The sequence below is a fragment of the Lethenteron reissneri genome, chromosome 17, assembly GCF_015708825.2.
Source record: "Lethenteron reissneri isolate LAM-NWPU_2019-01 chromosome 17, ASM1570882v1, whole genome shotgun sequence".
Taxonomy (NCBI): domain Eukaryota; kingdom Metazoa; phylum Chordata; class Hyperoartia; order Petromyzontiformes; family Petromyzontidae; genus Lethenteron; species Lethenteron reissneri.
In genome coordinates, this window is record NC_083795.1 from 15,337,006 (window position 1) to 15,408,167 (window position 71,162).

At 51.4% G+C, this 71,162-nt stretch overlaps 2 protein-coding genes across 8 annotated transcripts; both read left to right on the forward strand.

Annotated features, from left to right (window-relative positions):
- The first annotated feature begins 3,016 nt into the window (after positions 1–3,016).
- On the forward strand, positions 3,017–29,856 carry LOC133343552 (metal transporter CNNM2-like). 7 transcript variants are annotated; one of them, XM_061553230.1, is made up of 13 exons: positions 3,017–4,532; positions 12,007–12,150; positions 12,528–12,665; positions 13,272–13,441; positions 14,888–14,987; positions 17,404–17,451; positions 19,562–19,624; positions 20,152–20,169; positions 20,736–20,896; positions 21,024–21,189; positions 24,142–24,213; positions 26,044–26,217; positions 27,130–29,856. In XM_061553230.1, the coding sequence occupies exons 1-13, from the start codon at positions 3,050–3,052 to the stop codon at positions 27,189–27,191; spliced, it is 2,799 nt and encodes a 932-aa protein (XP_061409214.1). In that variant the 5' UTR covers positions 3,017–3,049; the 3' UTR covers positions 27,192–29,856. The 7 variants fall into 7 exon arrangements, with proteins under 7 accessions (XP_061409214.1, XP_061409216.1, XP_061409217.1 ...); XM_061553232.1 differs by having other exon boundaries at positions 20,155–20,169; XM_061553233.1 differs by lacking the exon at positions 20,152–20,169.
- Positions 29,857–32,197: 2,341 nt separating this feature from the next.
- Positions 32,198–39,178, forward strand: LOC133343553 (phospholipid phosphatase 5-like). The gene is made up of 7 exons (XM_061553238.1): positions 32,198–32,330; positions 34,378–34,486; positions 35,062–35,152; positions 35,357–35,420; positions 35,560–35,684; positions 36,081–36,251; positions 38,543–39,178. Exons 1-7 carry the CDS (start codon positions 32,251–32,253, stop codon positions 38,704–38,706), a joined length of 804 nt encoding a protein of 267 aa, XP_061409222.1. The 5' UTR covers positions 32,198–32,250; the 3' UTR covers positions 38,707–39,178.
- Positions 39,179–71,162: the final 31,984 nt, after the last annotated feature.

Below are 71,162 nucleotides of genomic sequence, written 5' to 3' on the forward strand. Positions count from 1 at the left end.
TGGTGCCAGCATTGTCAAGATTGGCCTCTGCGGGGGTTCGTGAAGGTCGCCGCTGTTGAATTGGCAGTCAACGCTCACGACCGGAGCGCCGGATGGCTAAAACTCATAAGAGTTGGCAGTGGGGAGCATAGTCTGTGCATCTAACAGTCATCTCAGCCAACCAATGGCATCTAGGTCTGTGACCTGCCAGCGGGCCTTCAACCCTTCACGTGGCCTCAAAATGCACCTCGCCCTGGCCACAGGCGCCGTGGTGACATCACCGCCACTTAGTGGTGAACCACGGCTCTCGTTGAGAGGTGGGGTCAGGCCGTGGGTGCGGGATGTTGACGTGTCAACGCGCAGAGCGGGAGTTTGGCGGCTCGGGGTAACGAAATCACCGGGAAATATTGACGCCGCGAGGGCCTCGGTGACGCTCGCGTTTCGCAACCCGCGCCAAGGCTCGCGGGAGAGGCCGGCACGACGACTCGCTGCGGCAGCCCCTCCGACGCGTCCCCGACATCCCTCGCCGCGCGGGCAGCGCCGGCTCCGATCCATCGCCATCTCGCAGAGCGCGGCGCCGCCACCACGTGGGCACCGCCAGCGCGCAAAGCATCACGGGGACCACACCGCCGCCATGAGGCGGTGGTGGGGCAATTAGTGACGACACATCCGGACACAACACCGGCGTGTGACGTCACGTCCGGTCTGCAACCTCATCCCCCCACCCCACGGAATCCGGGGGCGGGGCTCGCGCGGTGGGATCGCGATAGAAGAGGGCGGGGCCCAGCGGGGGCGGGGCCAGAGCCAGGAGGGGGCCCAGCGGGGGCGGGGCCAGAGCCAGGAGGGACTATGCCGGGCTCCCATTGGTCGTCGCTCTGCGCGTGGATCGCGGGCTGCTGAGTTCGCTGCATTACCATCATCGGTCGTAGTCAATCCACTGCTGGATGAAGGTTTTGTTTTAGCTGCCACCACACTCCCCACGTTCCTGCGATGTTAACAATCCACTTGGCACCTGTACACGAGCTGATTTAATTGCTGCAACTGTCCACTCGGATGCGTTCAATTCATTGGCTGCCTCTCCGTAATTGAAACTATAAAAAACAACTATCAGCAGATACAGCCCTTGACCGTCGTCCATCATCCTTAGTAGCCGTGTCGTGTATCTTACAATGCCATCTAACTGGATACGCATGATGCCTGTTACCTAATGCGTGTGTGTCTCAATGCAATTTCAGGCATTTCACCTCCACGCTACCTTACGCAATTTGCAGTGTTCCGTATGTTGGTTAATGACCATGTGTCGCAACCATATGCGGTAAACAGCAGGCAGTGCGCCCTGATTAAACAAGTCTTACTTTACAAGCATCAACTCGTTCGTGTCCACAAGCCGTTATGTCGATTCGGCAAGGCTTAGGTAACTACAGATCATTGCAGGACTTCGCAAAGAATGCCGTAACGTGGGCCAAAGATAAAACTCAATTAAAACTAAAGCTATGTACACCGAGGTGACTGGGTAAATCATTGTTGGAGGGGCCCAGTGGGACAAGCCCTGGGTCGGCGTGAGCGCCGTGGTGGTGGTGGTGGTCTCGGCTTCACGTTTTATATTGAACGGTAACAAACTTGGGAGCCCAAAGAGAAACGGTCTAAACTAAGTGTACGCTACTGTAAAAGACTGAGCACAAAGATGGAGAAAACAATTTAAAATGTACGCAAATAAACGTGGAAAGATGAATAATCTGTGTTTTTGTTCATTGGTGGACGGCACGGTGGCTAGGAGATGTTAACTACTTCGTCTGGTATGCAGGAGGTCGTGGGTTCGACCCGACCCTGACGCCTGTGTTATCTGCAGTTTGCATGTTTCTCTCCCTGAAATCGCGTGGATTTTTTTCCGGGTCCTCCAGGGTTTCCCTCTTCATTTGTAATGTACACGCGTTTAGAGAATTCGGCTGCTATAGATGTTTCACGTGATGGGCCACTTCGTTGAGCTGACATTTGTGAAAGCCAGGTCGCTTTTTAAAAAGAGCTGTGGCTCGATGAGCCTTGCCTGGTACAATAAAAATAGTAAAACAATTAATTGTGCTTGTGCACCCCCACAAAACACTCCTTAACTATTCCCTCCCGCCCCCTGCCACCACAACTGCACTCTTACTTTTAATGAACCCACTCCTTTATTTAAACCACCAAATATCTAAAGGATAAGGATGGTCGATGCTCAAGAACGGTAAGGGAATACGCCGAAGGGGACGTGTACGGAGGAGATGGAGCGATTGTATCGGCTGTAGAAGGCTTTCATCCAGCACGTGTTTGATGGCAGCCGGTGATAACCAACTGATGGATGAAAGCCTCCCCAGACGCCCTGCAGTCACGGGCAGACAAGGGGCGGGCGAATGGTCGAGATTTAAGTAAAGGTGCAGCCCTGCAATGTCTTCATATCGTCGCTGCTGGCGGAAAGGGCCTCCGTTTGAGAAAGCTCTGAAGATAGTCTCTTATTAGGGGCACATGGGGCCCACGGCGACCACATTCGCTGTCCGACCTCACAGATATCGGGCGTATCGACAAGGAGAGAGGCGACATCACAAGCGATGTTCTAATCGACTCGGGAAGAAGGAATTCGTCGATTATTATTATTGATCCCCAAGCTGGGATTGGGCCGCGTGCTGGGAGCGGCGAGGCGGGCACGGGCGCAGCTCGGAGGCCTCCATTGGCCGAGGCTGAGCGGGTGGGCGCGGCCTCGCGGCGTGGGTGGGTGGGGGCAGTGTGGGCGTGTCCGCGCTCTCCCATTGGCCGAGGCTGAGCGGGTGGGCGCGGCCTCGCGGCGTGGGTGGGTGGGGACAGTGTGGGCGTGTCCGCGCTCTCCCATTGGCCGAGGCTGAGCGGGTGGGCGCGGCCTCGCGGCGTGGGTGGGTGGGGGGGGCAGTGTGGGCGTGTCCGCGCTCTCCCATTGGCCGAGGCGGCGCGGAGTGTGTGCGCCGGCGGTGTTGTGGGCGAGGCCTCGTCGCCCATTGGCTGAGCGGGACGCGAGAACCCGGCGCGCGCGGCCGCCTTCGCGCACAGCGGCGGCGAGCGGAACATGGCGACGGCGCGGCCCGCGCTGCTCCGACTGCTGCTGCTGCTGCTGCCCCTGCTGCTGCTCCTGCTGTTGCTGCTCCATTGCGCGGCGGGGCTCTCGGAGAGTGCGCAGGCCGGTTCGGGGCCCTGGGCCCTCGGAGACGTAGCGGTGGACGGCAGGCCGCGCTTCGTGGGCGTGCGGCTGGAGGACAAGGGCCAGGGCGCCTATGTGCAGGACGGCATCATCAAGGTGCAGGAGCGGAGCCGCGCGCGGCTGCGTCTCTTCGTCTACCGCAACGGCAGCGGCGACGGCGACGGGGGAGGCGGCGGTGGGGAGCCGTGGCCGCCGCCCGCAGAATGGCTGGCCTTCGCCGACGCCGAGCAGGTGCAGCAAGGCCCGGGGCCCGAGGCATGTCCTCGCAGCTCGGACATCACGTACGTGGGCTATCTCGCGCGCAACGAGTACTCGGTGGTGGTCGAGGTGGACGTGAAATCTCTGCGCAAGAGCGAGACGGAGCGATTGTTCTACCTTTGCACGAAAGGCATCGCCGGTCCCGCGGGGCTGGAGACGGGAGACAACTGGGTGGCGCACATGGGAAACGACAGTCGCATCGCCATGGTGGAGGAGAGGACGTCCATGCTGCCGCGCTGGCTGCAGATCCTGTTCATCGGCGTGCTGCTCTGCCTGTCGGGGATGTTCAGCGGCCTCAACCTGGGCCTCATGGCGCTCGATCCGATGGAGCTGCGCATCGTGCAGAACTGCGGCACGGCCAAGGAGAAGGCTTACGCCAAGAAGATCGAGCCCATCCGCCGACAGGGAAACTACCTGCTCTGCTCGCTGCTCCTGGGCAACGTGCTGGTGAACACGACGCTCACCATCCTCCTGGACGACCTCATCGGCTCCGGGGTGGTGGCCGTCATCGCGTCCACCGTGGGCATCGTCATCTTCGGCGAGATCGTGCCGCAGGCGCTCTGCTCCCGCCACGGCCTGGCCGTGGGCGCCAACACCATCGTGCTCACCAAGCTCTTCATGATCCTCACCTTCCCCGCGTCCTTCCCCATCAGCAAGCTGCTGGACGTGGTGCTGGGCCAGGAGATCGGCACCGTCTACAACCGCGAGAAGCTCCTGGAGATGCTGAGAGTCACGGACCCCTACAACGACCTGGTGAAGGAGGAGCTGAACATCATCCAGGGCGCCCTGGAGCTGCGCGTCAAGACCGTGGAGGACGTGATGACGCCGCTCAAAGACTGCTTCATGCTGAGCGCCGACGCCGTGCTCGACTTCGGCACCATGTCCGAGATCATGCAGAGCGGCTACACGCGCATCCCCGTGTACGAGGACGAGCTGAGCAACGTGGTGGACCTGCTCTTCGTCAAGGACCTCGCCTTCGTCGACCCCGACGACTGCACCCCGCTCAAGACCATCACCAAGTTCTACAACCACCCGCTGCATTTCGTCTTCAACGACACCAAGCTGGACGCCATGCTGGAGGAGTTCAAGAAAGGTGAGGTCACCACCCCCACCACCCCCCGCCTCCTCCTCCCCCTGGTCTGCATTGTGTTGTGTCTCCAACCTCCCCACCTAGGCAGGCACGGCTTAATTTTTAACCGGGTCTGTCCAGATCGGCGACAAAAATATTTCCCCACCACCGGCATACCACATCCAGTATACATGTCGCCATGCGTCGCCATGCGCAGTGGCGCTTAGCCAGGTGCCTTCAGTCTATTGAAGATTAAAGACGTCATGGCGAGAGCTGTTGATGTCACTTTTTCACCATCGTCTATTGGCGACTGCAAAAAAAAATCGGTGAGAATTAATCCCCTTGCCCTTAGGTGCCTGGGGTGGGCTTTCTCCCCCCCCTCTTCCCCACCGCCTTCCTCCCGTGAGCCTGGACCCCTCTTGTTTTTTAACCCCCCCCTGTGTTAATGTCCCCCCCACCACCCCCGGTCTGTGTGTGAGTGCCCCCCGCCGCACTCGGGGCCTATTTCACCACAACCCACCGCAGTGCGTTTAGCAACATCTCTGAAGACGCGGAGAAGACGTGGGGGTTCCACGGGGCCCCCCTTGTGTGTGCGCTCACTCGCAGCGCTGGGTATGGATGGGTACAGGTGTGGCTGTGGGTACAGGTGTGGCTGTGGGTACAGGTGTGGCTGTGGGTACAGGTGTGGCTGTGGGTACAGGTGTGGCTGTGGGTACAGGTGTAGTCACAGGCACGGCCCTGTCGAAGTTTTACCGAAATGGACGCCAGCTGTTGCGCTGCAAGGCGGCTCTCTCGTTAAGATTGTATCGAAGGAGCGTTAATGAATGACGTCGTTGACGAGAGCAAACATTGCATTGTATTAATGGAGCGGACTGTTAACGCACACGGGAGTCTTAATGAACGGGAGTAGTAACGAAGTGAGTCGGGGGGGGGGGGGTAATAACGGGTTGGATGTGGTCGCTGTGGTGTGGATATGTGGTGGTGGGAGACGGGTGGTCTGTCCGGGGGGTTGTGCCGGGGTCTGCTCGGCCCCTGTGACGGGACTGACCCCCCACAGCGGCGACAACGACGACGACGCTGTGTAGGGGATGACGACGACGCTGTGCGGCAGCAACCGCTGCCATGTTGACGGCGTTGATGCGACGCATATTTAAATAATGAATGCCGTGGCTGCTCCCGTATTCGGGACCCGCGATGGGGATTTTACAGCTTGGGCGTGTTTGTGTTTGGTGAATGTTTACCCAGGATATAAAGTTGCACCTTACTAATATTGCAACACAATGTTCTGGAAAATTACACGAAAGGGTTGCTCATTAATAACCGTATCGTAATTGCCTCTTAACGATTAGATAGCCATTAAAATTGCGTGTCTGCAATATTTGTGACCTCTCGACCTGTGGGGGGCGTCGTTATTGGGCGCACGTGCCAGCTTGCTTGTTTGTCCCTGTGCTGGCACTGTGCCACCTACGCCCACGGAGCCGGCCCCAAGGGTGGGTTGTTTGAGCCACAGTAGGGGTCAACCAGCAAGCAGATGGTAGCTGCCTCGCACGATCCTCGTCTGGTGAGCCCTCAACACAGCGCTGTGGTGACAGCGGGTGAGGAGGGGAGCGAGATCTTGTTAAAGCGCCCGGAGTGACTCCGGTCCTCATTCTTCATTTGACAGACGTTCTCATTCATCCAGTGTTTGCTGAAAATATGCCACTGACCCCCCCCATCACCAACCGTGGGACAAATTATTGAAGCGATGTTATTTCGGTGACCAACGTTTCATAGGACTTGAAATGCTCCTTAATCACTCTGGGTGGCGGCTGGAGATGATGACTGCGCTCACATTGTGCAGTGGGCAAGTGAGCGTCGGGCGAACCTGAGGAGACTGCAGCGGCATGAGCCTCCCGCTGGCGAGCAGCGTGCGGGTGGCTCGGCGTGCGACTCGCTGGGACCCTTCCTGTTGTTGCTCCCGGTTCAGATACCCACTTCCCAGCGATAACAAAATCCCACCGAAAAACGGCCGCGTGAATGCGTGTCAGTGCCTGGGAAGAAAATAGACAAATAATTCAGACAAATCAATTATTTTTAAACAGGAACCTTGATTTTGACAGGCGGTGATATCACTTTGCAATGTTACAAAAACATGAATGTTTGCCTAAGTGGCTTTCCCAAGCTCTGTTAGTCGTTAGTAGTTTCCTCTGTCACGTATTCCTGGGCCATTGTTACCTTGTTCAGCGAAGGTGAGAGAAGAGTCGGGATTCCAGTAATTAGTTCAATTTGGTTGTCCCAGAGAAGGTGGTCCAATGGCCCAGAGCAGATATTTCACTTAGCAATAACTACCTGGGTGGAGAAATTTGTTTTTGAAAAATCTACCCTCGTTATGATGGTAATATTTAGATGTGGCAACCATTTTAAAGGTATCACGCTAATTAGCCGTTATTGGCCTCCTAAATAATTCGGTAGCATTAATGTTTATCGACATTTGGTGCTGCCAATTTCTGCACTGGCCCACGGGCTGCAGAACACTAAAGTGAGGACCCTCTGGGTGGGCCTTGTACGCTTGTGGAAATATACTGACCCTTGTGTACATGCACAAGGTTGACAGAAAGGTTTTAAATCAAAAATTAATTGATCGATTAGTCATGTATTTGGATCTGCAAAACATTTACTGTGAAATTGCTGAATCTGGATAAAATATAAAATGTATGCACCAGTGAGTCGAAAGAGTAATTTTCCAAATTATTTTCATTAATTATTCATTAAAGATCCTCACTTAATCATGTGCTGTTTTTGTGACAGTGTTCAGTGAAAAGTGGAAATCGGTGTTTCTTTAACAGCGTCCTTCTTGACAACGCGCCAATGATGTGTATATATATGGATCATTGTAACAGGTTATGTAAGAGGCAGGGGAGATGGGGGCTGGACTGCCGTGCGCTGCGAGCCTCCATGTCAGGAGTTCTCCTCCTGACTCAGACTCCTGTGACTAACTCGAGGCCTGGGCTGGGAGACCTCCTCCCTACTTAGTGTGGCGCAGTGGATACACAATAACCGCCTGGGTTTCATTACTGACTCTTTTGACTTACTGTGCGCAGTTTGTATGTTCTCCCCCTGTTCTGCATAGGTTTCCTCTGGTTTCCGCCCATGGCTAAAAAAACACGCACACAATGTAACTGGTTGTTGGCTAAAGATTCCAATGCTGAAAATTTTACCTGCAAATCACTCAATTGGGATTCCACACAGCAGCAACATCATCCCCTTTTGCGGAAACTTGACAGGACCCTCCTGAAAGAGTCTTGAGACCAAGGAAGTCCTCCTTTGGGTAAACAAGTGTAATAATTAATAATAATATTTCCGCAGGCATCCACGGTGCCCATTCGCTCCATTTCACAACTTTTGGAGCGCGGCGCCCACTCTGTGTATCACAGCCGTAGAGACTTTTACTGCCGGTTACTATGTCAATGCGTGTCATGTTGTCGATGCCCAGACTTTTAAAGGAAGACGCAGCCCAAAGAACCAAACAGTTCGTGTAGTGGGTTGGTTTATCCTACTTCCACGCTGGCCAGTGCTGTTGGTAAATGGACACTAGTTATGTCCACCTCTGGTAATTTCACTGAACCGTCATTTTTGTATGATGTCAGTACAGTCGACTTTTTCTTATTGTTAAGCTTGTTTACACAGGATAACCTCACGGAGTCTCAAGTCTCATTCGGGAGGATCCTGCTAAGTTTTTGGTCATGGTGAGACTATTTGTTTTCCAGGAAAGTAATTTGTGGTAGAATATTTTTTTTGCAAATTTGGACTATGACACTGGCATACAATGGCTTACTCGTCTTCGAATTATATTACGGGATCTTTAATGTTCACTGAAGCAGACAGCAGGTAGTATTTATATGGTTAATAAACTCGCAGCATTAACTGGTGTGGCCTGACGGGATTCATAGCGCAAACCTTCGCAACAAGTGGCGGACACTTTACCACTGGGTGACGTCGCCACCCCTGATTTGGATCGTTTGTGCTGTGCGGTGGCGTACACGGGTTGAACCCGTGACCGTGGTTGCCTTTTGAGCGATGCATTGAACGCCGCAGGTTCCAGATGTGCCCCGATAGGGTAGGCCGGCCGAACTGTGCGGCGGGAATTGCGACACGCGCGTGGGACGACGGAGTGTTTTGTTTTCCCAAGCTCGAGGCTTTTCCCGAGGTAACCTTGCTTTGGACCGGGTGCCAGGGCCACAGTATCACAGAGCCGACTTAAGTAAAAGAATGCCAAAAATGCAAGCGAATCTAAAACAGTCTGGGAAGGAAATGTCATAAGGAAGCCGTGTCTGCGTTGTTTATTGTGGTAAATTTAAACGTAATGAACCACATTTAGCTTCGCTACCCATGGGACGAGCAGGAAATGATGGTGGAGCTGTTAATGCGTGTGGCGCGGGCTTGTTGCTCTATTCGGCTGCTATTCCTGCCCAAGCAATTATTAGCAGAGCCTCTTGTTTTCTCGTCAGTGGTGAGCGGAGATGGCGCCTTGGCCACTTTCCCTGCGCCGAGGAGCAACTCCATCCCATCCAATTAGATGTCGAGAGGGATTCGGTTGTTCTCCTGGCACCTGCAAAGTGTCCGGGTTTGGGCTCTTTAGGGAAGGTAAAAGCCAGCGGGACTGATACGAGCGGCATCATCATTGGCATTTGGCTCAGAAGCAAGTCATTCCAGTGCTGGCCTGTGCAGTCATTCAGGGCTCCCGATTCCTTATTTCTTTCTCAAAGTAAGAACTGTGCACTGCTCGCATCACTTCTGGGCCCATTTGGCTCTTGTGCTGCCATTCTGTAGAGCTGGGAGAGCTGCCTGCTGCCACCGGGAGCGTGGCGCTTGAGTGGCAGGGTGGTCACACAATGTGGGAGGCACAGCTGCTCGCCTCTATTAAATTTAACCTCGATCGTCGCCCCGTTCGTCTCTACAGTCCTGTGACGATGCCCTCCCCGCGGGGCCCACGCGTGGCACCTGCGTTAGTCACGCGGACATTGATGTGTCCTGCTGGGCCGCTCTATGATTTACCCCCCCACCTCCTTAGCACATTCTGTTCAGGTACCTTGCTGCTGAACTTTGACCTGGGTGCTTAAAATAACATTGTGGGCATGCGGTGCCAGGTGGTCTACCAGGGCCGCTTCATTACCGGTGGTACATTTTGAGAGAGAGAGTCGAAACCCAAAATGTTCTCTAGAATTGTCAATGAAAACATGGCTCCCTGACGGTGCACGCTGCCACCACCACCGAGGTGGGTAGGAAATGTTGTCATGTTTGCGTTCGCGGTTGGTCGTGGCTGCGGCACAGTATCACGCCGCTGCCAGCGTGCTGCCAAGTGCCTCGCGGTGTGTACATAAAATAAAACCTTCAAATACGCCTCGGGAACCTTGGCAGACTCCCCACTGTACAGTGTTAAAATGCTTTCTAACGTGACAAGCCAGGGCACGCAGTCAATATAAAAAATACAGCAGGCACTGTGCGGTGAGGTGAGAGCAGTGTGTTATTGAAGTGCCGGGTGGTAAAGAGTGCGTTCTCACGAGTCCCAAGTCCGTGCCGCTGTCATGCAGAACTCGTAACGGGACAGTTTAAGAGGCGTTAAACATCGCCGACCTGACCCGTGAATTAGTGGGGAGGGGGGGGTGTTTTATTTATTTACATAGTTGTTTATTTTCATTCGGCTCTGTTACAAAAGTGAAATCTGCACAGAGCTGTGGTCAGCGCCAGTGCGGGGCCTCGCGGTGATGAGGAGGGGAGCTCGAGCGCGCCCGCTCACCCTCAGGTGCGTGTCGCATGTTTGAGGCCGGATAAGATCGCTGTGTAAGCACCGCTTAATCTACGCTCGCAGCCTACAAGCGCAGCCACTGTTTAGCATAACTCGCTTGCAGGCCGCTCCGCAGTTACAGTGGCGGCACGGGGAGGCGGGGGGGGGGGAAGCGGTGGGAAGAAAAAGTGAGATACGTATCATGTTCAGCTTCTCTTCCACCCGACGTGCCATTCTCTGTGTTGCGTCGTTGCTGTGTAAATTTGTTTTCCCCTTTTGCATGTGCTTAACCGGAACCTGCTGCTTAACCGGAACCTTGCGCTACCTTTGTTCAGGGACGAGATGGCGCTGCTGGCGGTGTTTGTTTGCGCACAGTGCAACTAGTCGGTGCCAACCCCTAGGTCTTGAGGGACGTCACCCCACGAATGCCACCACCAGCAGCAGCAGCGCAGCAGCAGCATGATCAGCGCTGTCCCTTGTGTCACGTCTCAGGACACACCTCGTGGGACCCAATTAAGTGGCGTTTTGTTGCTTGGCAACACCCAGCTCCGTTAGGTGCCACGTCCGGCCAGTGCCGGAACTTCTTTCGCACCATATCTAGCCAATCGTGCTCATCGGAGGTGGGGAGGAAGGGTAACAGACCAAACACAAAAAACAGTTCAAATTAAATGAGTTTTCAATCTAGAAGCACATCACTCAAGCAGCTAACTAATATGCCGATGGTTATGACACCAATTCAGATTTTTGATATAATTAATCACATGAGGTTGGCTGTCACCACTGCTTGCCAGCTGCAAAACATGATTCCCACATGGGGATTATTTGTTTTGACCTCGCACAATTGTGACAGATGACCAACCTTTATAAATTTGTGGCCCAGATGACTCTCTTTTTCCGTGAAGGGTCTTTTTCCACATCAGCTGGCAGCTTGGGGTAGGCCCAGGCAAATGCGCCCCACAGATACGGCTCTTTAATGACCTCCCATTAAAGCTGGAAAGGCTGCGGTGGCGCCCAGGCCACGCAGCTGCGGTTGTGGTGAGCGCGTGGGAGCTTCGCGCTGCCCGTTATAACAGCCGCCGCCTCTGTTGTGCTCTTACTCACTGTCTGGGGCTTAGAGACGCACTCGTGATTACTTCTTGCGGTCCGGCATCTTCTTATCATTCTCATATATTTGGTTGGGCCAGAGGTGGACGGAGCAAATTTTTCTCTTGCATTTAGCGCCAACCTCCTTAACTTGCTGGGGTTAATCCGTAAACGGGTTATTGGGGGGGGGAGGGGTTGAGGGGTGGGATCCGGCTGCGCACCCTCGGGAGAGAGGGGCGATGTGAACTTACTTGTGCACCCAACGAGAATGGGGTTGGAGTTTTCCACTCTGCACTGAGCCCCCCCCCCCCCCCGCACGCTCATTAGCACGCCTGATATTCGGAAAATCTTGCAGGGGATGGAAAAAGTGGCCATGGTATGCAGCGGTTAGAACGGTGGCACGTACGGCTCACCCCGGGAACTTTCTTTGGATGGAGTGGGGTGGGGAGACGCGTAGCATCTGCTTGGTTTGATCTTGGCCATGCTGTGCGATGTTACCTGTGATGAGCTTTACTTGGGTCCAAATCCCCCCCCCTCCCCGGTTGATTACCTGGCTATGTCGATCCTTCCTTACATTTGCCATCGTAAACTGACTTACTTTCTCCTCACTTTTGCTGCCATGTACACGCAAAAAACACGTTCCGTTTTCAGGCAAGTCTCACCTGGCCATCGTCCAACGAGTGAATAATGAGGGGGAAGGCGACCCCTTCTACGAGGTGCTGGGCATTGTTACCTTGGAGGACGTTATCGAGGAGATCATCAAATCCGAAATCCTGGATGAAACCGACATGTACAGTAAGTCGCAGCACCTGCTGGAATCACCCTGCCTCCCCTCCTGCCTCCCTCCCCTCCTCTCTTCCTCCCTGCCCCTCCCTACTTCTGCTGCCCCCCACAACACTGATCACCATCGCCCTGACCATACAAGTATTGCATTTAACATCCACAAAACATTCTCAAGTAATTAAGATGTGCGCATCCAACATTGTTATCCATTACGTAACCAAAACAATTCACCAAATAAAAATAGACTAGACATGAATGACTTGCTGGTCCAAAAATAGGCGGGTACCAGAAAAAGCATAACACAGAGGCGCTAGGCCACAAGAAACCAGTTTAACTCGAAATAATGTTCACCTCCACCCTGCCGCTCCACCCTTCGCTGTGCCCTGCAGCTGACAACAAGTCCAAGAAGAAGGTTCTGCACAGAGAGCGCAAACAGGACTACTCTGCGTTCAAACCGTCGGAAAGCCAAACGAAGATTAAGATTTCTCCTCAGCTGCTGCTCGCCACTCACCGCTTCCTTGCTGCAGGTGCGCCAGGGCCTGGACGGGGGGGCCCATGAGGCCACTTGGGATCTTCGCTTCTCCGATTAAAGATTTAATCTAATGCGGAGTAGCGCAAATTATCTGTGAACTTGTTTTTTTCTTTCTACTTATGTTGCAGCTACCGCACACCTAGGCTGCGTGTCCTAGGCTGTCCATTGATAGCAGTTCATAGCTTCGTTGGGGAGGAGATTTTTAAGTGACTTTTAGGTGTGGTGCATAGAGACCATTTTGTTGTTGCTGCCACCCTTTTTTGGTACAAATTACTGCAATGACATCGCTAGGGTGGTGTCCCCGAAATTCGCTTTAAATTGGGATTTTTTTCTTTCAAAACTGAAGGTTCAGCCTCGTTGCCAGCTAGGACCCTCAGCCTGGGATCTTGTCTACAAGATAAGAACATTTAGTGGCTAAAAAACAACATTGCAGTTTGTTAACAACAAATGGTATTCTAATTCGAAACTGTTTAGAATGGGTAAATGGCTTCGATAGTGAAGGCCACGAATGCATAGGTCATTTGGTACTGGCCCCGTCGCCGCCACTATCCCAGCCCCCATGTTGACGCCATCCTCTCTGCCGTCCGTCCGTCTGCCCCAGAGCTTGAGCCTTTCAAGCCGGCGCAGGTATCGGAGAAAATCCTCCTGCGGCTTCTCAAGCATCCGAACGTGTTTCAGGAGATCAAGTTTGACGAGAAGAACCGCAAGGCTCCAGAACACTACCTCTATCAGCACAACAAGCCAGTCGACTACTTCATTCTGGTGCTGCAGGTACTGCCCCTCGTCACGTCCTCAAACCTAGGAGCCGGAGACTCCTCCCTGCCACCCCCACCTCGGGTAATGAAACCAGCGGTGTACTGTAGGGTGCTGTGTCTGGTGGAGTGAAAGCTGCTGTTGCCCATTTCCTGACATTAATGGAAAGAATTGCAGCGGTGTCATTGGTAATGATTGAAAAACGTCCGTGTTAAAGGCAGGAATGAGCAGAAGGCTTTGTTATCGGGCGTTAATGTCAGGAGTTTGGCGTGAGGTCATGTTAGTGGAGTGTGGGCTAGGAAGCCTAATCTTTGAGCATTATACTTCGAAAGCCTTTGAAACGCTACTTAAGCCGGCCATACAGAGAGAACGCGCCCACAATGGAGCGTGGCGGGGCCTGACGTTACTGAAAATCGCTTGTCAAATTTGGAATTTTGTGCAATTGAGGGCCCCGTTGCAGTGGCGCCAACCTCCAATGCGGACTTTGACGCGCGCGTGTGTGCCGCTGTCTTGGTGCATCCTGCTGCGCATGTGACTTTCCTGCTCGTTACAGCTGACCTCCGATGGTGATTTCCCACGTTACACATTCTGTCGTGCTGGCTGACATGCGCAGAGCCTCAATGTGCAGCATTGTTTTCTGATAGGCGTTCCATTTTACTTGACACAGACGGATCGACACCATCAGATTAGCACGTCCAGCAGCAGAATTTGTCAACGCAAAAATGAAGATATTTAACCCGAGACATTCGTTAGTGACTTGACAGACGAACTGTAGTGGTTCGTAACTTAACATCTTCTTGGAGTTTAAAGAAGCTCCACTGTTAATAACATTTTTGCTTTTCAAGTTTAAGTTAAGTTTGTCTCACCTGGTGAGAACTCAAGAGACCAGGATGGCCTCATTTGCAGAAATGACAAATGCAACGGCATAAAACAAGTACTAAGATTAAGCAAATAATAATTATAACAAAAACAACTTTCAGAGAAGCAATCGAAAAACGGTGCACACGCATCAATCAATAATAAAATAAATGAATTGCCTGTTTCAAGAAAGTTAGCTTCGACGAATTTCTTTTAAAAAGCATGTAAAGTAAGTTTCAGAAACCATTAGCTTCAATTTCAGGCAATTATTGCACGGGTAGTCGGGTATGTTAGCAAACAGATATATGTGGTGAACTTTTGAGTGTGCGTGTAAGGGCGTGTGTGTCTCTGCACAAGGTAAGCGGTAGGGTAGCGGTTAGCGCGCTGCGCTATCAACTCGGAGATCTGAGTTAGATTCATGTTCAAATGGGTACTTGGTGCCATGTGTAAACATCGCTACTGAGGAGACAAAGGCGACGGGGTGTGGTGCTGGCCACCGACCCCCTCGTGTCCCGTGCCGGCCTTCGTAGGTGCTCGCTTACAGCACTTGCCCCAACAGTCTGTTAAGCCTATATGGGGAATCTTTGTCTTTGTCTCTGAACAAAGGGCAAAGTGGAGGTGGAGGTCGGCAAGGAAGGAATGAAGTTCGAGAGCGGGGCCTTCTCATATTTTGGGATCCCCATCCTCACCTCATCTCCGCCTACAGGTACGTGCCCCCCCCCCCTGGCTGCAGCGCTCGCTCACCATGACGCAGAAGCAGGAGGGGTCTGCAGAGCTTCGCTCATGAGGGCGGTCGCCCACACCCCCGTGACGCAGCAGGGCGTGCACGGCACCTCCATTGGTTACTCACAGATGGAGGTGCCGCTGTGGAGGAAGCGAAATGCTGTGGCCCTTAAGCGTTAAGCTGCCATCATCTTTGATAAGAACAACAAAAAAACGAGTTCTAACAGATTCATTCATCGTCTTCTTCGTGTGTGGCGGGGAAAAAGAATGCATGAAAAAAGGCACATTAGGTAGACTGATGGCAGCTTAATGCTTACAGGCCAGAGCTTCACATGTCTCGCTCTATGGCTCACGAGTTGAGATGCCACTGAACGCATCCATTGATATGTTGGTAATAGTCTTGCTTAGCTATGTTAAACTTGGATATGAACGGTATGATGTGAAAGTAATTTGAGATGGTGTTTAAGTGTCCTCGTCCGTAGAATAGCAGTGCGAGGATGTAGACCAGAACAACGGTCCTTTGGTTTAGCCATCGGCTATTAAAGGTGACAAGCGGTGTTAACTCTCTGTTGGCCCTAGGTTTGGCTTTTTGCCGTTTTGGGCATTCAGCAGACAACACTCACTCGTGTCGGAGACATCAACTGAACACGTGTGTTCAGGCTCCTGTACTAGCAGGCGGCTGGCTGCCTGTGTGGGGCTGTCGCCAACTTGCCTTGCCTTGCTTCGTGCCTCATTAATTCTCCTCCTGCGCCACCTCCTTGTCTGCCTGCACTCTGTAGCGGCGCCCCCGGGGCGGTCACTGCAGTCTGGTGACCCCGACGCCATTTCATTCCCACTGCCACCGTTTGGAAAGTGCCTGCCCGTGCACCGCGCGGCGTACACACGCGCGCGTTGGTGAGGCTGGGCAGCGTGCACGCTGTACTCTGTACGCCTCGCGCCAGCTCTTGGCCGGCGCATACGTACGCGGTGCACGATTTCGCTCCCTCCACACGGCCTTATTCACGGGCCGGTGATTTGTCGCACTTTTGTTTTTGTGTGTTCTTTCCGTTATGATGTTTTTAAAGTATAATGGTCACCATAACCACCGGCTCTCGGAGAAGCTGGGTGGGCTCTGCTGATACCGATGGCCTAAAAACCAAACTTTTACTTGATTCCCTACACTGAGACATGGGCATTGATTGTCCTCTACCGAGCGTGTTATTGTCCGCTTGAGCGATCATATTTTTCGTATGGCGTTTGGTGCAGATCCGTCCATCGTGACTCGTTAGCCGACACGGCAGCCAACGTACCCCGACGACCTGCTGTCGTTCAGCACGGTGCCCTGAGCTAGGAGCCACCGCAAGGCCTCCTCACACAATGCACAATATTTTATTTGCACAAAACTAGATCCAAAACTATGATTACACTGCATTCGGCCCAAATAAAACAATGATTGTCTAAAGAGTTGAACTTCATGAGGATCCAAGGATAGAAATGTCACTAGTTATTTATAGCTGAAAAAAATCTCCGGGAGATTTTACTTTTTAATATCAAACAGCTTTTGGTGGAAACATGTCCAGGTGCGAGGGCCAGCGTCAAGGTCATGGGTGCTTTCTGCCGGGACGGAAGTGCTGAACGGAGCTGTGGCTCTGCTGCCTGTGAACAAGCGCTATCCAGACCACGTTAATCAGAGCCACCCAGTTCTGAGCACCTGTTCCATTGGTCGTGCAGTATTCTCTTTCAGAGCCGTTGTTTTAGTTCAGGAAAGCGCGCATGGTTGAAGTCTCAATGTTTAGCCGTCTGTCCTCTGACCGAAGGGACTTTCCTTGGCACTCGGCACAGGCTTAGGTAGTCTCTCTTGTCCGGTCGTCCCCTGGTATGTGCCTCTATACCATTTAAAGGGGCGGGTCCGTGGCCAGTCGTTTGTCCAGCCGTGCCAGGTGAGGATCCTGAGAAGACGAGTCTGGGCTACTACAAGCTCGCAGTCCTCCTACTACTGAAGGCACTTTCATTTGTGGAGATAACTTTACCTTGTGACACACACAAAACAAGTACTGTGCATAACTTGGTGCTGGTAATTGTTGTGGAAATGTCAATGTATTGACGTTTCCACTGCGATAACGGAGCGCCGCGATGTAGCGTTGTCTTGTACCGGTGTTCTGCCTAGCACTGTCTTGTACGAGTCTTCTGCCCATTGCTGTCCATGCCAAACGCTGTGCTCAAAGTCGTCTTGTACCAGTGTTGTGCCCGACGCATCTCTTGCCACCGCTGTGCTTCGTCCTGTCTCGTGTCAGTGTCGTGTTGTTTCCGGCAGACCGTCTGCGCCCCTGTTGTACCAAAATTGTCGTACGTTGCTCATGCCTTTATCCTGCTTACGGTGAGAGCGCGTCGCCACCCCGATGCGTGTGTCTGGCCGACAGGTTTAGAGATGCTGAGGTTGAGGAAATGGTCATCGGGGACCTTCTGGTGTACGTATGCCACTGATGTTGCATTGCTCACAACTGGTTTCACTAAAAGAAGGAGTTGCCGTTTAAAAAGTTTGTCCCCACCCCCAGAACTGCATTAATACTCACCGTTTGTATAACCTTTGAGAGGCTTGCCTCGCGCGCTGGTGATGCCGACCCTTGTGCCCGGGTGCTGGCGCGGGGCGCCTGTGCCGCGTGAGGCTGCCCGCACGGCGCCTGTGCCGCGTGAGGCTGCCCGCACGGCGCCTGTGCCGCGTGAGGCTGCCCACACATTCTACCGCCGCCCGTTTGTAGAACGAGGATCCCCGTTCATGCCGCTCGAGCTCGCGGCGCTTCCTGCCGAATTGAAACTAGTGGCGGGGGCTGGGCGCTCGCGAGTGCGGCCCCAGGCTGCGGATGCGCTGCCTGGCGTCGCGGCATGAGGAGTCGCCGGCCTACAGCACCGGGCGGCCCCTGAGCTTTGGCCGTGCGTTTCCCTTGGGCTGGCCGGTGTGCAATGCATGACCGGACTGACTCACTCGAGGATTACATAATATTGAGCCCACGCGTTTGCATGCGATCACCGGCGTGCGTTCCTTGTGATTAAACCGTGTGCATTAACTGTGCCGTTGCCGCATTGGGAATTTTACACCACAAAGGGAAGCTGTCTGCTAAGTATGAGCAGCTTTTAAACAGCTGCACGCAGCGTCCAGCGTCCATCGGGGATTGACGCTGCACTGGCAGTCACACCCTCACAGCAAGAGGGCAGCAGCGGTGTCGCGTCTGTTCTTTCGCCCCGCTGGGCGAGGTGCAGCCCGGCCAGCACGGTTTCCCAGTGTGCCCGTGGGCTTCTTGTCGCCCCGGTGATGGTGCAGCCTCGCCCGAGTGCAACCCCTCCAGCGGAGCTGGAGCCGCATCCACCCTAAGGGAGGAAGGGTGTCAGGTGGACGGTTGCGTGGAGCACGCTTTGAGTGTCGCTGGGCCTGGAAGCCGTGCTCTCGGTTAGGTTACAGCACCATCACGGTGGAGCCTATTGGGGGGTGTCCCTAACGTGGCGGTGGCCACAGAGCATCATGGTAAAGGAGGGGAGAGCAGGGTGCCGACGGATAACGCGTGGCTTGTGGTCGAGATGGGTTTTTGCAGAGCGGCCTTCGGGTCTGACAGACCCAGTCAAGTCCGTTGGTGTGCCTTGTTTAACCGAGAGGTGAAACTCTTCGAAACTTGTGAAACATCTTGGCCTCTTTTGCAAGGGTGACCTGGATTACATCAAGACATAATATAAAATGTATTTAAATTTAACAAATCTAGACTTCATTTCGAATAATATAATAAAATGTAAATAAGGCCGAATAAACAACGTGCATTGCAATACAAAAAATCCAATATATAACAATATTTATAATATGTACACGTGGGTATTTCTTTTAGTACAAATCGTAGTAGGAGAACGAGTGTGGCGGGGTTTGACGTGAGGGCCACTGCAGCACCAAGGTGGTGGTGGTGGTGACGGGGACCGGTTCTTCTGCCGTTGTGCAGCTTGGATAAGGAATGAAAAGCCCCAAAGCCACATTACAGGTCCGCATGCGGTAAGAGTCTATTAAACCCAGAAGTGAACTTTTAACACAATAAGACGATCGCCGTTCATTGAGACGCACGTTCCCCCACGCTTCCACTTCACCAAGGCTGTGCGCTGGGTTCCCGAGTCCTACGCCTGCTCCTGCCGTCCACCGCTGATGCGTCGCCGCATTGTGAGAGCCTTCAGTGCGATCACTGTGCCCTCTTTCTGCTGGGCGCTCACGGACACCATTAATGCGAGCAGCTAACACTGGTCCCATGGTGCCGGTCCGTCAGAGCCAAAGCTGGCGCTGAAAACACCTCGTGCCAACAATGGTGTCGTGATGGAGATCTCTGGTGTCCGGTAATGGAGCCGTTTGTCCTTGGCTCTCACGGCTGCTTGTGCTGGGACTGGCGCTGCGGTTGAGTCTGTGCCTATGCGATGCGGAAGGTGTGGCTGTAATGATTCTGTGTCCCCTGCATCTTTTCCCCCTCTTCCCCGGATTCCCGGAACTCCCTTCACCCCCCCCCCCCCCCCCCGCTCCTCCAATCCTGGTCAACGTCACGGCCGCCCTCATAGTGCCCTACTCGCTCTCCCGAACCCTGGTCCTCAGCCGGGCCGAGTCGCTTGCCGGCTCCCCAGGTAATGCGACGCGCACCTCGTGTACCCCACACACCCCCCTCTACCCACGTGCCCCCCTGTGCCCCCTCCACACCCAGCGCCGCTTGCAGCTGCATGTCCCCGTCCATTGGGTTCCCATTCGTACCTGAGGTCCACACGCCTGCATTGTTCCATGAGCTCCGTGCTGTTATTAACCAGTCTCTCTCGACGACGCGACCTTCTCTGCTGCTTTTCTACCCCCCCCCTCCCAAAACCTCCCGAGCACATAGCTCACCGTGCGCCGAGTTTGTCACAACGCAGGCGAGGGGCACGCGGGCCGCGGTACGCAGGCCGCGTCTCGATTAGGGCGCCCGTGGCGGCGCGTCACGTCGAGAGGGTCGCGTTGTGGCGCGTTTCCGTTGCGCTTGCATGCGTGTTCATCCCACCCACGGTGTGTCGGCGCATCCTACTAGCGTTGCGCAAATTAAAGTGGGTGTGTTTTTAATACATTTCTTTTGCTGGCTGTTTGTGCTTTGCATTTTGTGTTTTGTGTCTCTCTGGCTGCGAAGTAGTGGAACAATGTGGAGGTCAGTACCCGGAAATTTAACGTCCCTTTCCCCCACCCCGCTGACCGGTTATGCAGTCACCAACGCCTGCATGGCTGCCAGTGCCCCCCACACCCCCCCCTCCCCTCCACAAGCGTCTCCTCTGTCCATGCCACCCTGTCCGCTGTACAAACCCGCACGCTGTCGATCCGTCCAATTTTTTTTTCGTCCAAGGGTCCCCAGGCTGAGCCGTCGGGGCCACTGGTCTGAGCAGTTGCTCACAGCGCATATTGGATGGGTGCACTGCTGGATGATTGAAGTCTAAGGCGGTCGGGGGTTGTGCACTGCTAGCCAGGAGTCGTGCCTTCTTGACTTCTGCACATGTGAATTGCCTTCCTCTAATGGCGCCAATTACCCCTGTAAAAATACTTTCATGATTGACGGCTTCCTCTCAGTTCTCAGTAGTAGAACTGGCGATCCCGACCCGTACGCCGGGAACACAGCTCATTGTGCCAGTGCCCGCCCCACAGTTAACCCCCTTCACTCGGCCACGCGCCGGCAGAAAACTCCATTATTATCGTTTTTGTCGCAATGCGTTTTCTCGGCAGTGAATCCATCGCCATCGCACAGCTTGGCCCTGAACCGCTCGGACTCCCTGAACCGCACGGAGCCGACGGGCGGCAGCAACAACCAGCTCAACATCCCGCTGCTGCAGCCCTACGTGCCCGACTATTGTGTGCACGCCGTCACCGACCTGCAGTACGTGAAGGTGAGGCCACTGCGACGCTCGTGCATACGACGGCGATGCTGTTGTTGCCCCGCGGTTGCCGTCCCCCCACCTCATTCCCTTGTGTTCCGGGAGGTGACCCGAGCGTGCGTGCGCACGTCACCCGCAGATCACGCGGCAGCAGTACTGGAACGCGATGGCGGCCTCCAAGCTGGACAGCTCTCCCCACTCCCCGGACACGGGGGACGGCAGCCCGCCAACGTCCGCGCGCGAGCTGTCCAACTCTGTGCACAACGAGACGGCCCACCTGCTCAACGAGCACAACTGTGTGGCGCGTAAGTCAGCGCAGGGCTCCTACACCGAGAGCTCAATATAGGAGAGCTGCGCTGCAGAGACTTTCCCTAACGTGGAGAGAGGGGAGAGAGGAGGGGGAGAATGTAACCTTAACGAATCGCAGCGGTAATGATAATTTAAAAAACAAAAACGACACATATTTAAGAGACTTTCCCCCCCCCCACGCCTGCCACCCACCGACCCAGCACGTGCATGCAGCACTGAGCTAATCGGGAAGTTTTAACGAGCGAAGAACAGCAGGACTGACGATTTCAGCGCCGCTGAGCGGCACGCCGCGGCCCGCTTGCTTTGTCTTTGACTGCTGCCCCGTGTGGTCGTCGTTCCCCTTCTCCGCCTGCTCACCGCCGCCGCCGCCTGGTGATTCGGAAAGGCAGCCGTCGCACACGCGCTCTCTCGTGCCACCGCCGCCGCCAACATCGAAACCATGCATCGCTGCTGATTGTACCGGCTTGTGAGTCTCCTTGCCTGAGCCAAAAAACGTGTTTATACCAAAGATACGCTATTACGGTGACAGAATTTAAATGGGACGTCTATGCAGTAAGTTATATTGGTAAAACATAACACCTGACCGACCTCACGGTTCAAAATTACGTTTCAACCCACGGACGGCACGTGTGTCTGTCCGTACGGGTGCATTTTACGTACCGTAACGTGTAACTCGTACGTGTACACGCACGACTGTAAAACGTGTGCGGCGTCGAGCTGCCGTGTGACTGGCTGCAGGCAACAGAGAGTGTGAAGGGCTGCTTGTTTGTTTGTTTGGAGCAGTAACGAACACAGGCGGTCGGGGCGTGCTCGCCCGAGTGCTCTTTACGGCTTGTCCTCGTTTTTAATTGACTAACATTTTAAGCTGTCGTGTTGGACACCGAGTTGGCATGCCGGAATTGTGAATGTACCCTAACGAGCTTAAGAGAAAAATGAATGTAAGTTGACCTGGGGTGAGCTCGCCGTGTGTGGTTCGGCCCTCCAGATAAGGCATTGTGCAATTTCATTTTTTTCCGCCAAGTTTGTGAACGTGCTCCGCAAACCGGCTACGTAAGTGAGCAATTGGCGTGGACGTGTCGGGGCGCCAGCCGCTAGTTGCTGCGCGCTGGGAAGAGTAACGGGGGGGGGGGGGGGAAGGGGGGTGGGTGGTGGTGGCTGTGCGCTCCGCAGGCCGCTCAGGAGCTGTGCTCCGGCCTGCGTCAGCCAGGTTGCCAGGCCGCGTGCCGTACAGCACTGCGTGCCAGCCCTGCTAGGGGTTGTGACGATGGGAGGGGGGGCGGGGAGCGGGGGGGGCAGTGTGGCGACTCCGTCCCGGTGACTCGTTTCGCCCAGTAGTTGGAAGTTGCTGATGAGTGCTTAAATCTCAAACGCACGGCGATGAGAATCAAAGTGTCAGGCGTCGTGGTATTGGACAAAGGCTTCCGAGATGTTTCACATTCACGAGCGTTGTAGTGGAAGGCAGCGTAATACTAGCTGCTCGCGTAGGAATGCAAATTGTCTTAGACGTTCTCCCGAGAAGGACTTTAGCTGAAATTGGCTGCGTAGAAGTAGAGTTTTTGTTTTTCCATGTTCATTTATTTATTGTTTGTTTGGGGGGAGGGGCAGGGCAGAGTTTAATATAAGCAGTGATTTTTAATGAAGCAATGGTGGGGTGGGTGTGTAAGGCCAGGGGGCGAGGTTTTTCTGTCTGCTAACGTGGGAGGCTTCGCCCCCTTGCTGTGTATTTACCCGACCTACAGTGTGGTAGTTATAAATATTTTTGCGCAAAATCTTGTACCTAATTGTACCTAAGCATAATAACGTTTTATCAGATTACCTGATGTCTGTAAATAGTTAATTCTCGTCAGAAATAGCCACAGAATGGAGCATATGTTCATTTAATGTTATGTATTTAAAGTTTAAACTATTGGGTTGTTTTTCCACGTCTGATGTGAATGCATAAGGGTGACTAGCAGGTTAATGGCACCGCGCGTAGAGTAACGTGTACTAAATCCATTGCTTTGTATATGCTGTAATAAACACGTACCATTTTGGTTAACTGGTGCACCGTGTGTCCCTGTCGCGCGGCCATGCTCGCTCGGGGTGATGGCGCCGCAATGCACCCCGTCCGCTCCATCCTCCTCATCGCTGTCGCCATCGTCGTCACTGTCGCTGTCCGCGTGGCGTAGAGAGGCGCCGCTCGGTGCGGTGTCGCACCGGCTGCAGTTTTTGTCAGTTTGGCAGTGCCTTTAAATTCGAGGTGTTTATTGGACAGTCACTTTTTTAAAAAAACGAGTGAAATAATCCCCAGAAGAAAGTTCAACTCCGAAATTCCTATAAAATGAATGTAATATTTGCTCAACGTAATTTCTAACTTTAACGTCGGGCATGGGGTTTGCGTGCGCGCCGGCCCGCCCTAAATCAGGTCAGGGTGCAGGTTGGGTAACGCTTGCCCTGACGGCTAAATGTCTAACTCAAACGTGATTTATTGATGAACCTGCACACATGTTGACTACTAACCCCCCCGCATCTTCCCTGCAGTGACGCTTGGCGGCGTCGCTGCACTCGGCACGTGAGTGTCCGGTGCACGGCAGCGTTGTTGAGAGGCATGGGTGTGCAACTCCCATCTCCACTCCACTTCTTACCTTCCCCGATTTGAGATGCAATCGCTGACAGCGTCTAAAGTAGATGTCCCATACTCCCGGTTCTCCTCTCTCCTCACCTCCCCCTTTCATCACCGACCCCTGTCTTCTCGTCTTTCTCCCTTTCCTCACAACGCAACTGCTCACCTGACCCTCACTGCTCACTCACTGCTCGATCCCTTATCCCCTCACTCTCCTTGTTTGCGTCTGTCTCCCTCTCCTCACCTGTCCTCGCGTGTGTGTGGCCACCGCCTTGTGAGGATGTGTGTGCGCGCGCGCGTGTGTGTGTGCGCGCGTGTGTGTGTATGTACATTTCCTGTCTTGCAGAAGGTAAACAGGCCAGCCCCGACGGCCACACTGATGTGTTGATCGCCATTCCTGAAGAGTTCAACAGAAAGGGTACCCATGATGCAGCACTGAACGTGTGCGTGCGTGTGTAATGTGTGTGCATGATTGTGTTTTTAAGTGGGGTTCAGTAGTGCAGTAGTTCGTGCACTGTGCATAGACCTTGCGATTTGTGTTCATTTTCTGCTCGCGGCCAACATCAGTAATGAATCGGCCATGGGTCTTCTGCGGCGTGTCTAAACATCAGCACTGGAGAGACAGACGGCCGGGCGTGGTTCTGGCCGCTCCACCCCCTGAGTGTGCCGTGCCGGCCTTCATCGGTGCTCATTAACAGCACTTGCCCCAAAAGCCTGAAAAGGCTATATGGGGCATCTGTTTTTGTTTCGAAATGTGTGTGTGTGAGAGAATTACAGCATATATGTAAACTGTAATTACCCTGCTGAAGAAAATTATTAAACGAGTAGCATTGTGTTTCACAGGCGGTTGCGTAAATAGGTGTGCCGTTAATGTCCATTAGGGTTCTGTGCAAATTGCATATACTGGAGCTAAAGCTGCTCGAAGATAATTCATTGAAAGGCAATGGTTTTCACCAAATAAAAAATAAATAGCATTTAGCCCCATAAGCCCATAGGCCTTTTGGGCCAGTGTTTTCCAGCAGAATATTTTTTATTCGGGTGCTCTGGCCAAGTTTTTGCTCGCTGAGTCTCATCGACAGATCATGACTCATTATAATGAGATTTAGAGTTGATGAGACTCATAAGTTGAAACCAGGATAAGTTTACTATTTTAGCAACTGCTGCTGAAAAACGTGGGTTGAAAAGGCCTGTAGGCTGATGCAGAAAGTGTAATTTGGATTTTACTGTGGTGAAGCTGACCACAGTCGATGATTGCATTGCCCCACACACAATCCACCGTGACGGTGCGTAGCAAACTCTGTGCAATGCTGATAGCAATGTCCCAGGCTTCAGGATGAAGCCTGAAGCCTGGGGATGGGTCCACTGCTTCAATTAAAATAAATTGCTTGGACCTAATTGGAGCCTTGGGCGTCCCACTGGTCCGAGCTGCACGTGTGATCACAAAAGGGTCACGGTGGTGGGATTTTAACTCCCTCGCCTAGTATACAGGAGTGTGTGGGTTCCATCCTGACCCTGACGCCTGCATATTTGGAGTTTGCATGTTCTCCCCGTGCATGTGGATTTTTCTCCCGGTTCTACAGTTTTTCCCTCTACATTTAGTTTCAACATGGTTTTAGAGTATTTGGCTGCTATAAATTTCCACACGATAAGCCACTTGAGCTCTTCTGAAAAAATAGCTATATAGCTCAGTGGGCCTTACCTGGTAAAACATTTTTTTTTTATTAGTTAGTTGTTTTAGAGACGCAATGAGTCACAAAAGCTCCACGTCGGTTCTAGGCCAAGTAGGCACCGTGACGGGACCCCTCTTCACAGTGACCGTTTAAATATAGTTTAAGATTTAAATGGTAAAGTAAAAATCATGAGGAATTCCTCTACCCTCAATCCATTGAAGCCAAGCAGAGGATGAGGGTTCAAGCCAAAGCGCCGTGGGTCAAGGCTCGGTGCTTTAAACCTGTGGTGACGTAAGAATCTAAATGAGAAGTGCCGCGCTTAACGGTGCTGACGGCGCAGAGGCACGGGGAAGCACCGAGGCGGAGACGCCAAACTTGTCACCTACGCAGTTGTGTGGACAACAAGATCTCGGCTGTGCGAGGACCACCATGACCTTGCTCAAGCATTTGTGCCACATCGCATCCCTCTGGCAGTGAAGTAGCCATAGCCACAATAGAATACATTTTACTGTGAAGGTGTGGCAGTGGACGCCACGCGCGGCTTGGCGCAACGCAGAGCGGTGCTGTATGGTCCACAGACGGCGTCGGCAGAGGGGCCGCTGAGAGTGGCGGCGGCGGTGACGGCGGCAGTGGTCGGGCTGGTAGTGTGGTGCGGAGTGGAGGCCGGGCCGGGGCAGTGGCGGACACAGAAAAGTCTCCCTTGGACGAGGAAGGCCACGAGTCGATGGGGAAGAAGCTGATGCGCCATCTGAGTGAGTCGCCTACGCCCCGGTCTTATTTTCTCCCCTCCCCCCCCCTCCCGTTTGGCTAAGAGCACGCAAGGAGTTTGCTTCAAATTCTTCGAGGTGTAAAATAGCTCGTGTACAAGACCATCATTTAACGAATTCTATTTTTTTCCTGGTTACCTCCACAATGTGCCAGAGACGTTGAAAAGCGAAATTTCCATTCAGACCTTGAAGAACCTGGAGTGCAGGGTCACATTATGTTCAACAACGACCCCAGAAAAAAACGGCGCAGAACCGCTTCTGCAATCTCTCCAATGGGCTTATTTACCACCAGCTAGGGGGGCACACTTCTTACCTGCAAAAAGAGGCTTTGATGCAAGGGGATTTTTTTTTATTATTCGTCCTGAGATCAGCGGTTCCCAATCTGTGCGGTGCTCTGCAAGGCCCTGGCAAGTGTCCATGGAACCGTGAAGGTGCAGTTTTTGTTCACAAGACACCGTATTCTGCATATTGCACGGCTATTTAGAGTTTATTCCCAACTTGTCAAGTGACTGCTGATTGCTGCCATTGTTGAGTGACATCATTCAGTATGCAATTTCTGCGTGGTGATCTGTGGGTCCAGAAATAGAGAACCGCTGCCTTAAAGCATAAATATACAAAAATGTGTCAATCAACTTTGACAGCTTACCAAGTCATTTGGTAAACGGGTTGATAAAAGGACCTTGTCACGTTGCAGAGCCCGCATGGTTAACAGGTGTTTTGATTTAAATTTACCATCTCGGCAGTGCCAACTCAGGTCCGGATATGGTTATATAGCCCCGACAGAAATAATTGCTTGATATCAGCTGCTGGGCATTTCTTGTGGCAGGGCTATATCGTGGCTTTTTAGGTGAGTTGCTCTGAAGGATGTCGCGGTGGCTGTTTCTACGGTGTGTGCAGGTGGCAGGAGGAGTAAGAAGAGCCGCGAGCGGGAGGAGTGGCTCCAATCCGAGGCATTTTAGGCTGCCGCCCGTCACCACTCGCCGCTCCCAGAGCGGTCCCGAGTGTGGCGCGTCGCTCGGCTTGGTCACTTCTACAGAGGCCGCTCCGCTGCATGGGAGTCATCACAGCAGAGGGAGAGAATCTGTATGCAGCGGGAAACTCAGTGGTGCCACCCTCTGATTAAGGGACATTGCGAACAATCACTCGCTTATTGTTAATTGCGGATAATTCTCATTCTGATTGGAAATGGAAAGAACCGACGAGTGCACACGTACAGACGCACACTCTTACACAGTTGCACATTACCACGCACGCATTCAACCACGTCTAAACTGGTGCCAGTGCAGCTTAAGTGGGTGATGGTGTAGCTCAGTGATTCCCGTATGGTTGCTGTAGCTGGCTCTTGGTAGCTATAATTGTTGGTTGCTATGTGTATCCTGCATTACTGCACAAGATTGACATAACAAGGCTGGCCTACATAATTGTATATGCTTCAGCTCTTGGGGTCAAATTAAAATAAATGAATGTAAAATCATTGGCAGAGTGCATGTGTACAAAACAGAATTCCCTTTAATGCAAGCAGCCACCCGCACGCTCCTAGAGTTGGGAAAACTTGAGGACAGAAGAGATAGTGAGGCTTTATCGGCTTTGGTGAACTTGTTGTGTGTGTGTGTAGCTATACACGCGTACACACAGTAGCACACGCAGTGCATTTACTGCTGGTGTACATATAGGATATATTCTTTACCTTAACGTAGTACGTTTGTGTATATAATGCATGTGTGCACATATACACTTAGCGCGTGTATGTGTGGGGAGGTCAAATGACACACACAGCGGCAATATTGTGGACGTTCGCCATTTGAAGAATATTTGGTTTTTATCACCGGTGGCCGCAAGGGCTGAGGTGTGGGGGGGCTGTGGCGGGGGGGAAGGACGGACGCGTCGGTGCCGCCGCCGCCCTCGGCTTGCCAGATGTTTTGCCTTTTTTTAAAAATTATCGCTCCACGCTGTAGAAATCTTCAACCAAAATGATTACATTTGTCACCCGTGTTTTTAAAACGTTTAAGCGGATGCTGTGAGTGAGTTTGTCAGGTTCCCGTTGAACACGCTTGCCTGCGCCGGAGCCGCCACAGCCCGGGCGGCCGTTCGGGAGCGCAGCAGTTTGTGTGCGGCGTGGAGCTCTGCGCGTCTTGAGGATGGTGAACCCTGAAACCCGGTGCCTTGCCTGGACCGGTCTCCACGTTGTTTCCAAGTGGAGCCCAGCGGGCATGCCGGATCACGGCCACGCCTGCCGAGTGTCGCTGGGAGCGTTCGCTCGTCGTCACCGAGACGGTTAACGGGGATTTGCCACCCCCTGCGAGATCCCTGGGAGTCGGCTGGGGTTGGGGGGGGGCTCTAGGCACGTGCAGGGCTCCACTTTCTGTGCGTGTTTGTTTTGGGGCTTGGCATTGCCAGCCTCAGGTTTTTGTGCCACGGCAAAGGCAGCTGCTGTGTGATGTTAAACCGCAGAAAACGCGACCCGGCAGCCTGGGCCGGGCGGTCGAGAGTTGCTACCATGTGCAGCTAAGCACACAAGGCCGGACCGTCATGGTACTAGACTTTGACATGTCCTTATATCCAGTCCAAACGCCTTTATTGTGTTGACTTTGCAAATCGCAATACACGTGTGTATATATGTGCACTGTATGTGTACTTATGCATGTGCATGTGTTTTGCATGTACATGTTGCACATGGAATCATTCTCTTGATGGTACATTTCCATTGATCATACGGGCCCTGTGCAGGAGACAGTGCCGCAGATTTATATTCGTAACCCTTATTTAAGGATCAATATTTTAAAACGTTGCGGTCTTATGCAATCTTGTACTTCAGTCTATTTGGGAAATGTGCGCAGTCTTCGGATGTCCGGCTGGTCCGACTGAACGCCGTGTGGGCCGATGCCAGGGACCTGTCTGTGTGATAATCCACCAAGGCCGACCGCAGTCGACTCAGGAACCCCCCTCTCCATCCTCACATCCCTGCTCGCGGACTCGGCCCCACGCCCCATACCAGAGGGCTCCTATGGGAACAGATTGGCGAGTGCAGGTCCGCTCCAGCAATATGATTGTGTGACGCTGCTTCACGGGAGCCCTAAATAGTGTTCTGTGGTGTATAGGAGGCCCTTAAAACGTAACGTGGCATTGTCACAGTTGGGCTGCTGTCTACACACAAGTGTTGTTATGTTGTGGGGTGTCTCAGCGCAGCAAGACTGTACAGTGTTATCTTGTGTCTGGAGTGCCATGAAGTATTATGTCATGTGTCCGGGTTCCTAAACACAACACGGTGATGGCAAATACACCACCACCGAGTGATGTGATGACGATTTATTTACACATCTCGTTGTCAAACCACCTGCCGCGTCAACTTTCCATGGTGATCGTGGGGGGGGTTGTTTCATTAGACTTCACCATGATGGCCATTGCGAGTTGAAGTGATGGGGCGCCCAAGACCAGTTCAGATATCACTCGTCACCTGATGTTAGCCATGGCTGGCAATTCAACTCGGGTCACTAGATTCAGTGCAGTGGTGTGAACCAGTGCTGCATTGTACCACGTGTGGTGTATGGGTCAAAGGACGTGATGCCATGCTGTTTTTGTGTCACGCTCATCTCAACGGAATAAAGAGTAACATCTGAAGCACTTGTTCGTTGCTTTGGGGAGAAGTTTTTTGCCGAGCGTGGGCGAGACGGGGAGATGCTGAGTGTTTAAACTTGCACGTTCACAGCCAGTGGCGTCACACGTGAAGCGGTCTTTGCATACACGAATTAAGTTTTTTGTCTGTCCCTTGTTCAAATAACTCACGGCTGATGTGGCGCCTGTAAACCTGAGGCACAGCTGCAGGTAAAGATACGGGATTTGAAGCGGTAAAAAAGGTACTACAGTACAAATCATGTTTCTCAAACCAAAATCGTACAGCAGATGTAAAATTCCCACGTCTCGAGTAAAAACGTGGGTGGCTTTTTTCCAACTGAGCCGGAAATATATTTGGCCCTTTTCCATCGCCCTCGTGTAGCCTCTGCAACAAAATCCTCGAAACGGTTTCAGCAGGACGCCGTGCGCGTTGTAAAGCTGAAACCCCTGGCCCAGAGGTCGGGTGGCTTCCCATGCTCGATATGATGAAGCCGCGTGGCGTCTGAGTGAACTTCCTCACTGCACTGGTCACTGCTTCTCATTGGTTTGATTGAACCTGACTGTTGATGGGACACTGAATGTCAAAATCTGCCCAGAGTTTGCTCGTGTTCAAACAATGCTGGCGAAATTATTTCCCCGCAGAAGACCGTGTGACTGATGGGATGTAAACAAAACACGTATTTTTTATGTGGGTGGACAGATATGGGAAGGGGACGTACGTATTATCTACTTCTATCTATGCGACATTTTTGGCAGTATCAAAATTATGAAAAAATAAGAATAGGCTTTATCCTTTCTGGCAATAAAACAGGTGTTACACCACAGATACCTTTTGCAAAGCATCAATGCTGCATTAACCACGCGTACTTGTGGCAAAACATGCCCTGATAATATACGCAGTCTTAATCGCCTTGTCTCACCAGTGTTAGACCAGAGAACGCCCAAAGGCAAACGGTGCAAAGACAAAGCAAGTCTCGGTGCATGTATCTCTCGGGTAGAGCAGTGTGTTATCTGCTTATGTCATGTTTCTTTCCACAACGACGCGGATGATTATTTCGTGTCGCACTTTCCCGATGGTTCGCGCCGTCACCAAACGGCGCGGTTCGACTCGAGGGTGATGGCATTGATGAGTGCCTTCCAGAGCCGTCGTGACTTTCTCCCTGATATGGCCAGGAAATGTCGTTTTTGTGTTCCTATGATTTCTCGAGGCGCTTGTCTCTCCGTCTCAGCCGTTTTGATCACGACTCAGCTGCTGCTTCTATTGCGCCATCAAACATGTTAAACAAACCCACGCGACCTCCACAACCTCCACACAGTACCGTCCATTGTCGCGGTAGTCACACGGATCGAGTGTTCGTTTGGCCACGCCTCGGCGTCCTTGGCATCTTAATAAACACAGCCTCCATTAATACACAATAGTTTCTCTTCAATACGACCTCGATTTGTCATTAAATAGGCAGAACATTCTTCCCATATATGTCCCTCCCAAATAAAAAATGATTTATTTTACACATCCCATCGGCCACGTCTTGGGTTTTGCTAATGGCAAAATGCATTGGAGCAGTTTCGACAGCCCTCGTCTCATCAGCAGTCAGGCTTGCTTGAACCAATGCTGGTAACCTGCTAGATGTTTATTGGCAAGGAGCAAGTTATTTATTGCGCTTGTTTACCCTGGACAGCCTCCCTGACAAGTGAATCTCAATGCTTTTTCTGGGTTTTTTCCACTCGGTGGGCAATGATGCTCCGATATGAAATCCCAGCAATGGGGTGTTATTATTGGCCAATTTCACAGTTTTACATGGGGGACCTCCTGATTCGCGACGCAAGAACATAAAATACAAAACACAAAATGAGAAATGGCGTTCCTCAAAGGCCCCATTCGGTAGCGTGGCTATTGAGTTACAACCGCACCGGGGAGCCAATTCGCACAGAGAGCCCCCATCTAATTCCTGGCCACCAGGACCCTTCTGCTCTACGAAGCGCCGGTCCACGTGGCTGCGCTCAGAGGCAGCAACGACAGCGGGGAGGAATGAGAGACCCCAGGTCCCCCTCGGCCCCACGTCGTGGCCCGGGCTAACTCCGCGACTCCGACCGTCGGGGCCATTGGGCTGCCGGCCGGCCGGGCCCCGCGGGAGCGGGACCGGTCGAGGGTGCTCCGGCGTCCCGACGCCCGGGGGCGCACGGGGCCCCGTGGGGGCGGGCGCTGCTGGGTGTGCCGCCTCCCGGAGCCGCCTCACCGCTTCGGCCGACCTCGTCGATTCGAAACCTCCACCCCACCACCCTCTTCGCTCCGCCCAGGGGCCGCCACGTACGAAGGGGGAGTGGCGCGGGAACGCGGGGACCCCCGCCCGCCCGCCCGCCCGCGACGCCGCGGGTCGCACGGGGCCCACGCCGAGCGGCGAGGCGATGGCGCGGAAGGCGGAGCGCGGGACCCTGGAGCTGAGCGCCGAGGTGGCCGTGCGAGTTCTGCTGTTTGGCGTCTTCTGGTGAGGACTCGATGAGGTGGTGCTGGATGATGATGATGATGAGGTGGTTGGTGGTGGTGGCGGAGAGGGTTGCCACGTGTCGTCCGGAGTTTGCTATCTGTGTACCGAGACGTGCTGGTTTGGTGCCGAGCTGTCGGTTCACTCCACGCTGTCGATAGACTTCGCCCAGGGGTCGGGAAAACCTGCGGCTCTTTCAGGACTGCAGTGCGGCGCTTGAAATGAAAAGCATCTTGTTTTGTTTGCCGGCCCCTCACCATAGACGTCCAGTACACCGTGGTAGTCCAGTTCACCATGTGAGTCCAGTTCACCATGTGAGTCCAGTTTACCATGGGAGTCCAGTTTACCATGGGAGTACAGTTTACCATGGGAGTACAGTTTACCATGGGAGTACAGTTTACCATGGGAGTCCAGTTTACCATGGGAGTACAGTTTACCATGGGAGTCCAGTTTACCATGGGAGTACAGTTTACCATGGTATTACAGTTTACCATGGGAGTACAGTTTACCATGGGAGTCCAGTTTACCATGGGAGTACAGTTTACCATGGGAGTCCAGTTTACCATGGGAGTACAGTTTACCATGGGAGTACAGTTTACCATGGGAGTACAGTTTACCATGGGAGTACAGTTTACCATGGGAGTACAGTTTACCATGGGAGTACAGTTTACCATGATAGTCCGGTTTACCATGGGAGTACAGTTCACCATGGGAGTCCAGTTTACCATGTGAGTTCAGTTCACCATGGGAGTTCAGTACACCATGTGAGTCCAGTTCACCATGATAGTCCAGTTCACCATGGTAGTCCAGTTTACCATGGACAGGTGTCGGCAACCTTTGGCTCTGGAGCCGCATGCGTCACATGAATGACTGTTCGGGACGTTTTTTATTGTAATGAGTGACTTCCGCGACACGTCGTGTAGAGTGCACTCTTCTTTATTCCACGCACGGGCACAGCACAGGCCAACGTTATCGGCTTCCTCTCCAAGCACACACTGAGATATTAACGTTCTACAGACTACACACACAGTTGATCACACGGTCGATCACACTGCGGGTTCCGCCCGTCCGCTCCCAGTCTCGCCGCTGGCTGACGGCGTGCTGGGGAGGGCGATGGAATTCCACAGCAGATCCGCCACGTGGCCGAACGACGGAGAGAGATGACGGCGAGCAGCGACGCAGTCCGGACCCAAGACTCCACACACCGAGTCCGCCTCCGCGTGTATTGCCGTAGGCACGGCTAGGCTCCGCCCCCGGCCACGTCCTCTCGTGGAACTTTCTCGCCGGTTCTCACAGTTTCTCGGCCGGCCCCGCCCTTCACCTTCTCCCTTTGGGGATTGGATAATGTTTATAATGGTGCCTGTACCCGTGCTTCCCTGTTCCAACCAGTAGATGTCACTATCTCATTACATTAAGGATCACCGTCTCGTATTCACCACACGCATTGCGGTTCGTGGTTTTTTTTGTTGAATACTGAATTCGAAAAACATTTTGGTTGTCGACCCCTGACTTAAACTACTAGAAACGTGTCCCGGGTTTTGGTCTGCAGTGGAAAGCCCCAAAGGTGTGGCGCTGCCCCCTATGGTAGTGGCGGCGGCAGAGGAATGAGGCAACTTGAAACGACCAAACCTGTGGTTTTAAAAGCCAACAGCGTCTGCTGCTGTTCGTGTCAGGAAGGCACTGAATTCTTAACGGGACCCGGAGATCACGCTGGGGATTTGCATCCAGTTGCACAATATACCGTAGCCCCCCCCCCCCCCCGCCCCACATTGCAATTTAATCTGATGCTGGAAAATGGCGAAAGTTGAGGGAAATTGTCACCTTAGGAGTTGGGTGAATTCGGCAATGTGATCTCTTCCACGCCATGCCACGCTGTCACCAGAGCCAGGTCCAGAAACACGCCACTCTGCTGCTGCTGCTGCCAACTGCGTGTGTTCGCTGTCCCATATGCGTGGCGTCAAAGTGTACCTAGCCTGGCGTAAAGCACAGTGGGGACGTCGCCATCTCTTAATGACGAATGTTGTTGTCGTCGTTGCGTGCTTGGGGGCAGGTGGAGCGAGAGCCTGCAGCCCTTTGAGAGGAAGATCCAGCCCGAGGAGATGTGGCTGTACCGCAACCCTCGCGTGGAGAAGGACGTATTCCCCACGTCCATCATGTTTGTATGGAGAGCAGCAGCATTACTTAGTTGTGTTATTATTGTTATTGTTGCGCTTGTTTACCCGAGAAAGCCTCGCCGAGTCTCAAAGTCTCTTTTTCAGGAGAGTTCTGCCAAGTTTTCGCAGGAGGGAGCGATGTTGCTTTTGTCTAATTCCAGTAGAGTAATTTTCATGTACTTTTTTAGCATTGGGATATTTGGGCAATATCAGTTAGTGTGCATGAGTGTGTTTTATTAAACTATGGGAGGAAACCCAAAACCCCACAGGAAACCTGTGCAGAAATGGGGAGAACAGATAAACCTCACAAAAAAAGTAATCCGAGATGGGCATTGACCCCAGGCCCTTGTTGCTGTGAGGCAAGAGCGTTACCAATGAGCACCCTTGTAGCATTAACAGACAACCAGTGATGCTAGTTAATGTTCTTCCTTGTTTCAAACTCTATTTCCCGTGCCCAAATGTACCCAAAAGTAGTTCAATATACATACAAAAAAGGTATTGCATGTCAGCTAAAGCACCATGCTCATGAAAACCTGAACCCATAACCGTTGCTGTTCTGCTGTCATTACCACTGCCCTCAGGCCATCTCATTTTCTGCTCCACTGGTGGCAATCTTCATATGCTGGTTTCTGCAGTGTCACAACCGGGCCGACACCACGCATGCGCTTCTCGGTAGGAATCACACCGGCGGCGAAAGACTTCTTCACTGTGCAACCCCCCCCCCCATTCATGGTGACGTGAAGTCACTCTTGAAGGGTTGGGGTGCGGTTTTGTTTCTAATGTCGGTGAAAGAGCCGGAGCGTAATTCTTAAAGAGGAAGTGCGAGCGGCACAGGTAATCTGCACTGACGAGGGGTTGTGGCTTCTGTTCCCCCAGCCTCCTCGCTGGCACTGGCCCTGAACGGTGTTCTAACCAACACTGTGAAGCTGATCGTGGGGAGGTGAGTCGGGCAAGGAAACCTGCGATTATAGCACAACAGCTGTGCTCGGCTTACCCAACAGATCTGATCCTAACTGTAAAAGCACGAGAACGATGATGCATCATTTGGAAATAATTACGACCGCTGTGCGTGTTGACAGGCCGAGGCCAGACTTTTTCTTCCGGTGTTTTCCGGATGGCAAGCAGACCAGTGACCTACAGTGCTCTGGTGCTCCTGACGACGTCATCGAGGGTCGCAAGAGCTTCCCAAGTGGCCACTCCTCATGTACGAAACTTGCTTCTGTGATGGAAGTTGTGTCCCTGTCTTGGGAGGTTGCAAAAGAGCGAGAACAGATCCTGGCAACTGGCTGTAGGGCCGGCTGGTTCAGAAGACATCAATGTGCCAGGGAGGGCTTCACACCAGAAATGACCAATCAAGATCCCACTTGACTTTGTGTCGAGGTGTGGACATTCACGACTGTCGACCACAAGCTGCACATCTCCACAACACTGCATCGCACAGGAGACATTTGGGAATAACGGCGCACAGTGGGAGTTTGTGTTTGCGCGAGTGTGTGTATATTTCCGGGAGTTTGCATACGTGTCTGTAAATGTGGCCAATAGTAACTGCCCCAACAGTCCGTCACAGGCCACTATACAGGGGATGTTTTTCTTTGCGTAGTTGCGTTTGCAGGGCTGGGCTTCACAGCGCTCTACATGGCGGGAAAGCTGCACTGCTTCTCGGAGGGCGGACGGGGCAGGGCGTGGCGCCTCTGCCTGGCGCTGCTGCCCCTCCACAGCGCAGCCGTGATCGCCCTGTCCCGCACATGTGACTACAAGCACCACTGGCAGGGTGAGACTGCACTCGTGCTGACACCAACAAAAACGGTGGAAAATATGGGAGAGAGATTTTACAGGATGGCTTTGAGGATATAAATTTATATTTTTTTAAAGTAATAATGATTTAAATGTGTTTAAGTATATATGTGTCATTTGTCAAAATTAAGTTTTTTTAGTTTACCATCTGATTTCAACTGCAGGTTGAATTAAGCAGAATAATTCAGTCGGGGCCATTGCAGATCACGAGAAAAGTATTTTTTATCTATTCATTGTAAATTATTACGGCTTGTAAATGCTACCACATCTCCCAATGCTGTACAGTAACGGTGGGCATACAGTGTTGATCTTGGTAGTCAGTCATTGGCACTCTATTTCTGTTGGGGATGCGTTCCTGAAAAACACGATGTTAGGTAAAACAATGTAAAATCAAAACCTATTTTACTATTGACTAAATATATAAATTTAGGATACGTTCCTGGGGTGAATTTTTTAAATCATTTTTTTAGAAATAATCACTATAATAAGCCCAGAATGTATGTGTCCCCGCGCGTGACGTCACTCCACATGAGGCCCACTCCCCCGCGTGAAGTCACTCCACATGAGGCCCACCCCCCCGCGTGACGTCACACCACAGGCCCACACCCCCTCATTAATATTCATGAGTGGATGCATTCTTACACAAACGCAGAGGAAGGTCCAGTTGAATTTAATAATTTTTACCCAAAGTCGCTTCAAATATGACATTTCTTTACAATAAATATCTGCAGCACAGTGCTACATCCGAACGTGACGTTACTGCAAAAGAGCCCACCCCCGTCATTAATAATCATGAGCGGGTGGATTTTTACACCCCCGCAGAAGAAGGTCGAGCGGAAAGAAATATTTTTACGCAAATTCGCTTGAAATTTGACGTTTCTTTATTGAAAAAGTTAATCAAATTACTAATATAATGAGCCAAGAATGTGTGACCCGTGTGTGATGTCACTCCACATGAGGCCCACCCCTCCACGTGACGTCACTCCATATGAGGCACACTCCCCTCCCTCATGAATATTCATGAGTCGGATTTTTACACTAATGCAGAAGAAGGTCGCGCTAAATTACATAATTTATTACGCAAAATCGCTTCAAATATGACGTTTTTTTACAGAAAGTGACGGTAAAAACAAATCTATGCAGCACACGTACATGACGTCACTGCAAAAGAGGCCTCCCTCCATTAATATTCATGCCCGCGTGGAAATTTACACTAATGCACAAGAAGGTCGCGCACTCCACATACCGCACCCCTCCCTCATTAATAATCATGAGCTGAACAATTTTTCTATTGAATATTTCAGATTTGCTGCAAATATGCATCCGTCCTTGGACGGGCAAAAAAGCTAGTATTAAATATGTACCAAAGAAATTACAAAATTTCTCCAAAAAGATATACAGGCAGTCCCCGACTTACGAGCGCTCAATTTACGAACATCTGCACTTATGAACGAGTTTCCATAAGGCTTGACTTAAAGCTTTCGTGACTGCAGGAATTCATATTCTTTAGGTCTTTCGGTAAAGTCATGTTTCATGTTACTTTAGTTAACGTTTTATTTACTATACATTCATTATCACAGTATTACATGCACATGTTCAATATTTCGTATTTATGAGTTTAACAATTCTTCCCTTTTTTGTAGACCCATAATACATAACATTGATCGTATGTCCATTTAAATACAGTACACTATTGGGTTCTGACTTACGAACTGTTCTGACTTACAAACAGGTCTTGGGAACGGAATCCGTTCATAAGTCAAGGATTGCCTGTGTACTGTAACTAGTTTCAATATATGAGTTAACACAGAGTACTCACCACAGATGGCAGCGGAGATTGCATTTCGAGAGGGTATTCCAGTATCCAGCATTACGTACGGTGCGAAAGTAGTTCAACATACATACATGGCGATGTTGTCAACACTGACGCTTGAGTGCCCTTTTGGGGGCGCTGTGGCATTGTGTGTCATCAGGTACGCTGCCCAAACTACTGCATTCTTATTTTTACATTTTTCAAAACGACGTTATAGTGAAACAACATAAATATGAGCAGTGCAAATATAAGACTTCCTGTACTTGCTTGTGTTTACTTGGTTTGATTTTATTGGAATGCCTATCTGATATCTGTGCATGATGTATCTCGGAACTCTTCTGAAAATGATGGTCTTTACTTAGGACCTGGTGAAGTAATACAATTCAACTCTGGACACATGAGGGAAGAGATCGGCGTAACCTCTGTGTGTTCGTCGTGTGTTGAATGGCGTATAGATGTGCTGGTGGGCTCGCTGCTTGGGCTGGCGTGTGCTGTGCTCGCCTATCGCCAGCACTACCCGGCGCTGGGCCACGCCAAGTCACACCACCCGATTGTCTCTATCAGGACCCGGCGCACCAGTGAGCGGGAACCCCCGGCCTCGTACGACCTCGATGTGTGATGGAGCAGGAGCAGCAGGAGTCACTTGGGCTGCACATGATATAGAGGGTTCCATGTTCTTGACCATTTGACAAAGATCAAGAATAAATACACAACTGGAGAGATGGCGTGGAGCATGTGCACCTTCTGGTGGTAGGACATTGCTCCGATGAACCTGAAAACTAGAGGATCTGAAACATTCCAGCACATCTATCACCATTCCTTGATGAGACTCAACTGCAGTTGTAGTCCACATTCCACTGTCTGACTCGTGATCGGCAGTGTCAAAGGCAGCGGTCGGATCGCTGGTGCGTGTCCACGGGGCAAATTGTTGCCACCTGTTCAAGTTTGTGTCCGTTCCTTCAGTTTCACAAACACACAATGCACATTCCCTTGCCTTGGGAGCGAGCGAGGCGTTGTCGGTGACCTCGTGACCATGTCCAATAAAAATGTCGGGCAAAGCCTGGTGTCCAGATAACCCAGTGTGGTTGTGTGAATTTTCTTTGGTACGGGAAAGGCCACCCAGAGCTTCTGGGAGGCCCAGGGTAGAATCCACAGGTCCGTATTGGGCAGGGTTCCCAGGGAATTGGCACCTCTATTCAGATGGCAACAGTTGACTTGTACTGACATCTGGTGTTGTGTTGAACTATTCCAGTTAACTGCACAGTTTTGATAGACCTAGGCTGAGAGATATATCTGGGTTTGGTCTACGGTTTGGTTTACAGTGGAAAGGTGTCAATCCTAGTTATGTACGTCTATTATTATGCGAGGCTTGGGGCAATTTACCCCTTTTGCTGCCACCGCTGCTCTGGATGCCACCAAGCTACAAGCACGGTGCCCAAACCAAAGATGATAACATGATGCGTGTCAAAATAGTGTGACCTCTTGCGACAGCATTCGTATGAACTGCTCTTACTGCCATACCAGTGTCTCGAATGATTTGTTTGATCCACGTATCACGGGGGCGACCATGGGGGTTGAGTGCAGTTTTCATATCTACGCATATCCTGACAAAGGACTTGTCGACTTCAATAAGCCATGTCACGTATATTGTCGAACATCAAATGATTTTTGTTCCTCCAAACAGGAGTCATTGGTGACATTGGTGATTGGCAGCTCATTTTGCTTGGTCTAAAATAAAACAAAGGTATGCTTTGTAGTCCATTTATTTGAGATAAAAAATGGTTTTGCACCTATCACAAAAATTGCTCTGGTTTTATTATCTCTGGAAGCCTACATTTTCCAGATGTCTCACTGCAGCCATTTAAACATGAAAGCCAAATAGTTAATTGTTGCTCACATAATGTACTACTGCCAATGGAAATGCTGGCTTTGCCTGAATGTTACCTGGATGCTGCTGTAAAACCCTTAATAGTTATTTGAGGTACTCATGAGAATCTGTTGCGATGATCATGGCTTGTTCAGTCATGGTCTGTGCAGATAACGCAAAGTTGCAATGAGGCTCGCTCTATGCGTTTTTTTATACACGAGGACGGTGTCGGCTAGGACTATTTTCGGCCACCTTTTTGTCTACCCATTGCTGATGTTTCGACACTGCACCAGATGCTCATTTAAGACATACAAACAAAAGAGACAGAGCCAGACATATAAAGACACAGAGAAATAGACAAGTAATACATTTAGAGGTAGCGTGTCCCTTAAACTACAAAGGGTACGTTTAAAATGTATTCCAGATTTGAAGCTTTCATTACTGCAAGGATTGATATTATTTGTTTTTTATGGTAAAGTCACGTAGGTAAAAAAAATTACATTGAAATTAATAAAAAATAAAATAAAAATCACGACGTTTCAGAGGCAACACAAGCTTCCGTCTTCAGGTGGAACTGGCATAGCACGATTGCTGTATCAAGTAAGAGAAATTCCAAGAAAACCGTCCTTGTATATGTACTGGTTGAGGGTGGGAGGAGCCAAGGTAGGCCCCTGGATATTATTATTGTGAGGTTCGGTGCGGCTGAAGCACGCTGTTAGGAATGAGCCTTTGTTGTGTAGACTGGTTGAACTGGGAGGTTCCAAAAGTTGTTAAGGTGCGGCTGCTGTAAAGGTGCGGCTGCTGTAAATGGGACTGAGCCTTTGTTATGTAGATGCTACGTTGCTGGGATTAATTCTATATTTGCCAAATATAGGCCGTAAGGTTAAGACGTTTTATGTTTAATCCCGTTCCCATATATGGGGCACTAAATTCTTTTCATTCGAATAAAAAGATCTATTGTTTTTGGGCGTGAAAATAAAAGTTCTCCATGTCTAATCCTGCAGTTTATTTTTTATTACTGTTTAAAGTCGGCAATATTTCCTTCCTCGCGTAATCATATTTTGATCATCAGTGATGAGGTTTCGCGGAACAATCGTCACGTGCTTCCCGCTAGACCAATAAGGTGGCCGCTTTTTTGGGACGAGAGGTAAACATTAGTCCAAGATGTCTGCGCCCTTGTTGTCAATATCGAGTAGTGAAGAGGAGGAAATTACGGCCAGACCTCCTTCAAAAGTCCGTAAAAAGTATTTTAAACAATGATACATGCATCTCACGTCCATAAAGAAAGAAGAAACAAAGGATTTTACACGCACACGGTGGGATACATTCAGAAACTGCGTCAAACGGTGGCTTTTTTTGCAAGGTGAGAATCGGAGAATAGCAGAAACATACAAACATTGTCGTGTCATTGACAAAAAGCGCTTGGATGCAGCCGAGAAACGGGCCACACAGCGTCCTGAAGCTCAAGATCAAGGCCAGTCTGTGCCATTGGGTAGTAACGTTAGTATCGCTGCAGTTGATTGTCCCGCGAAAAAATTTAGGTCCAGGACTGGCCTGCCAGTAGCTTGTGCTGGTCTTGTGCTTTCTGCCTTGTGCATAATTTGTAAGAAAACGGACAAGTACATTACTGTGGGAGGCAAACGCCAGAAGGACCTGTTGGGACCGCTGGTCCCTGAGGTCCCTCCCTGCTGCGTGCCGATAGCTGGGGCTCCGCCGTTTACCGACCCCTCGCTACTCTGCGACCAGCTGCTGCCGTCGCTGGGCTCATCGCCCGATGGCTCCCCTCCCTGGTCCGCCCCTCCGCGAGCTCGTGTGAGAGGCATAGCTCGCCGCCCACTCTCGTTCACCTGTAAACGCTGCGTTGTCTCTCCACCAATCACATGCTCTGAATGGGGGTCAGGGGTCGGAGGGCGAATGACGCTGCCCTCACACCGCGCGAGTCCCTGCGGCGATAGACGGAGCAGGTATCTGTGGACGCACCAACCCCCCCCCCACGCTACGAGCGCACACACCTGCACACAGCACCACGCGCTCCACTCACTCGTAAGACCACTCGAGGCTGCGCTGGGTTATTAATGGTTTATTTTCGGCTACCTGGGAATTGATGTTAAATCAGTATGAATCGACGAAGCTGGCCTATTCTACTACCCCTGGACCTATTCCCTATTTATCGGCTTATGATACTAATTCACCTTCTTACTCACGGTTAGGTGCCCACGTCGGTCCGTTGATCCCGTCCTCGCTGCGTACCTCGATGCGTCGCACGGACGTCTGGGTCGCTGGGCTGGAGAGCGTCTCGTGGCCTGATGCTGGAGCAAGAGAGCGATCTACCTGTTTTCGCCCCCCTTTTATCGTCCCTACATCAAAGAGATGCTGCTCCGCCTGTTGTGGTGCCCTCCCAGTTTTTCTTTAACAGTCAGGGCACGTGCGGCGGTTCCGGGGTGCCTTTGCTATGCTAATAAGATGTGCTGCGTGTTGCGGCGCTTATTCTAATTAATCCCTTTCTCATGCATGGTGCCTTGGTTATGCAAATTATGCGGCGGCGTCCATCATGAAGGCTTGCCGTGGGAATGTATGCACGGGCCTCCGCATACCTCTGATTATTAGTAATTTCAGCCTTTACTCCCCAACTTTCCTAATTTCCCTAATAATGGTGCCTACGCGCTCAAGCGTAATTATCCTATCAGCGACTATGCGCTCGAGCCCCTTTTGGCATGTTAAATTATGCCGTGCCGTCCCCCCTCTGCCTGTCTCGTCGATACGTGCGTGGGTGTGGGGGGTGCGTTTCAACCGCAGTGGCCGAGTGGCCCCTCGCCGCGACCTTGCAATCTTAATGCCGGTCGCAGCGCCGCGAAGTAGCATCGGGGGAGGTCGTCCAATTCTCTGGTCACCGGAAACCGTGAAAGTTATCCCGATAAGGGCTTCTCAGATTAAAACCGGTCGGCCAGGTGACTTCCCCTCGGAGCTCTATGGGGGGTGGAAATGCGTGCGGGTGTGTTCATGTGAGGTGAGGTGAGGGGGAAGCGGGGCTGGCTCCGTCGCTTGGTGGTGGCGAGGTCGTAGATGGGGCGCCCGCCGAGCGGCTTCGTGGCGGCGGTATCACAGACCATCTTTCACAGGCAGAAACGTTGTCAGCAGGTAGGTAAGAACAAAACACACACACAAACACACGTTTGAACTTTTATTCCCTTATGCTGGGTACCATGGCTAACTTTCAATTACAATTACATAATTTATGTAATGTTTACTTTACAGTCAGAGACAGATTTGCATTGTTTTGCATACTGCTACAGCCAGAACACTCATTATTGTTTAACTCTTAACACAGTTTTTTATTAGTTTAATTAGTTTTATTTATTTATTTACAGGCAATTTGCTGAAAGCTGCTGAGATGAAGGAAGACACTAGCATTCTTGTGCATATTCGAGACAAAGACTGTGTGTCTGGAGGTGCGATACCACAAGTCCTGTTATAGACAGTATACCAGGTTCTTGACAAAGTCTAGTGCATCAGTTACTGTGACCTCAGAAGAACAGTGAGTTAGCAATATTTTATATTAATAAATATTAATTAATAATTCCCTCACATTTTCACATTTTCACATTTCAAAAGTAGGAGGTTGGCCCGTGATTTCCCCCAGCTGGTGTTTCACTCCCTCAAGAAGCACAACATAAGTGAGATGGTTTTCGTTGAGACATTGTCTGCAGATAAGCTGATAGACAGGCTACCTGATCTATCAGGTACAGAAACAACAGAGTCAACTGAGGTAACTAGCGAAAGTGACTGTGAAAACAGGGTTAGTGCAAAAGCTGGTCCACAAAGACCAAGTTCAATGGCCTCCATCAATACTGCAGAGGACACGAGGACACTTTACAGTGCGGCATTAATATTAAAGCGTCTTCGGGAACATTGTCAAACTCGATTTCTAGACAATGTTTGTATGTTTTTGCTATTCTCCGATTCTCACCTTGCAAAAAAAGCCACCGTTTGACGCAGTTTCTGAATGTATCCCACCGTGTGCTTGTAAAATCCTTTGTTTCTTCTTTCTTTTTGGACGTGAGATGCATGTAGCATTGTTTAAAATACTTTTTACAGACTTTTGAAGGAGGTCTGGCCGTAATTTCCTCCTCTTCACTACTCGATATTGACAACAAGGGCGCAGACATCTTGGACTGTTTACCTCTCGTCTCAAAAAAGCGGCCACCTTATTGGTCTAGCGGGAAGCACGTGACGATTGTTCCGCGAAGCCTCATCACTGATGATCAAAATATGATTACGCGAGGAAAGAAATATTGCCGACTTTAAACAGTAATAAAAAATAAACTGCAGGATTAGACATGGAGAACTTTTATTTTCACGCCCAAAAACAATAGATCTTTTTATTAGAATGAAAAGAATTTAGTGCCGCATATATGGGAACGGGATTAAACGTAAAACGTCTTCACCTTACGGCCTATATTTGGCAAATCTAGAATTAATCCCAGCAACGTAGCATCTACATAACAAAGGCTCAGGCACCTTTACAGCAGCCGCACCTTTACAGCAGCCGCACCTTTACAGCAGCCGCACCTTTACAGCAGCCGCACCTTTACAGCAGCCGCACCTTTACAGCAGCCGCACCTTTACAGCAGCCGCACCTTTACAGCAGCCGCACCTTTACAGCAGCCGCACCTTTACAGCAGCCGCACCTTTACAGCAGCCGCACCTTTACAGCAGCCGCACCTTTACAGCAGCCGCACCTTTACAGCAGCCGCACCTTTACAGCAGCCGCACCTTTACAGCAGCCGCACCTTTACAGCAGCCGCACCTTTACAGCAGCCGCACCTTTACAGCAGCCGCACCTTTACAGCAGCCGCACCTTTACAGCAGCCGCACCTTTACAGCAGCCGCACCTTTACAGCAGCCGCACCTTTACAGCAGCCGCACCTTTACAGCAGCCGCACCTTTACAGCAGCCGCACCTTTACAGCAGCCGCACCTTTACAGCAGCCGCACCTTTACAGCAGCCGCACCTTTACAGCAGCCGCACCTTTACAGCAGCCGCACCTTTACAGCAGCCGCACCTTTACAGCAGCCGCACCTTTACAGCAGCCGCACCTTTACAGCAGCCGCACCTTTACAGCAGCCGCACCTTTACAGCAGCCGCACCTTTACAGCAGCCGCACCTTTACAGCAGCCGCACCTTTACAGCAGCCGCACCTTTACAGCAGCCGCACCTTTACAGCAGCCGCACCTTTACAGCAGCCGCACCTTTACAGCAGCCGCACCTTTACAGCAGCCGCACCTTTACAGCAGCCGCACCTTTACAGCAGCCGCACCTTTACAGCAGCCGCACCTTTACAGCAGCCGCACCTTTACAGCAGCCGCACCTTTACAGCTCTTGGAACCTCCCAGTTTACACAACAAAGGCTCATTCCTAGCAGCGGCTTCAGCCGCACTAACCTCACAATAATAATAATATCCAGGGGCCTGCCTTGGCTCCTCCCACCTTCAACCAGTATATATACAAGGACGGTTTTCTTGGAATTTCTCTTACTTGATACAGCAATCGTGCTGTGCCGGTTCCACCTAAAGACGGAAGCTTGTGTTGCCTCCGAAACGTCGTTATTTTTATTTTATTTTACTGGTAGGAACGAAGTGGACCAGCCTACAATAGATTATATCGTCCGTCTGTCCGTCCGTCCGTCCGTCCGATGTCCGATTACGTGTAGCAACATCGCCCCCTACTGAAAACACTTGGCATGACCCTACAAAAACCTTTAGACTCTGTGACGCTTTCCTGGCTAAACAAGTGTAACATTCCCTTATAATTCCCTCAGATAGCTTTTAATTAAAACATTTAAATTAATGAGGCTTCCCTTATAATTCCCTGAGATAGCTTTTAATTAAAACTTTGAAATTAAATAAAAAAACTCACAGCGCCATAAAGCCTAGAGCTAGGCCTAAAGCCTAGAACTAGGCCTCAAAGTCTCCCTTCGTATCGTACCCCCGCGTGTGTGAAAGGGAGTTAATGTTTAACAATGTTACATTCCCTGATGTTTTAAAATAGAAACATTTACATTTAAAGCTTTTACATTAATAATTATAACATTTAAATTATACATTAATAATTAAAACATTTAAATTAAAAATTAACTCACAGCGCCCTAAAGCCTACAGCTAGGCCTAAAGCCTAGAACTAGGCCTCAAAATCTCCCTTCGGATTGTCCGATTAGGTGTAGCAACATCGCCCCCTACTGCAAACACTTGGCAGGACCCTACAAAAACCTTTAGACTCAGTGGGGCTTTCCTGGCTAAACAAGTGTAATAATACATTATGTTTATATTCTTTGGTTATTCGTTCCTACCAGCCCACCCCGCAGGGTCCTGTTTATTAATTTAAAAAAAAATTTACCTACGTGACTTTACCGAAAAAACCTTAGAATATTACAATTTATTGTTTAGCCAGGTAGGAACTGAAGTGACCAGGATGAGTCTCATTTGCAAGATTGGTAATACAAGGAAAGCAAGTATAAATCAAATATTTATCAACTTTAAATTAGAAATTCCCTGTTACAGTCGGCCTGGGTATATTATTTTTAGACTGATCATAGCGCAATTATAATTAAGTTATTGAAACATTGAACAGAGATGAGGTGACTTGTACTAATCTGTAAGAAAAGGGTACGCGTCAAATGCGGGTCTTTTATTCAACGGTTTTACTTAATACTCTTTGGTTCTTTCGGTAAAGTCACGTAGGTAGAAAAATAATAGATCACGACGTTTCGATCGCAACACAAGCAATCGTCATCAGGTGGGACAACCACAGCAAGAAACAACTGCTGAAGTAGGCGAGAGATCTGTCGTGGCACGAGGTTATATAGTAGTGTATAGTGTAGTGTATAGTAGTGTATAGTGTAGTGTATAGTAGGCCTCGGCAGTAGCGGGGGGGGGGGGGGCAGAAGGGGGGAGGAGGCGGGGCAGAAAGTAAACCCCACAGCAGCACTGGAGTAAAGTGGGCAGTTACGAAAGATCAAATCAAGATTGGTTTTACTTAACTTGAAAGCTGTGTCGTGGTCAAATAGTCAAATTTTGTAATCTACATTTCGTCCACTTCCCGTTGTCCAATCAATCCCTAATTTTGCACACGTACTTAGATCCGGTAACAATGCATGCCTGTATCAAAATCGGCATCAAATAATCAATTAATTGGCTCCTTGAAAGCAATTAACTTTTTGTATGGACGACTTATTAATTATATATTTGTCGTGGTCAAAAACGCCGCGGTCCCCAAACTCTGGAATCGGCTTGCCCAAGAAGCAGGCGCCACGTGTCTCAGGCACCACCCTCCACACAAATTAAAGTTGTACATTGAAGATGATTTATAAAATAACCTATTAATTCAAGTAAGCGTTGATGTGGGAGCAGGCGCCGCATCATTGATGTACTTCTCGACGGTGAGTTAAACGAAGTTGTGAAAAAAAGTTTCATTGTATGTCGTGGTCAAATCTTGTAATAAAAATGTCGTCCAGTTTCAGTTTCATTTATTTGGTATAGCCCTGTGAGCCATTCGGCTCTGGAATCGGGTGCAACCGCAACAAACAAAAACATGAACAAGAAAACATGTTAAAGTGACTATGTGACTATATGCAAACAGAAAATCCAAGAAAAGACAGCAAAATATTGCAGAAAAAGCACCGTACACCAACGCTGTGCAAAAATCCCAGTAGGATGCAAGTCAAACAACAACCACAAGACAACTTAGATTAAGGCCATCAGTCTAACTTCATACTACAACAAACAAACATGGCCAAACCAAAAAACTTTTCGAAATCACCAAAATAAAGCCATAAAAGAAATGTAACAGTGATCATAGGAACTGTGACTGAATTTTCACAAAAAACGACAAACAACATGTACCTGTGATGCCGCCGCCACGAAGCCGTTCGGCAGGCGCCCCATCCCCGACCTCGCCACCACCAAGCAACGGAGCCAACCCCTCGCCCCCCGCACCTCACCTCACATGAACACACCCGCACGCATTTTCCCCCACCCATAGAGCTGGAAAGAGAGATCACCTGATCGACCGGTTTTTATCCGAGAAACCCTTATCGGGATTAACTCTCACGGTTTCCGGCGATCAGGGAATTGGACGACCTCCCCCGTGTTACGTTGCGCAGCGGTGCTGCGACCAGCCTTAATATGGTATGGTCGCGGCGTGGGGCATTCGGCCACCGCGGTTGAGGCGCATCCCCTCACACACACCCCCACGGGTCGACGAGACAGGCGGAGGAGGGAGGGGACAGCATGAATAGCGGGACCGCAGGGGCTCTTGCGCATAGTCATGGAGGGTTGGGATCATTACGCTTGAGCGCGCAGGCCCCATTGTTAGGAAGGGTAAGGGATTAATTAGGATTTACGCCGCGCACGCCGCTCACTGATTAGCATATCAAAAGCGCCCGGAACCGCCATGCGCGTGCTCGAGGTGCGCGAGCCCATTGTTCAGCGCAGCATCCTTTTGAGGTAGGGAGGATAAATAGGGGGCGCAAAGGGGAAAATCACTCTCTTCTCTCCAGGCCAGAGGACCAGCCACAGCTCCAGCCAGCGACCCGGACGTCCGTGCGACGCGTCGAGGTGCGCTGTTAGCACAGGGAGCAGCGAACCACCGTGGGCACCAAACAGTGAGTGGGGAGGTGAAGTAGGGTATCGTAAGCCGATAAATAGGGAATAGGTCCAGGGGAAGTAGGATAGGCCAGCCTCGTCGACTCGTACTGACTTAGCATCCATTCGCGAGTATCAGATAATAAATCATTAATAGCGAAGCGTGGTCTCGCGTGATCTTGTTGAGCAGTGTGTTGCGTGGGGAGCTGCGTGTGTGTGCGTGCGTCCACCCCGTGTGCGATACAGGTGCGCGATCATAACGCGAGTAGTCCGGGGTGAGTGTAGTGCTGCGGCTCGCCTCGGGGGAGCACTGCGCAGAGCGGCGCGAGAGTGGGTGTCGCGTGTGTTCGCTCCGTGTGTGATACAGGTGCGCGATCATAACGCGAGTATTCAGGTGAGTGAGTGCCGCGGGGAGCTGTGTACGTGAGGGCAGCGTCATCCGCCCTCCGACCCCTGACCCCCGTTAAATAGCGCGTGATCCGTGGAGAGACAACGCAGCGTTTGCAGGTGAACGAGAGCAGGCGGCGAGCTATGCCTCTCACACGAGCTCGCGGAGGGACTGACCAGGGAGGGGAGCCGTCGGGCGATGAGCCCAGCGACGGCAGCAGCTACTCGCAGAGCAGCGCCCGGAGCACGGAGGGACTTCGGGGGCCAGCGACCCCGACAATATGGTGTCAGAAGTCGTACGAACCCTCACATCTTCACGGGAAGGTGGCGCGCTACTCCACGCAAAGGTAAGGCATGTGTTCACCGGCCAGGGGACCCCTACATGGAAAGCATTTTCCCGCAATATCATAGGGGCTAAAGAGATTAATGGCTGGTCGGACGCGCAGGCGGTACGACAACTTACGTTGAACTTAGATGGGCGGGCAGCCGACTTTGTAGAAGCACTACCCGAAAGTGCGCAAACCCAACTAGAAGAACTAATGCGTAGATTAGACCTGCGTTTCGGCACGCGCAACGCGATACGGGCAAAGACGGCCTTAGAGGCGCGCCGACGCCAACCTGGCGAAGACTTCCGAGACTACGCCGAGGACGTGCGATCACTAGCCCGGATCGCCCGTCCAGAGTTCGCGAAGGAGGTCATTGACGCGCTAGCTGCAGACAAGCTACTCAGGTACCTAGCTCGCACCGCGTGGTGGCAGCCTAAAAAGAGTAGCGCAGGCCTCCCTTTCGGTATCCTAGTCGAGCAAGCACTGGAGTGTGAGGAGCTCTCCAGCGAACGCGCGCAGCTCCGAGGGTCGGGACAGGAGTACACCGTGGCGAGCCTGATCCCTGACGAGGAGGAGGATGAGGAAGAGCCCGCCAGCCCCATAGGGAGACGGGCAAGAGAGGCCCAGAGACCCCGCGAGACAACTCCGGGTTGGGTAGCTGGGTTACAGACCGGCATGGGAGATATTGACGGTAAGATAACCCAAGTAGGTGAGAGGGTAACCCAAGTACGCGAGGAAGCAAATACAAATATGAAGACCCTCCAGTCTGAGATGGGTGAACTACGTTCCACGGTAGGGGGGCTAGCCGGGAGGGTGTCCCAATTAGAGTCCGATTTGGGACAACTGCGTACTGGGGGAAGGAGAGGGAGCGGACAGGGGACCCGCTACGGAGCCCCCCCACCTCCCCGGGCATGTTACCGCCGAGGGCATCTAGTGAGAGACTGCCCTGAAATCACCCGAGCTAGGCAGGCGCGGGGGTTAAACTCCAACGCCCCCTAGAAAGCGGACCAACTAGGGGTGCAATCGACGCGGTCCCGATACAAATAGACGATAATGAGAATAATGGCGAGCGAGTGATCTCCACACAGGTTCCAGCAACAACGCCCACGGAAACGGTGACTCATGGCGACTGGCTACGGGAGCTGGTGGCAGGGATCACGGGGGCCACGTCGCTGGTGGAAGGGGAGGTAAACAGAGTGCGTACCCGAATCCTGCTGGACACGGGGGCGGTGGCCTCGCTCGTGAGCGCAGCGCACTGCAGCGCGATTGGGGTCGACGTGCGTCACCTGCAGGCCCCGGACCGCGCGCTGCACACGGCGAGCGGAGCCGGAATGGGGTTGCTGGGGAGAGCCACCCTAGAGGTCCGCATAGGCAGCCAGGTGTGCACCCAGGAGTTCTACGTGTCGAGTGCGTTGTGTCACGAGTGTATTGCAGGTACAGACAGGGATTGTGGAATGAGGAAAAATTTGGAAAGGAAACGGGAGAGAAATCGTCTCTAATAAACGAGGAGAAATGTCCTCACACCCTCGAGAGGGAGGAGAAATCAAAGCTCGCGACACCAGCGAAACTCACAGACGTTGATCCACAGAATAAATATGGAAGTAACATTAAATCACACTCTTGGGTACGTGGACAGAGTCCAGGGACTAATCGCACAAAAATTATGGATATCGAACAAAAAATCCTTGACAAAGGGAAACCCTCACAATTCGAGAGAAGGGATGGAGAGATACATATGCAAACAAAAACATTTGAGACTGACAACTTCACAGATAGAGGGAGGAAAAATGTTAAAGTAAAGTCGACAGGACATGCTCCACTAAGGGCAGAGGCAAAAACTGAAGGGAAATGGCAACACGAGCGACACGGCACTGGGCGCGCACACAGAAAATGCACACCGCTTAATCACGCCCGACACAGTACAGATCAAAGTGACAGATTGCCTGATGATAACTTGTTTGATGATGACGCTGTCGGCGATCAACTTTCGGAATACCTATTCACCAGTAAAACCCTTAAATTGATGGACAAGGCTCTAGTCAGAATTCCCGATTTTGACCCCCACAATAAGACTATGGATATCCACACACATATCGCAACAGTAGAAGAGGAGGCAATGATTAGAGGGCTGAGGAGACGGGATGAAAAAGCGAGTTTGTTGAAACGGACCTTACATAAAGAATCTATCCCATGGGTAAATTCACTACCACACAAGGTTAGAAATGATTTTAAACAACTGAGCCTGGCAGTGATTCGGAAGTTTGGAGAATATTCGACACTCACTGAGGGGTTTTATGCTGTAAAATCGATGACCCAGGGCATGGACCAAGATCCACGTGACTACCTCGTCCAATTTAAAAGAGCGTATTACGCAGGCGATGTGAATCAATACCACGAAGGAGATAAAATGTTCAAAATTATGTTTTTTGAATCCTTGAGCCCAGAGATTACAGAAAGGGTGAGAATGGTTTTGAATCCAGAAACTGCATCCTTACGCCGCATAGAGAGCAAGGCGTACATGGCATGGTTGTACAGAGCTAAGAATCATAATTCGGATCCAGAACACAGGGAGAGGGATAAGGAACCCAGCCTCTCAGAGAGAAATAAAAATCACCGAGCACTCCCACAATGCAGGACGGAGCAAAAACGCACGCACACATGGCAAAATAACCCAGAGAGAGGTTGGCACGAGAATGAGAGCGGCACAAAGCCGAACCTTCAGAGGAATCGCAGGAGGGGGAGGTTCAGAACAGAACCATACCAACACCCCATGCCACGACACACACAAGATCAAAATTACCCACAAAGATGGCGAAGTAACAATCCAGGAAAAATTTGGCACCCAAATGGGAGAAACACTGGGCCAAAAATGTACGAGAATCGCAGGAGGGAGAGGTTCAGAGCAGAACCATATCAACACCCCATCCCACGACACACGCAAGGTTCAAATTACGCACAGAGATGGCAAGATAACCACCTAGCGGGAAGGTGTTACACAGACCGCGGAGGTATGGATGCGAACATTCAGGAGAATCGCAGGATGGGAGGTCAAACACAATCGATCCAATTCCGACCAATTCCTCCACCGGCTATACCAGGAGAGAATAGAGGAATAACACAGAATGCGGTCCAAATACATGATAAACAACCCACAGTGAGCGCGAGCGAGCGGCCAACACGCGCCCCACCCGCCGAGGTGTTAAACCAGGAGCTCAATGGGAAATACAGGCAGGCTGCAAGTGACAGGGCGGGCAAAAACGTGGACAGTGCTCCCGTAAATGACGCGCGGATCGAATACAAGGACAGGGTTGCATTGAAGCGTGATCGGACAGTACAAAAACAGACAGCAGGGACACGCCCTGAGAAGCGCAGGCATGAGCCTTTGAATGGAAAATATCCAAGGGAAACCAAAAATTATGTGGATCGGAGTGCTAAAATGGAGACGAATGTCCATGACGTATCGGGAATGGTGTTGAAATCTAACACACTCGTAAAAACAAAGAGGGCAACATTACGAGACACAGAATTAAATCGACACACTGACTCGGCAAATGTGCATGTAATCGCAGAGAGAGCGAATGCCACTAACCAAGTGTCAAAGTGGGTTGTGTGCGCGAATTATGATTATGTACAGCACAATTTTTCACCACACACTCCCACGACGCGAGAGAGTGAGAGAGGAAACTACAAAAACGAACCCGAAAACCGTGATCGAATTATCAAAGTGATAAGTGGTAAACCAGGCAACATGAGGAAGGTAACGCATAAATGCGTTCGAAACCGCTACCTAGCGTTTCCCAGGATTTAACAAAAACAAAAATGAATATTCGTCGGAGTTATGATGTATGAGAACCATGTAACTGGTGATATCGATGTTTAACGTGTTGTTATTTTCTTTGCTTAATTCAAATGTAACCATGTTAAGCAAAAACAAAAATGAATATTCGTCAGAGTTATGATGTATGAGAACCATGTAACTGGTGATATCGATGTTTAACGTGTTGTTATTTTCTTTGCATGATTCAAATGTAACCATGTTAAGCAAAAACAAAAATGAATATTCGTCGGAGTTATGATGTATGAGAACCATGTAACTGGTGATATCGATGTTTAACGTGTTGTTATTTTCTTTGCTTAATTCAAATGTAACCATGTTAAGCAAAAACAAAAATGAATATTCGTCGGAGTTATGATGTATGAGAATCAATGTAACTTGTGGTGTTGATGCTAAACTTTTGTTTTATTTCTTTGCTTATTTCAAATGTAACCATGTTAAGATTGTGATACATGCGCGCGCGTTGTGAGAAATAGCCGCCGAGAGTGAGGGCGGCTGATGGATTTATAACAAAAAAAAACAGGGCATTTACTTTGTTTGAAAATTCGCCAGTGGCCGAATCAACCACTGATAATTTTCAAAAGGGCGGACTGTTGTATCTATGCCCTGTTTTCCGTTATTAATATTAAGAATAATTAAGAAAAAAATATTTTTTTTTAACATCTATTTTTTTTTTTATTAAATAATGAAAACAACTCACGGGCACACCGGGAGTCCATGAGACATGGAGGGCGGTTGAAATGATAGGAATTCGGTCACAAAAAGGTCATAGACATCCAGACGGACAAAAAGATGTATGGACTAAACCTCCCGAGACATCTGGAGATGTACAGATAAGGTGCAGAGTGAATGACGGTTGAAGCTTCGCGTTTTCTTGGCGTTTTCCTCACCGAAAAGTAGAAACTTAACAGAAAGAATGAACCAACAAACAATAGGGGCTTTTTTTATTAGTAATTCCCTTGTATTTCTCGTATTCACCGTATATATATTATTTTTGTATTGTATGTTTCTATCTACCTGACCAAAAAAAAATAATAATTACGAATTCCAACAGTTAAGGAAGCATAAGTGGAAACTTAGTTGCACTTAACCTCAGGACATTAAAATATAACTCAAGAATAAATGTAACATACAGGACCACATAATGTATCGCATACATCTCCTCGACCACCTTTGTCTTCCAGCGGTGTCTGACCTCAGAATGACCCACGCAGGGCAAGCAAGGAGGGAGCAAAAAGGTCACAGGGGGGAATCGGTGCCTGACATTCCAAAGACATCTGTTTTGTTGTTTGTTTTCTCTCGCAAGAGACGCGGAGAGAGGAGAGGGGAGTCACGTTTTGAGTTAGACACAGCACACAACACAGTCTGGTCCGAGTCGAGCTCAGCGTTGCGACGGGGCACGCAAGGGAGCTGTGGCAGTCGTGCCTCGAGAAGAGATGGGACGACGAGACATCGTTAAAGTGGCAGCCTGAGAGCAGTCTGGGTTGAGTCGTGCTCAGTCTCGCAACTCAGCTTGCGACGCGGTGTTGCGACGGGGCTCGCAAGAGAGCGGAGGCGCGTCGTGCCTCGAGGAGAGATGGAACGACGAGACATCGTTAAAGTGACAGTCTGAGAGCAGTCTGTTCGAGTCGCGCTCAGTCTCGCAACTCGGCTTGCGACGCAGCGTTGCGACGGGGGCTCGCAAGAGAGCTGGGGCGGTTGTGCCTCGAGAAGTGATGGAACGAGGAGGAGTCGTTCGAGTCGCAGAAGTCTGAGTTCAACCTGGGTCAGGGCTGGGTTTCAGCCGTGCTCCGGCTGGCGGAGCGTCGTGAGGACACGAAACACCGATGCCGATAACAGGTGTCGCTTCTCGCAGAACGAAGTTAAGTGCGAGTGAAGCTGGCAGCTGCCCGAACAAGGGAAGCACGGAGCAGAGAGAGTGACGAGTGACGACAAGCAATCAACCTGTAAAAGGGCGGAGATCGCCAAGCGTCGACCAAGCGTGCAAAACAGAGAGCGCGAAGCAGTGGAGAAAGCCTGGTCAAACGGCTGTGGAGAGAGAGAGAGCGCAAGAGCAGCACGACTCGGACGTCACCGGGCGTCACCGAGCGTCGTGCCAACTCGTCATTCAGCAGTGGAGAAAGCCTGGTCAAACGGCTGTGGAGAGAGAGAGAGCGCAAGAGCAGCACGACTCGGACGTCACCGGGCGTCACCGAGCGTCGTGCCAACTCGTCATTCAGCAGTGGAGAAAGCCTGGTCAAACGGCTGTGGAGAGAGAGAGAGCGCAAGAGCAGCACGACTCGGACGTCACCGGGCGTCACCGAGCGTCGTGCCAACTCGTCATTCAGCAGTGGAGAAAGCCTGGTCAAACGGCTGTGGAGAGAGAGAGAGCGCAAGAGCAGCACGACTCGGACGTCACCGGGCGTCACCGAGCGTCGTGCCAACTCGTCATTCAGCAGTGGAGAAAGCCTGGTCAAACGGCTGTGGAGAGAGAGAGAGCGCAAGAGCAGCACGACTCGGACGTCACCGGGCGTCACCGAGCGTCGTGCCAACTCGTCATCCAGCAGTGGAGAAAAAGAGAGCGCACAAGCAGAGACGCGTCCGAGCGAGGGAGCAGCAGGAGCTTGCGGCGGCCACGCCCAATCGAGAGGAACACCTGGCCGCTGTTTGTATCCTCCTACACCACACAAGCTAACGACACAATTAATATTACGAGGGGACAACGCACACACAGCACGCACACGAATAAGACTTTCAAAAAGTGATCTTTGCGTTTCAAAAAGGGTTGCCATTTCGAGGTGGTGCGTTCAATATCAACTGATCGTGCAAAGCAGTTGCTGCCGTCGAGTTACATGAATAAGAAATGTTTTAGTCATTCATTTTCGTTAACTGCATAATATCGCCAATGAAGAAGTATTTTTAGTCATTCATTTTCGTTAATTGCATAATCGAGTTACATGAATTTATTGACGTATACCTGCTTTCGCATAAGAGAGTGTCATGTGCTTGTTTAGAATTAAAATTGCTTAACACCAACTGTTCGAGTGCTTCTTTCCAAGTCCATGCAAAACTATCTTATTCTTGATAACTGTATCCTGTGATGAGATCTGAACCTGGAGACCTAAAAATAACAAACACACTAAGATAATCGGTAAACGTTTAATCGATGATAATCGTGTTATCCTGATTGATATAACTCTGGATAAACGAAGCTGAGCCTAATTATCACAACTGCTCACATTAACATAATCGCAAGCATCCGCATAAATTACTACGATTATCTCCGCGATTATCATAATTTATGCATATAATTACACACCTTATCATAATTTATGCATATTAATACACACACTATCATAATTAATGCGATTTGCGCATTTTTCGGAAAATTATTAATTTGTATTATTTTTATCAAAATTTCATAACCCGACACATACAGCAGACGGTACTAATTTATGGCGGGGAGAGGGGTCGAGAGACGGTGGTCAATGTCCGCCGCTTAAAACCGTGGAAAGCGGCCCCGGCGAGAGAGAACCCCGTCACCCGAAGGCCCCGAAATCCCGGAGCACCCGCACCCCTCGTGTTGGGGGGCCTCGCACACTACATGGGCCCCGCCGGGCCCCCGAGACGCCCCGATCCAGTCCGGAGACGGCGCGGACGACGGCCACTAAACCCTTCCGCTGCTGAGTTTGTGCCCCAGCCCACAGGTGCCGGAGGACGGGGAGAGCCGCTGGAGTGGAGGAGGAGACCGCCGCAGGAGCTACAGAGGACGGAACCACCCACCCCGAGGCCAGCCACCAGGTCCGGACGGATCCCCCGGACCCCGCAACGTTTCCTCGTGGGCGCGGCCCAAGCGAGGTGCTCCAGTCAACCCGGGACGGGGACTGGCACCTCGGGGGGCTATGTGATGCCGCCGCCACGAAGCCGTTCGGCAGGCGCCCAAATCCCCGACCTCGCCACCACCAAGCAACGGAGCCAACCCCGCGTCCCCCTCACCTCACCTCACATGGACACACCCGCACGCATTTTCCCCCACCCATAGAGCTGGAAGGGGAGGTTATCTGGCCGACCAGTTTTTATCCGAGAAACCCTTATCGGGGTTAACTCTCACGGTTTCCGGCGATCAGGAAATTGGACGACCTCCCCCGTGCTACGTTGCGCCGCGGTGCTGCGACCAGCCTTAATATGGTGTGGTCGCGGCATGGGGCATTCGGCCACCGCGGTGGAGGCGCATTTTCCCCCCACACACACCCTCACGGGTCGACGAGACAGGCAGAGGAGGGAGGGGACAGCATGAATAGCGGGACCGCAGGGGCTCTGGCGGAGAGTCATAGAGGGTGGGATCATTACGCTTGAGCGCGCAGGCCCCATTGTTAGGAAGGGTAAGGGAGTAATTAGGATTCACGCCGCGCACGCCGCGCCCGCTCACTGATTAGCATATTAAAAGCGCCCGGAACCGCCGTGCGCGTGCTCGAGGTGCGCGAGCCCATTGTGCAGCGCAGCATCCCTTTGAGGTAGGGAGGATAAATACGGGGGCGCAAAGGGAAAATCGCTCTCTCTCTCCAGCGCCAGGCGACAGGACGCTCTCCAGTCCAGCGACCCGAACGTCCGTGAGACGCATCGAGGCACGCTGCGAGTACGTGATCAACGAACCGCCGTGGGCATCCAACAAAGAGTAAGAAGGTGAATTGGAATCATAGCAGATAAATCGGGAATAGGTATAAAGGTATCAGCGTAGGCCAGCCTCGTCAACTCACTGATTTAACATTAAATTGCCAGGTATCAGATAATAAATCATTAATAGCGAAGCGTGGTCTCGCGTGATCTGGTCGAGCAGTGTGAGCGTGTGGGTGCACTGTGTGCACGGTGGTTCGCCACGTGAGTGAGCGCTGCGCGGAGCTGAGAGCGCGGGTGAGCGTGTGTACGCGGTGATTCTGTAGTGCTGCGGCTCGCCTCGGGGGAGCGCTGCGCTGAGCGGTGCGAGAGTGGGTGTCGCGTGTGTTCACTCCGCGTGTGATACAGGTGCACGATCATAACGCGAGTAGTCAGTGTGGAGTTGGAGTGCACGGAGCGGTGTGTGTGTGTGTGCGTACGTTCGCTCCGTGTGGGTCGCAGGTACGCGATTAGGAAAGGGAGGTATCGTGGTAGCGTAAAGGGGGACATAATACTACGCGGTATCCAACCATGAATACTACGCGGACCCGCGGTGGAGGGGAATCCTCGGGCGACGGCTCCCACACCATGGGTGAGGAACCTAGCAGCTGTTCGCTTAGCAGCGGGGGGGCGATTGATGATGTTAGCCCGGCGGTTAGCATTATCGAGGGAGGGATCTCGGGGGCTAGCGACCCCAACACTCTCACTGTTCAAATAAACCTACCATTAAAATTATAGACTGATCATTTTTCTGTCAGTGGGCAAACGTACAAAATCAGCAGGGGATCAAATACTTTTTTCCCCTCACTGTACAACTCCTCTAGAGCAGTTTTGAGTGAAGATCTCATAGGTAGTGATTCAAGTTGCAGTTTATTGGCAATAGCATTCCAGACCCTGGGGGCATCAATAGTAAGTTACCGTTGTCCAATCGATCCCAAATTTTGCACACATACTGACATCCAGACATAATGCTTGCCTGATTCAAAATCGCCATAAATTAATCAATTACTTGCCTCGTTTAAACCAATTAATATTTGGTATGGAAGCCTTATTCCACGAGTGCTTTGCAAACAGGTTTTGTTAAAAATAAATATTATATATATTATATATATGTAGTGGTGATACGCGCTGGGGTAAGGATCGTGTGCCAGCACGTAGTGATTGACTGTGTGTGTTGGTGACGCGCGCTGACGGTGAAGGATCAGGGGTCAGCGCGGGGTCAGGGGTTATGAGGCGGTGATTGGCTGGGTATCGGTGACGCGCGCTGACAGCGAGGGGATCCTGAGGCAGCGCGTGGGGATTGGTCAACTAAGGGGGTGCTCACGTCGAGGTCCGCATACGCTCCGTCTCCCGGGAGCGGAGGCTATATAAGGCAGTGCGCACAGGCGCACGGGGAGTTGGTGACCAGCGAAGACTGAAGACGGAAGAGGAAGAGATAGGGCCCTGAGGCACCTAGTCCCGCTGTCCTTGTAAGGACCGGGGCCCTGTGTGGCTCAGAGGCGGGACCCTGGGACCCGGGGCCGAACGTCCGTGTGAGGGCCGGCCCGCGGGACCCAGAGGTTGTGACCCACGCCCAAGCTGGGGTGGGCCTGTAGGCTCCACGGACACTACGGGGCTGGAGTGGCTGTGAGCGTGCAGCGTGAGTGTGTAGTGTGAGCCGTAGTAACCGCATGTGTCAAGTGAAGTGTGTAGTGAGAGAAGTAGTGACCACACGTGTCAAGTGGAGTGTGTAGTGTGAGAAGTAGTGACCATACGTGTCAAGTGGAGTGTGTAGTGCGAGAAGTAGTGACTACACGTGTTATCGTGAGAAGACAAGGTTTAATAAAAAGTTTGCTACCGTCAAGTGGTTTCCTGCCGTCATTCCGAATACTTCATATATAATAAATATTAATACCAACGTAGGAGTCGACACTTCGAAACTTACATCTTATTTTTGTACTATTTTTTTTCCTCCTTTAAGGTAAACAGTCACATCAAATGCTTTGGTGTGTTTACAAAAGTTTTTTATTATGATGTAGTGCATGCAATGGGACAATGCATGGATAGGGTCAGTGACGTAATTTTTGCACGAACCCCATTGAAAGTGACATTTTAACATTTGTATTGATGTTTTAACCATCTACATTTAAAAATTAAGCTGTTTGTGGTGGACAAATCGCTTGAGTGTTGGCCTTTCGATCTAAAGCTCAAAAGGTAAAATCTTGGGTATGAAATTTGTATATTTTTTTCAATTAACATTTTTTGGTACTTTATATAGAACTTTAAACTCTAGCAAGAGTGAGTTGTCTGTGCTTTATAAGTTGGCTGAGGTTTGGAAATGTGACTTTTATATTAACATTTTCAACTCTCGGCTCATGAGTTCAAGCCCCGACTTATCACAAATTGCCACTCTTTGACCCAAAGTCATTTGTCCTATGCTCGTGCCAACAAAAAATGCAAACCAACAAATCAAACAAAAACAAGGACCTACGGTAGCGACACATGCTAAATAAACAACGGATCATGGGAAGAGAAAGCAAAAAGAAACTGCAAGGCAACGAAAGCGTCGGTTAGAAAAGGCTCAGCAAAAAGTACCAAGAAAAGCGTGCTGATGAAGATGAAGAGGGAAAGCGCACCAGACTTGACAAACGACATGATTGTTTTCATTATGAAACACCAGAAGCACGTAACGTCCGATTGCAACGAGACCGTCAACATCACATACAATCAAGACATCAAGAAACACCAGAAGGTCGTGATGGTCGATTGCAATCTGTGCGTGAACACACGTGACAATTCAGAGTTGCAGAAAGACTTGAAGCACGTGATGTCATATTAGAGCGAAATCGTCATTATAAATCGCAACGTCTTCAAGCACTTAGGCTCTCACGCCCCGTAGCTTCTTGGAACACACCCGGCTGGGTTATTAGTCTCGACTCTGGGTCCCACAACCTGGTTCCACACGGACACCAGGCCCCGGGTCCCACAGCCTCGCCTCTGAGCCGCACAGGGTCCCGGCCCTTACAAGGACAGCGGGGCTAAGGGTCTCAGGGCCCTATCTCTTCAACTCCGTCTTCGATCTTCAGCTGGTAATAACTCCCCGAGTGCTCTCGCGCGTCCCCCTTTATAGTCCTCCATGCGGACGTCGCTGAGAGCACCCACCCAAGTTGACCAATGACCCAGCGCTCTCTCTACGATCCTCTTTCCCATATCGTGTCTGCGTGCACAACCACGCACCCAGCGCCGCCCCGTGATCCATCATTGTCAGTGTGCGTCAACACGCCCCACACTCGATGTAGCCACGCCCGGCGCGCGCACACCCACGCCCCCACCTTGTCGGCGCGCACCGCCACTACATCACCCCCTACCACATAGCTCGCAGCCGACCCGGCTGCTAAAAAAATTCTTTATTCCCCCCCCCAATTAGTGTGTGCCCCGTAACATCAACAACAATTACAACAACACAATAAGAACTCCGCCCACCGTAAGCAGAGCATATCACCGCAACAACAGAACAATATATACAAGCGGCGAGAGACAACAATAAACGTATATACAAAAATGACTCGTACAGCGTCCCTTCATTTTCCGATCACCCCTTGAACGGGGCAATGTACTGGGCAGAAGGGGAACGTGGCGCCGAGCCGCAATCTCGCCCCCCCCCCCCCCCCTTTCAGGAAAAGTGGCTAGTCTTAGCACGTGTCCGTCTGGCCGGTCCGTCATACGGAGCCAGACGCGGTTGATCGTCCGGTGGCGCCGGCAGTCCAGGGAGGCACGGGGCAGGTATTGTAGATCCGTGCGTGCCTCGGGATTCCGGCTCTCAGTGGTCAGCCGCCGTCAGGTCCGCGACACCTGGGAGTAGGTCAGGCGGAGACACGTGAGGATCAGACTGCGACACCTGCCACCCCGAGCCGACGGCCCCATCACACGCTCGGTCGTTACGGCACGCAGGGAGGTCATGGGTTTCCGCGAAAGGTTTCAGCCGGGAGGGGTGTACGTACCAACGGCGTTTTCCCCATTTAATCTGGATACACTGTGGTCGTGCAACACGCATGATTTCCACCGGTCCCCTCCATGGTCTCAACAACTTAGGGGACGTGGCCAACGGTGCATGTGGACAATGCAGCCAGGCCTTATCGCCTGTTTTCCAATCGTGCGTATGCACCTTCCGTTCATGCAACCTTTCGTTAGCGACCTGGCGCGACCTTGAATTTAACCTTGCAGCCTCTCGCGCTTCAGCCAGCTTGGCGATATTAAATTTAATGTGGTCGGCCAATTTGGATTTCGCACGTGGCTGGGAAATCCCCAGTTGGACATCCATAGGCGGATCAGCCTCCCGCCCATACATGAGAAAAAATGGGGAAAACCCCGTTGCCGCATGGGGGGCCATACGATAGGCCGCGAGTACCCCGGGTACCTGTAAGTCCCAATCAACCTGATCATTGCAGACCTGTTGGCACAGCATAGAAGTGATCGTTCTGTTCAGACGTTCAACCATTCCATCAGTCTGCGGGTGGTACGGGGAGGTACGCACTTTTTTTGTACCCAACAGGTCACACACCTCGCGCAACAAAACGCTCGAAAAATTCTTTCCTTGGTCCGTCAGCAAGCGTTCTGGGGCACCTTTGTCCAAAACGTAGCCCTGGACAAAGGCGTCCGCCACCGCCGCAGCCGACTGGTTGGCGAGTGGCCACGCCATAGGCCATCGGGTGAAGTACTCTACGCCGACCAGCGCAGGTATTTGTTACCCCTAGGTGTAGCGGGAAAGGGCCCCAAAATGTCGAGCGCAACCAACTCGTTCGTGCGCGAAACCTGAATGGATTGTAGCGGTGGGTTAGCCGCAATCTGTGGCGGTTTCCTTCGAGCGCACCCCACACATCCCTTGAGGATGTTCTCCACGTCGCTCCCCATACCCGGCCAATAATAGTCCCGTTGGATTAGGGCAAGCGTTTTGTGAAATCCCAAATGCATGAGGCGTTCGTGAGCAGCCAGAACGACCCTACCCCGCAAAGCAGATGGCACAACGAGCGTATGGCGCCGGGACATATTGTCCCACTTCATCAGGAGGCCTTGTCTGACCACCCACGAACTGACCCACGTCCCCCCCCCCCCCTCGGGAGCCTCCGCCTTCCGCCGTAGCGTGAGTAGGGAGCTGTCGGCCATTTGGAGACGGCCCCACTCGATAAGAGGTAACGCGAGCAGCGAGTCCCCGCCCGTGGGAGCGGCGGTCAAAACAAGCTCTGGAGCATCAGTGGCAGCGAGCAAAACTCCCGCGCGAGCGGCGACAGGGGGTTTACACCGCGCCGATCCCAGAAGACACGCGCATTCCGAGCGAGGCGGCAAACGCGACAAGGCATCCGCATTCGAGTGCCGCAATCCCTTTCGGTAAATCGTCGTGAACTGGTAGTCTTGTAGGACCTCCAGCCATCGGGACAATTGGCCGGAGGGTTGCGCCACCCGCATTGCGTATTGGAGAGCCGCGTGGTCCGTACGAACAGTAAAATGACGTCCGTAGAGATACGGTCTGAATTGCTGTATAAAGAAAACGATCGCAAGCAATTCACGACGAGTCACACAATAGCGTTGTTCCACAGGTGACAGAACTCTACTACCGTAGGCGACCACCCGTTCGACCCCCTCGACCACCTGTGAGAGCACTCCCCCGATACCCATGTTACTGGCATCCGTGTCAAGCAGAAACGGTTGCGTGAAATCGGGGTAACACAAGGGGGGAGCTCGCACCAAGGCGTCCCGAAGGGAGCAGAACGCGGCCTCCTCATCTGGGCCCCAGTGAAACCTTATCCCTTTAGCCGTCAAAGCGTGTAGGGGCCTGGCAATGGTGGCAAAATGTTCGACAAACCGGCGGTAGTAGGAGGCGAATCCTATGAAGCTGCGGACTTCCGTGACTGAGGTTGGCGTTGGCCATGAGCTGACACAGTGCGTTTTAGCAGGGTCCGTGGATATCCGTGAACGGCCAACAATGTGGCCCAAGTACCGGACCGATTCCCGGAGCAGGTGACATTTCGCGGGTTTAAATTTTAATTTAGCGGAACGCATCCTGAGGAACACCCCTCTCAACCGCTGGAGGTGCTCCTCGAAAGTCCGGCTGAAAACGATGATATCATCGAGATAGATCAAACAGGTGTCCCATTGGAGTCCTGACAAAACCAATTCCATGAGCCTCTGGAACGTGGCGGGAGCGGAATGTAAGCCCATGGGCAATCGATTGAATTCAAATAGGCCTCCTGGTGTCCGGAAAGCAGTCTTAGGTTTTGATTCCTCATCGAGGGGCAATTGCCAAAATCCTGAAAGCAGGTCAAGCGTCGAAAAATACTGTGCTCCCGCCAGGGCATCCAGCGACTCATCCATCCTAGGTAGTGGATACGCGTCGGCCATAGAGATTTTATTTAGGCGGCGAAAATCCACACAAAACCGCAAGGAGCCGTCCTGTTTCTTAACAAGGACAATGGGAGCCCCCCACGGACTGGAAGAGGGCGAAATGATGTCGGCAGCCAGCATGTCGTTAACAGCCGATCTCACATGTTCCTTCTCGGCCGGGCTAAGCCGGAAGGGATTTTGCCGAATAGGGGCCGCATCACCGGTCGCTATGTGGTGGCGCAACAAATCCGTGCAGCCAATATCGTACTTATGTCTGCTAAAGATGTCGGTGAATTCGAGTAGCAGGCCCCTCAACGCTCCCAACTGCACACTAGACAAGTCACTAGACCCAGCACACAACGAGTCGAGCCATTCTGTCCCCTCATCCGATGGAGGGTGTGTATCGAGGCTGGAGTCGGCATGCGCAACGAGCCCTCCGTCGACGGACAGCGGCGCCGCGTGAGCCAGCACCGTGCCCTGAGTAATTACAGCCGTCCGCGGCCCCGTATTCAGAACCATCACGAACGGATCTCTGTCCGCCCGCACCATGGTCTGAGCTACTGCTAAGTCGAGGCCCCCAACTGCTCTGTTAGATGGCCCCAACAGGACTCCCTGGTCCCCCCCGTCGATCCCCAGGGGTTTTCGCAACCGCAGGGGTACCAACATTTGCGATCCCGGGGGCACCCGCACAGTCTGAGTTGCCAGCGCCTGAACCGTTGCACAAACCGTGCGTATTTTGGTAGGACTCGTTAAAAATGCAACCCGCCGACCCAACGGAAGTTCAATGCAGGCTTGATCAATGAGAATTTTAATGGGCATTTTAGCCAAAAAGTCCGTGCCCAGTAAACAAGGAACCGCCAGAGACAATGACACAAAAATGGGACCCGCCAATTTGATATCACCAATACAAATAGTGGCCCGAATCTGTCCGATTATTCCCAAGGATCCTCCGTTCGCCGCGTAAAACGGTACGTCCACCGGGAGAAGGGGTCGGCATTGGACGGGAAGAATGTTATAAATAAGGTCCGAAATGATGGTGGCCGACACACCCGTGTCCACCAGCACCCGGACCTCGACCCCGTCAATAAACCCCGTTACTACGGACGACCCGGCCGACGCAGCCACTATCCTGTGGGCCAACTCTGACCATTCGACTGCCCCCGGCCCGTGTACGAACCCCCCTCGCCGAACCGAATCCCCGGTACCCATACGCGGTCCCCCCACCGCGAAGCGGCGACCCGTGTGTGCCGTGTATGTGGACCGAGCGTGTGGGGTGCCGCGACTTGCCGGGGTTTGCTGGGACGACTTGGGGCCTTGGTCGTCGTCCGGACGTGGTCCCGAAGCGCGCTGACGCGGAGCCCGGCACCCGGACGCGACGTGACCCCGGAGGCCGCAGTTGTAACACAAGACCATGGACATCATAGGTTTCGGTTGCTCCAGCTTGCGGGATCGTACGGGCGAACGACCCCCCGATCTCCACTCCCCCGGTCTTGAGACGGTGAAGGCCTCCTCCCGAACCGTCGCAGTCTGAGGCTCGGCACCCGTCGCGGCTGGTGTCGCGATCCCCGCCGATGCACAGATGACCGGCCGCTTTCGCTTGAGGACCTCGTGTGTGTGAATACTTGTCGCCACCCCCAAGGAGCAGATGTCCATCTCGTCGGCCGTATTTATGGGCACTCCCAGCCCGTGTGCCAACGCCAGCAGCTGCTCCGTCACCATGGCGTCCTTCCCCTCCTTGTCCATGCGTGGAAAGGCGGCGTCCGCCAGGGCGAGCAGCGATGTGCGATAGGCGAGTGTAGTTTCTCCATCAACCTTACGTCGTTCGTAAAATTGGTGGCGACAGGTCGAGGGCGGTCCGAACACCTTACCCATGAGATGTAGCGCGGCCTGGAGCGTAGAGCGGGACGACCTTGGGGCGGATGTGAAGGCCGCAAGTGCGTCGTCGTCGAGCATCGCCGGCAGCGCGCGTAGGGCAGTGGTGTCGGACCACCCCGACATCTCCTGATGCGCGAGGAACCTTCGTTGGAAGGCCCCCCAGTCGCCCCCGTCGGCCTTGAACGCCGTGAGCGCGGGCAGTCTCTGTTGGAGGACCTGGTCGTCGTCGCCCGATGAATGCTTTTCCCGCGCACCGCTGTAGTCAATGAAAATGTCGGCTCCGTCGGCAGGCGCATGGTGGAGAGTCTCGTCGCGCGCCAATGACGCGGGCTGTGTGGAGTGGATGTCCCCGAACACGTGGTGTCCACGCTTCCCGCCAATTGCAGGTGGACCCTCGAAAATGGCGCCAATTTCAAAACTTTTGGCACGAAGCGCGTTCTGGCGGGATCCTGGCGGCCGCACTCCCTCCTCCACCCTTGTAGTCGCCGTCCCGGCTCCTGAAGCCGTGATTTCGGACAAAATCGAAGCGGCGGCGAGCAACAACTCCGCCAGGCGGAAGTGTGCTTCCTGAAGGCCGGTGTTTGAGGCGAGCGGAGCGTCGTCCATCGCCGCGCGGTGCTGCATCGGTGGCGTCTCATCTTCCTCGCCTCCCGATGCTTGTGGCTCCGGTACGTCGTCGTCTCCCCGATCTCGGTCGTGGGTTCGGGTAGTCTTCCTGGTATCCATCGTTTGTGAAGACAGGTTTACTTCTGACGCCAGTTGTAAAGTAGTCACTTGGCGGGAGACGACTTTGACGGGTAGCACACCTTTTTATTAACACCAAACTGTTACACGGGTGGCAACTGCCACATAACCCACGAGGTTCCCCTGAGCTATACCCACACGGGCTCTCACGCCCCGTAGCTTCTTGGAACACACCCGGCTGGGTTATTAGTCTCGACTCTGGGTCCCACAACCTGGTTCCACACGGACACCAGGCCCCGGGTCCCACAGCCTCGCCTCTGAGCCGCACAGGGTCCCGGCCCTTACAAGGACAGCGGGGCTAGGGGTCTCAGGGCCCTATCTCTTCAACTCCGTCTTCGATCTTCAGCTGGTAAAAACTCCCCGAGTGCTCTCGCGCGTCCCCCTTTATAGTCCTCCATGCGGACGTCGCTGAGAGCACCCACCCAAGTTGACCAATCACCCAGCGCTCTCTCTACGATCCTCTTTCCCATATCGTGTCTGCGTGCACAACCACGCACCCAGCGCCGCCCCGTGATCCATCACTGTCAGTGTGCGTCAACACGCCCCACACTCGATGTAGCCACGCCCGGCGCGCGCACACCCACGCCCCCACCTTGTCGGCGCGCACCTGCCACTACACATGCAATGGGACAATGCATGGATAGGGTCAGTGACGTAATTTTTGCACGAACCCCATTGAAAGTGACATTTTAACATTTGTATTGATGTTTTAACCATCTACATTTAAAAATTAAGCTGTTTGTGGTGGACAAATCGCTTGAGTGTTGGCCTTTCGATCTAAAGCTCAAAAGGTAAAATCTTGGGTATGAAATTTGTATATTTTTTTCAATTAACATTTTTTGGTACTTTATATAGAACTTTAAACTCTAGCAAGAGTGAGTTGTCTGTGCTTTATAAGTTGGCTGAGGTTTGGAAATGTGACTTTTATATTAACATTTTCAACTCTCGGCTCATGAGTTCAAGCCCCGACTTATCACAAATTGCCACTCTTTGACCCAAAGTCATTTGTCCTATGCTCGTGCCAACAAAAAATGCAAACCAACAAATCAAACAAAAACAAGGACCTACGGTAGCGACACATGCTAAATAAACAACGGATCATGGGAAGAGAAAGCAAAAAGAAACTGCAAGGCAACGAAAGCGTCGGTTAGAAAAGGCTCGGCAAAAAGTACCAAGAAAAGCGTGCTGATGAAGATGAAGAGGGAAAGCGCACCAGACTTGACAAACGACATGATTGTTTTCATTATGAAACACCAGAAGCACGTAACGTCCGATTGCAACGAGACCGTCAACATCACATACAATCAAGACATCAAGAAACACCAGAAGGTCGTGATGGTCGATTGCAATCTGTGCGTGAACACACGTGACAATTCAGAGTTGCAGAAAGACTTGAAGCACGTGATGTCATATTAGAGCGAAATCGTCATTATAAATCGCAACGTCTTCAAGCACTTAATGCTGACAATGCAATCAATACATTCTGTCATAAAAATCTGTGAAGTCTGCACCAAACGCTTCTATCCAAATCAGATTTATAGAGTATGACGTAATGCAAATGCATTGCACTATCTACCAACCGAATTTTCATCAAAGCAAACATTCGAAATGTGTTCACGTTGCAAGACACACATCAACAGTGACAAAAGAGCTGCACCGCCAAAAGCTCACTGGAATAATTTGGATTCTCGTGAAATTCTAGATGTGATTCCAGTCTTAACACAGCCAGAACAACGTCTATTATCAAGCGATATGCCATTTTTTAAGATCATCAAATTCTGTGGAGTCTTCGGTCAGCCCAAACGAATTTTCTCATTAAAACACTACATCATAGGGCCCGTTGCATCTCCGACCAGCACCACCTAGCCAGTGAGCTTGAACACGTATGCCAGGCTCTCAGGAGGAATGGATATTCTGACCGCACAATCCGCAAAGCTGAATCCCCATCCATGGGTAGAGAACCATCTGAGGACCCAATACAAACCATAACAGGGGTTACCAAAAGGATTGCCAAAATCTTGAACAAACACAAGATCCAAGTTCGGTTCAATACGGTACACAAAATCCGTAATTTGATCCCATCGGTGAAGGATGCGATTCCGGATATTCAGTGTCCTGATGTCTATGAGCTGAGTTGTATCTGTGGCAGCAGTTACATTGGTGAAACGAAGCGACGTGTCTCAGATTGAGTTCGCGAACACAAAGCGGATTTGAAACACAGCAGAACCAACACATCGGCGGTGGCGGATCATTGTTTCAACACTGTGGGCACACATGATATTGTTTTCTCCGAGACCAAGGTGCTCTGCAAACCCTCGGGTCACTATCAGAGATTTGTTCATGAAGCCATCCAGATATACAAACACAGGCAAAACTTTAATCGAGAAGATTAATTCAGATTGAGCAATCATCAGTAGGATGTGATAAGCCGCGCCAAGTTTTAACAGCTATGATTTTCACTCACCCACCCGGTTGTCCTGTTGTCCGATTACTAATTGGAGCTCCTTTACTTGCTAATTTTTGGAGCCCCACCCGTCCCTGCACGCCACAAACTCTCCCCCCCTGTCCCCCGTGAACTCCTACAGCCACGACTCGACAAAACTCCTTTCCCCTCCCGTGCCTATATAAAGCCACAACAGCAGATAATTTTCTCCCCTGAAGACGGACGCTTCTGTTGCGACCGAAACGTCGTGTTTTCTTTTATTATTTTTCTATCTACGTGACTTTACCAAAAGAACTAGAGAGTATATATTGTAGTATCTATATATAGCAATTACATGTACATGTCATTCATGTACTTATCTTCCCTTCTACTAATATACTCTCACCAAGAATAGAAGTTGCATTAGGAAGGTGAGAAAAAAATTATGGGCTTTGGTATACTTTTCATCACTTTGCAGCCAACTGTTCTTAAAAAAGCACTTCTACACGGATACGAGTAGAAAGAGCTCGTAATACGAAATTTGTAATAATACTCAAAACACTTGCAAATGTTCTACACTTCATGGCAAACTTTAATTACATAACTATCAACATTTTCCCTTCTACTACTAATGATTGACAATAATTTTGACATACATTTGTAATAAAGCTCGTTGAGGCGACTTCTGGAATCCATCTTTTATTCAACTTGTATACAGCTTTTCCTTCACGCTGCTGACAGGCAGCGTGAGAGGGACAGATAGAGAGAGAGACACACTGCCACGTGGCAACCCGGAGCCCCGCTCCCGCGTGGCCCCCTTCCTCTGTTCGTTCCCGTTCTGACCATGTGTCGTTCGTCTCCACCCCTATTTAATACCCGGGTCACGTGGTACGTTTCCCCCAATCCTGGTTAGCCTCAATGGAATATTCCAGGCCCCCTCGTAAGCTCCCGGGACCACGCCCCTGACTCATCTCCCCATTGGCTGTGGCCAACACCAGCAGAACCAATCCCCTACTTACAGCTGTCACCTTTCCATTACGTCAGGGCCACGTCCCTAGGCTTCCCCCCATTGGCTATAAACCAGGACCGGCAGAGCCAATCATCATGACGAGTTGTGATACGTCATTGAGCCGGATATATCCTCACATTACACACTGTGTAATGGGCTCGAAATAGGCACACACACGACTTCTTGGGAGGCAACACTATTTATTGTTAACACAACGTTCCTTAACATAGGGTGGTGACCACCGACCTATTCTGACTAACACACACTATCACTCTCTACACCAGGGGTGTCCAAACTTTTTACAAAGACGGCCAATTTTGATAAAGTGAAGATGCCCGGGGGCCAATAGTTCCTTCCGACATTTTTACCACAAAAGTTACGTGAAAACACACTGTTATAAAACAATTATCATTGTCACAATTACCTTTATTTTTCAAATGACAATGTAACCAAATATAAGCCACTCAGGCAGACGTGAACAACTCTAAAAACACAATTCTGCCTTTCATTCAGTCAGATAACATTGAACAAACTGTATAGAATACTTCTAGATTTGAAGCTTTCGTGACTGCAAGGATTCATATTCTTAGGTTTTTTCGGTAAAGTCACGTAGGTAAAAATAATAATAAAAGTAAAATAAAATAAAAATCACGACTTTTCGAAGGCAACACAAGCTTCCGTCTTCAGGTGGAACCGTCACAGCCACGACAGTTGTATCAAGTAAATGAGAGATTACAAGAGCTACCACTCCGTATATATAATGGTTGAAGAGGGGAAGGGCCAAGTACTGCACACTTTTTATTAATATGGTAAGGTGAGGCTTAAGACTAAGAATAGACTGCATAACAAAAGACTGAGCCTTTGTTATGGAGAGGTACGGTTTGTGACTACGCCTAGCCTACATAACAAAAGTGTGCTGAGATAACAAGGTAATACCCATCACTTTCACACTCACATCCGCTGCTGTGTCCTCACCGAACTC

What these genes read in the sequence shown, in the direction of transcription:
- LOC133343552 (XM_061553230.1), top strand. Translation starts at nt 3,050, where the DNA reads ATGGCGACGGCGCGGCCCGCGCTGCTCCGACTGCTGCTGCTGCTGCTG. An exon ending in CACCTCATCTCCGCCTACAG is followed by an intron (nt 14,988 to 17,403) that starts GTACGTGCCCCC and finishes TCTGGCCGACAG; the next exon opens with GTTTAGAGATGCTGAGGTTG. An exon ending in GAAGCTGATGCGCCATCTGA is followed by an intron (nt 26,218 to 27,129) that starts GTGAGTCGCCTA and finishes CGGTGTGTGCAG; the next exon opens with GTGGCAGGAGGAGTAAGAAG.
- LOC133343553 (XM_061553238.1), top strand. Translation starts at nt 32,251, where the DNA reads ATGGCGCGGAAGGCGGAGCGCGGGACCCTGGAGCTGAGCGCCGAGGTG. An exon ending in CTGCTGTTTGGCGTCTTCTG is followed by an intron (nt 32,331 to 34,377) that starts GTGAGGACTCGA and finishes GCTTGGGGGCAG; the next exon opens with GTGGAGCGAGAGCCTGCAGC. An exon ending in CACCACGCATGCGCTTCTCG is followed by an intron (nt 35,153 to 35,356) that starts GTAGGAATCACA and finishes CTGTTCCCCCAG; the next exon opens with CCTCCTCGCTGGCACTGGCC.